Source organism: Zingiber officinale, chromosome 2A (assembly GCF_018446385.1).
Source record: "Zingiber officinale cultivar Zhangliang chromosome 2A, Zo_v1.1, whole genome shotgun sequence".
NCBI lineage: Eukaryota > Viridiplantae > Streptophyta > Magnoliopsida > Zingiberales > Zingiberaceae > Zingiber > Zingiber officinale.
The window spans coordinates 44,271,589-44,343,677 of NC_055988.1; the positions used below are offsets into that span (position 1 = coordinate 44,271,589).

General features: G+C 38.3%; 2 long non-coding RNA genes across 3 annotated transcripts; one reads left to right on the top strand and one right to left on the bottom strand.

Annotated features, from left to right (window-relative positions):
* The first annotated feature begins 8,725 nt into the window (after positions 1 to 8,725).
* On the top strand, positions 8,726 to 9,413 carry LOC122039611. The gene is made up of 3 exons (XR_006128267.1): positions 8,726 to 8,945; positions 9,040 to 9,134; positions 9,355 to 9,413. It is a non-coding gene; the product is annotated as an uncharacterized LOC122039611 (long non-coding RNA).
* Positions 9,414 to 17,937: 8,524 nt separating this feature from the next.
* LOC122041084 lies at positions 17,938 to 53,426 on the bottom strand. 2 transcript variants are annotated; one of them, XR_006128825.1, is made up of 5 exons: positions 53,055 to 53,426; positions 52,733 to 52,958; positions 52,592 to 52,653; positions 19,486 to 20,050; positions 17,938 to 18,504 (listed from the first exon to the last, which is right to left on the bottom strand). It is a non-coding gene; the product is annotated as an uncharacterized LOC122041084 (long non-coding RNA). The 2 variants fall into 2 exon arrangements; XR_006128824.1 differs by having other exon boundaries at positions 17,945 to 18,504; positions 53,060 to 53,426.
* Between the last annotated feature and the right edge of the window lie 18,663 nt (positions 53,427 to 72,089).

The following is a 72,089-nucleotide window of genomic DNA, read 5'->3' on the forward strand; positions in this document are numbered from 1 at the left end:
CTCAATATCTCATATTGACTCATTTGGGTATGGTCATGCACTTCGTGGTCTCACTCTATCAAGAATATCGATGTCACTCCCGTCATATAGGAGGGATAGATCCCATCTACATCACTCACATCCCTCCGCATAATTTGTTACATACCTAGTAATCGCCTTTATAGTTCACCCAGTTACGAGTGACGTTTGACGAAACCAAAGTACATAACTCCTTATGTAGGGAGCCATGGTGACTTCAGGTCTAAGGACTAGTAGTCATACTAATAGCCACATGAGAAAGTATATGACACTCATATAACGATCCATGATACTTTCTCATGTCGGGTCATTCAGTATACATTCTCCAATGCATACCCATGTGTTAACTTGATATCTCTATATCCATGACTTGTGAGATCAAGTCATCGAGTTGACCTACATGCTAGTCTCGTCGCATTAACATTGTCCCTGAATGTTAATACTCGACTAGGAATGATTAAGAGTAGTGTTCCCTATATCATCTCACTATCGATTCAACCAATCGATTGATATAGGTAAGAACCTTCTACTCAAGGACGCTATTATACTTAGTGTAAAATACCGAGAATATACGAATATTAATAAGGGATTTTTCCAGAATTTTTGGAAATTTTTCGGGAATTTTTCAGAACTCGTATGGACGAGTTAACTGGGATAAAAACTGGGCCCGGAAAAGCCTGTTTAGGCTACCCTGTTTTAATGAGGAAAAGTTTTCTTTTCTTTTCCTTTTTCTTTTCTTTTTCTTTTCCTTTATTTTTCTCTTGTTTTCGCCGTATCCTTCTCTTCGCCCGCGCCTGCCCTCTCCGAGCCCCCCCTGTTCCTTCCCTCACGCACCCGAGCCGTCGGCGTGCCCTAACCGCCGGCCCGGCGGTTTCTCCGAAGCCGAAGTCTTAAACCCCTCGGCCCCTCCTTTTCTTCTTCTCCTCTCTGTGCTTGTGGCCGCGCGACACCGCCGGTCCTTGCCGCTGCCCTAGCGCCGAAGCTTCGTCCGAGCCTCCACTTGGCTGTGCCCTAGATCCGCCGCCGGTCGAGTTTTTCTTCCGCACGAAGCCAACCGATTGCCGATCTTTTCTTCTGTGCTCAGCCGCGACTCCCATCTCACGGCGCCACCTGATATCTGCCCTAGCGACAACAGACGTCGCCGACGCTGATCCACCTCCGCCGGCCACTGGTCCGATAGCGCCGGCCAAACTCCTCTGCCCTAGTTGCATTCGGTGCCGCTGCCGTCTCTCGACCCGAACCAGCGCCGCCGTCGCCTGTGCCCTAGCGCCGGCGACTGAGTTTCCTCTGTGCCCTAGTTTTTACTCTCCACGGTTGTACTGTCTATGTTGTTACTGTGCCCTAGCTGAGGATTCAAAGGAGGTAAGTTGTTAGTTAAATGTTATAAATCAAGAATTTGAGTGGAATTCTTGGTTGTGGTTCTATGGATATTGATTTGGAATGTTTGAATGGAAAGGTGCAGCGGGTTTACTATGGTTTTTGGCTGAGTTTCCAGCAGCATACAGTTTCATCTCTTCAATTGTGGGTCAACAACAATTCATCTGGTTTTAGGTGAGTATTGAAGTTTTATTCTTGTCTACATTTGGATGTGAGTAGTGTGATGTGGATAGGATGAATGATTGTTGGTTTGATTATCAGATGTGGTGGTTTGGTTAGTTGTAGACGATGATATTTGGTTGTTGTGGCTTTGTGTTAGCTTCTCGAGGATTTGATTTGGCTAATTAATTTATACGTAATTAGCTAAATCTATATATATATCATGTTGTTACAGGACTGTGATTCGAGACGGACATCTCGACATCGGAATTGGTTCGATTCGATCTATACTGGAGGCGGGTACCTCTTGACTTATCTTTTATGATATTGTCATTTGGATATGCATAGTATTTTATAACTACGAGCAATGAACATGTTTGCCTTTGGTATGTCACTGTTTGATATCCATAGCATGTTAGGTTTGTCGCCTGTGATGTATCCGTGCTTATATCTCGTGATTTGTTGCCATGAGTATCTTAGTTTCTAGAGTGACATACCATGTTTTACTGAGGTTAGGACTAGGTTCTGGACTTTTGGTTTCAGTCATGTGTATCGAGACTGTCTGATACTTAGGTTTTATGCCATGACTGGCTTGTGTACCTCTATTTGTATATCATATATGATTCGTGTACCTAGACCTTGATTCTTGATATGTGCATATTGTTGGTACATATGTTATGGAAGGAGATATGTTTAGGATCTAGGTTGTTATACCTTAGAGGATTTGTATACCCTAGATCTGTGGATTTGGCTTACTGATACTGTGGTACTCATATTATGTATATATGGATTTTTCTATGCTGATCAGGATATTCCATACTTATTTTGTTCAGGACATAGGGTTTTTGATATTCTATTTGACCTGTGTACTATAGATTTTGGTATGTGACCATCGCTTTTACAGTACCCATTTTGTATTTATGGATATGGTTATATTGATCAGTTTTTGTTATGCATAGTGACATGCATCACGATTGCATTTTGTGCGATTATCGGCTCCACTATGGTTGAGCCCACACACACCCCCACTCGTGGTTTAGTGGTATATCGAGCGGTGTGTGGCGGTTCTGCATTTGCTCCGTTAGTCGAGGACTGGCGTGGTAGCCGTGACAGATTCCTTCTGCTCCGGCATTTAGTGTAGCGTAGTAGGCCGTGACAGTGGACTCTGTTGCTCCGTTGGTCGGTGACTCGGTGGTGGCCGTGAGATACCTCCGTCGTCGTGTCAGGAGATGAGGCGTTGAGCTCCCCATTTATGATTTGGGGTCGCGGGGCGGGAGTACTCCGACGTCCGTCCACTCGGTCATTCGTCGGAGTAGTGACGACAGTGCGGTTATCACCACCGGTCTCACCATTTGTGCGAGATGGTAGTCGGCGTCGGGGGTGACCCGTCATTAGCATCATGTCATTGATCGTTTATATTTTATGATTGTGTTTCTGCGTTTGATTCTGCATTTTGGTTGAATCATACTTTTGACTGCATACGGGATTATTGACACTTCGGTTTGGCGACCTTTTTGTCGAATAGGAGTTCTGGTGAGTCTGACTTCGTCAGTTACCTTTCGCGTATTCCTATATATGATTAGGAAGCTGTATTCCATGATTGTTGCTGTTAGATATATCTTACTACTCATGTCCATTGGTATTCACTGAGTTGTTGAACTCACCCCCGTTGATACTATCTTTTTCAGGTACCAGGTTATTTATGGTGTCGCTTGGAGTATCCTGTCTGCTGGTCCCCACGTCACATCAGAGGACTTATCGGATTCACGTATGTTTTGTTTGTTTTATGTATCAGTTTTGTTTAGCTCTGTACTTTGGTTTTATTTTTGGAGAGTTGATGTTGTTATGTGGTGTTTTGTATTTGTTAATGGTTGTGTAAGCCTAGCCGGCTAGCAGTTTTGTGTTTTGGTTTTGGTACAGCCGAGTGGGCTGCTTTATTATTAACTGCGTGGTGTTTGTTTTCTTTTATTGTTATTATTCCAGCCGCATGTGGCTGAGGTATATAGTGCTTGTAGAAAAGTTTCAGATTGTCCGCCGTACAGGGGAGATGCTGCCGAAATTTCTTCGGGGCGTGACAATTTAGTGGTATCAGAGCAGGTATACGATACTTGCTATGTGTTCTGGACTTTCGAGATTTATCTGATATCAATTTATTTGGTATCAGAGATCGACTTACGTGTCTTATTTTTCCGGTGTTTCGGATTTTGTGTTTTGGTTTTCTCGATGTGACTTTTCGGGACCTGGCAGCAGCAGGACATCTCCAAGCTATAGAAGGTATGTTGGTATACTGTTATCCTATTATTTAGTTAGTGTATGCATTGTTGACTGTGATAGTTATGACACTTTGTATCTGGTATCTGTCTGATGTTGTAGCCATATTATATGTGATGGGATAGTCACTGATCTTGATCGACCTTAATAGAGATTAAGGAATATAGTCTCTGTTGATTTTTCATATTTTACCATTAGTAGTATTAGCTTTAGTTACTACTAATTGGTTAGGAGATGGAGGCACATACCAGCCTCTGTTGTTATTAGTGTGTAGTAGATAGTACCTTCATATTCATGTTGACTAGTCAGTAGAATACCGATATACTTTAGTTAGTTTTCGTCAGTAGATGATTATTGTACTCTGGTTAGATCGGTCAATAGAAAACTGATTTACATATATTGACTTGGGTTAGTCGTGGGTTGATTTACCCTAGACGCTTGTAGAGGTTTTATTGGTTCTTGATTAGTTAGTAGATGACCGATTAGTTTTGTTGATCCGATCAGTAGGGGATTGACCTACTTTACTTTTAGATGTTTGAATCTTGGGTTATTCGTGCTTAGTTGGATAACTTGAGCACAACGAGTATCTAGCTTATACTGACGTGGGAAAGGATTGAATTAGCCATATACTATTGATGATTTGGTCAGTTGATAGAGGATCGATGTATCTTATTCTATGGGTACTGTAATTTTAGACTGTATGTACCTAATTGGATAACTTAGAAGATGGCATAGGGTTTATGTGGTAGATTGGATTAAATATGCTGATTTTGCATATCTATGAAGTGTGTATATGATTGATATGAGTGGAAGGAGTTCTATGATGGATAATTCATTTGTGGATAGTGAGGATATTTCCATCTAGATATGGTTATTATAGGTTCCTTGTGGATTATAGCTATTTAGTTAGCTGTACGTGCATGATTGACATATTGGAGGTATCTTATCGATTAAAATCGGTGTTGTGGTATGTACATATGTGTTTGGTGTGGTATTTGAGGTATTTTGTTGATTTTGTGTGATTTGTGAATGCACCTGGGTTTTAGTATGCCTTATTGGAAGTATACATTGATTTCACTCTTGGTATATGTGTATATATGTCAGGTGAGTGTTGTTTGAGGTGTATTGTCGATTATACCTATATTGATATGTGCACACGGGTTTGGTATACATTGTTGGAGGTATCACGGTGATTTATACCTATGATGTGAGTATTTTTTGGTGTGTACTAATTGGAGGAGTATGTCGATCATACTTATGTTGTGTGTGCACGTGTGCCAGATGTATGGTTGGTAGAATCGTGATGATTATACCTATGTTGAATGTAGAAGGTTAAATGTCTACATTATGATATTGGTTGTTTTACCCTGTCAACTAATTCTCCCATTAGTAGGTGACCGACCCACTAGGAGGATGATAGAGTTGACTATGGATTTGATTTGCTTATTGGGTGGGTTATACCCTAGGCAACCCGCAGTGATCTGTGGTAGAGAGATCTTGTGCAGTCTCTAGCTAGATAGTTAGGTACTTTGGGCACTTTTGTATTGTTGTGGTAGAGCGTAGCTCCCACATGTTATGGATCGTTTGTGGTAGAGCGTAGCTTCCACATATTCTGGATTTCCACATATTATTGTTTGTTTGTGGTGGAGCGTTGCTCCCACATATTACGGATTGTTTGTGAGAGCGTTGCTCTCACATATGTGGTATTTCGTGTGATAGAGCATTGCTCTCACACTCGAGGTTCTATTCTTTGGTGATTATATATCGTTGGTGATCAGATTCCTGATTTGTTGTTGAGGATCTTATGGTTAGGAATGTCTGTGATACGGACATTATGTGTCTTGATTTTACTATTAGGACTTACGGTGCTCTAGATGTTATTATGGACACGATGATTCTGGTATTTTGAGGATGTTTGGATCAATTTCCATTGTCTTTATTGACGATGTTGTGATTTATTACGGATCTGAGGTGATGTCACGTACACTACCTTTGCATAGATCTAAAGATGTTTCGACGAGAACATGTATATGTGATTATCTGTAGTACTGATTTGGTTGTCTTCTGTGAGATGTTTTAGACACACGGTCACCAGTAGGAGTATACCGTGGTTCCACAGGAGATCGAGGTTGTTACCGTTGGGAGTAGACGGAGTCCATAGAAGAGGCTCGCAACTTCCTTTGTTTGGCTCGATATTTCCGGAGATACGTTGAGGGTTTCTCTCGGATAGCTATGTCACTGACACGCCTGACCAGGAAAGGCGTGAAGTTCACTTGGACTGGGGATTGCAAGACCAGCTTCCAGGAGCTGAAGCGGAGACTGGTGTCGGCTCCGATTGTTGGTTATACCTTCTGGAGATGACGGACTCGTGCTCTACACCGACACGTCTATTCAGGGTTTGAGAGATGTTCTGATGCAGCACGATAGAGTATTCTCCTATGCTTTTCGTCGGTTGAAGAAGCATGAGAAGAACTGTCCTGTACATGATCTGGAGCTAGTCGCCATTATTTTTGCCATGAAGATTTGGCGACATTATTTATATGACGTTACATTTGAGATTCTCACTGACCATATGAGTCTCAAATATCTGTTTTACTTAGAAGGAACCTAATCTCCGACAGAGGAGACGGATGGAGTTCCTGAAGGATTTTGATTGTACCATTAGCTATTACTCAGGGAGAGCTAATGTGGTTGCCGATACACTTAGCAGGAAGTCCAGAGAGACTTTAGCTTGCCACTGAGTTGTGGTCACAGACTTGATTAAAGGTTTCTTCGAGTTGGGCCTTGAGGAATAAGGACAGACAGGGCAGGGTACTCTGGTTACCATGGTTGCTCAGTCGTCGATCAGGACGAGGATCCGAGAGCCCTAGGCTGCTGATCAGTATTTGCGGGTTATTTGCAGCCAGATAGCTTCCGGGTAGCAGACCGAGACGAGGAGTGTGTTATACACTTCCGAGGCAGATTATTGCGTACTTCAGTCTCATCCGGTCTTATAGGAGTTACTTCCGGAGGCTCATCGTACATGATTTGCTGTCCACCCAGGCGGTACTCGTGTGTACTAAGATTTGAGGTGTTTCTATTGGTAGAACGACATGAATGGAGACATCGCGGATTTTGTAGCTAGATGTTTTGTCGGTCAGCAAGTGAAGGCCGAGCATCAGAGATCTGCCGGCTTACTTCAGCGGATTTCTATTCCTGAGTGGGAATGGGAACATATTACCATAGACTTTGTGGTGAGTCTATCTAGGACACGATGAGGCCATGACGTGATTTGGGTAATCGTTGATCGATTAACCAAATCCGTGCACTCGTTAGCGATCCGGAAGACTGATTTCCTAGATCGTTTGGTGGATCTATTTTGCCGGGAAATCATCAGATCACGTGGTGTCCCGTTGACTATTATTTCGGATAGAGACCCCCGGTTCACGTCTCGTTTTTGACAGAGTCTGCAGTAGGCCTTTGGGCACGCAACTCTGTTTCAGTACAACTTTCCATCCGCAGACGGATGGACTGTTAGAGCGGACCATTCAGACTCTAGAGGACTTGCTGAGGTTTTGTGTATTGGATTTTAGGGGCAGTTGGGAGGACCATTTGCCATTGGTAGAGTTCGCCTACAACAACAGCTTTCATTCACCTGTCTAGATGGCACCGTTTGAGGCGTTGTATGGTAGACCTTGTCGGACACCCAACCTCTAGGATGAGGTTGGGGAGGCCCAGCTGTTGGGACCTCATAGAGCTCAGCAGGAGGCAGAGTTGGTCCGTATTATCAGACGGAAGATGTTAGAGGCGTAGGACCGCTAGAAGAGTTATGATGATTGGAGATGCATACTCCTGGAGTTCTCTATTGGCGACCATGTATTTCTGCGAGTTTCACCCACGAAAGGAGTGAAGAGATTTGGCTTCAGAGGTAAGCTAACTCCGCGATACATTGGATCTTTCGAGATCTCGGAAAAGATTGGAGCAGTAGCTTATCGGTTGACACCACCACCGTTCCTGGCAGAAGTTCATGACGTATTCCATGTGTCTATACTGAGGAGATACATACCCGACCCGACACATGTACTGATAGATATTCTAGTTCCTTTTCAGCCTGGCGTTACCTACGAGGAGGTTCCGGTACAGATTTTTGACCGGAAAGAGCGTCAATTGCGAAACAAGACTATCCGGCTGGTTAAAGTCGGACGACAGTATCATACGGACGAGGAGGCTACTTGGGAGCTCGAGGATACGATTCAAGCTCGATATCCCCATCTTTTCACTTGAGGTATGTGATTTATTTACCGTTCAGCATTTATATACTTTATATCTGTTGTTAGTACTTGCTGATGGTAGATAACAAAATTTGGGGACCAAATTTTTATTAGTGGGGGAGAATGTAAAATACCGAGAATATACGAATATTAATAAGGGATTTTTTCGAAATTTTTGGAAATTTTTCGGAAATTTTTCAGAGCTCGTATGGACGAGTTAACTGGGATAAAAACTGGGCCTGGAAAAGCCTGTTTAGGCTACCCTGTTTTAATGAGGAAAAGTTTTCTTTTCTTTTCCTTTTTCTTTTCTTTTTCTTTTCCTTTATTTTTCTCTTGTTTTCGCCGTATCCTTCTCTTCGCCCGCGCCTGCCCTCTCCGAGCCCCCCCTGTTCCTTCCCTCACGCACCCGAGCCGTCGGCGTGCCCTAACCGCCGGCCCGGCTGTTTCTCCGAGGCCGAAGTCTTAAACCCCTCGGCCCCTCCTTTTCTTCTTCTCCTCTCTGTGCTTGTGGCCGCGCGACACCGCCGGTCCTTGCCGCTGCCCTAGCGCCGAAGCTTCGTCCGAGCCTCCACTTGGCTGTGCCCTAGATCCGCCGCCGGTCGAGTTTTTCTTCCGCACGAAGCCAACCGATTGCCGATCTTTGACGTCGCCGACGCTGATCCACCTCCGCCGGCCACTGGTCCGATAGCGCCGGCCAAACTCCTCTGGCCTAGTTGCATTCGGTGTCGCTGCCGTCTCTCAACCCGAACCAACGCCGTCGTCACCTGTGCCCTAGCGCCGGCGACTGAGTTTCCTCTGTGCCCTAGTTTTTACTCTCCACGGTTGTACTGTCTATGTTGTTACTGTGCCCTAGCTGAGGATTCAAAGGAGGTAAGTTGTTAGTTAAATGTTATAAATCAAGAATTTGAGTGGAATTCTTGGTTGTGGTTCTATGGATATTGATTTGGAATGTTTGAATGGAAAGGTGCAGCGGGTTTACTATGGTTTTTGGCTGAGTTTCCAGCAGCATACAGTTTCATCTCTTCAATTGTGGGTCAACAACAATTCATCTGGTTTTAGGTGAGTATTGAAGTTTTATTCTTGTCTACATTTGGATGTGAGTAGTGTGATGTGGATAGGATGAATGATTATTGGTTTGATTATCAGATGTGGTGGTTTGGTTAGTTGTAGACGATGATATTTGGTTGTTGTGGCTTTGTGTTAGCTTCTCGAGGATTTGATTTGGCTAATTAATTTATACATAATTAGCTAAATCTATATATATATCATGTTGTTACAGGACTGTGATTCGAGACGGACATCTCGACATCGGAATTGGTTGGATTCGATCTATACTGGAGGCGGGTACCTCTTGACTTATCTTTTATGATATTGTCATTTGGATATGCATAGTATTTTATAACTACGAGCAATGAACATGTTTGCCTTTGGTATGTCACTGTTTGATATCCATAGCATGTTAGGTTTGTCGCCTGTGATGTATCCGTGCTTATATCTCGTGATTTGTTGCCATGAGTATCTTATTGCCATGAGTATCTTAGTTTCTAGAGTGGCATACCATGTTTTACTGAGGTTAGGACTAGGTTCTGGACTTTTGGTTTCAGTCATGTGTATCGAGACTGTCTGATACTTAGGTTTTATGCCATGACTGGCTTGTGTACCTCTATTTGTATATCATATATGATTCGTGTACCTAGACCTTGATTCTTGATATGTGCATATTGTTGGTACATATGTTATGGAAGGAGATATGTTTAGGATCTAGGTTGTTATACCTTAGAGGATTTGTATACCCTAGATCTGTGGATTTGGCTTACTGATACTGTCGTACCCATATTATGTATATATGGATTTTTCTATGCTGATCAAGATATTCCATACTTATTTTGTTCGGGACATAGGTTTTATTTGACCTGTGTACTATAGATTTTGGTATGTGACCATCGCTTTTACAGTACCCATTTTGTATTTATGGATATGGTTATATTGATCGATTTTGTTATCGTAGTGATACGTGCATCGATTGCATCTTTGTCGATTATCGGCTCACTATGGTTGAGCCATCGCCATTACATATCTTCACTCATGGTTTAGTAGTATATCGAGCGGTGTGTGGCGGTTACTGTTTAGCTCCGTTAGTCCGAGGACTCGGTAGTGGCCGTGACGATTCCTTCTGTTTGGCTCATTGGCATTTAGTGTAGCGTAGTAGCCGAGACGGTGGACTCTGTTGGCTCCGTTGGTCGTGACTCGGTGGTAGCCGTGAGATACCTCCCGTCATCGTGTCTGGGAGATGAGCATTGAGCTCCCCATTTATGATTTGGGGTCGACGGGGCGGAGTACTCAAGCGTCCGTCCTCGGTCATTCATCGGGAGTAGTGACGACGAGTGCGGTTGTCACCCTACCCACTCGGTCTCACCATTTGTATGCGAGATGATTGATGGCGTCGGGGGTGACCAGGACGCATCATTAGCATCATATGCATTGATGCATTTATATTTTATGATTGTGTTTCTGCGTTTGATTCTGCATTTGGTTGGATACATACTTTTGACTGCATCGGATTATTGACACTTCGGTTTGGCGACCTTTTTGTCGAATAGGAGTTCTGGTGAGTCTGACTCGATTACCTTTCGGTTTCGTATTCCTATATATGATTAGGAAGTTTTATTCATTATTCTGTTAGATATATCTTACTACTCATGTCCATTGGTATTATTGAGTTGTTGAACTCACCCCATTGATACTATCTTTTTCGTGTACCAGGTTTGGTTTTGGTGTCGCTTGGAGTATCCTGTCTTTGGTCCCCACGTCACATCGGAGGACTTATCAGTTCACGTATGTTTTGTTTGTTTTATGTATCGGTTTTGTTTAGCTCTTTTGGTTTTATTTTTGGAGAGTTGATGTTGTTATGTGGTGTTGTGTATTTGTTAATGGTTGTGTAAGCCTAGCCAGCGGTTTTGGTACAGCCGAGTGGGCTGCTTTATTATTAACTGCGTGGTGTTTGTTTTCTTTTATTGTTATTATTCCAGCTGCATGTGGCTGAGGTATATAGTGCTTGTAGAAAAGTTTCAGATTGTCCGCCGTACAGGGGAGATGCTGCCGAAATTTCTTCGGACAGAGACTCCTCTGGGGCGTGACACTTAGTTTATTTGGCACCAATACAAGTAAGTATAATAACCAAAAACAAATGCCTTTATTTATATAAGAATATGATACAACAAGTCCATAATACAATCATCAAATGATTGGCTCTAGGGCTCTAACTAACACCATGATCAGGGCACTACTAACCAGCTCTTCTGCAGTCTGCAGTCTATTTATTCTGCCAGCCACATTCAAAGCTATCTCTAGCCTCAACATCTTGAGCATTAGCCTTACCCTCTCTCGTTCTGTGCTGACCAGTTCGGGGCATAGGCGAGTCAGCCAATTGAAACTCATCATAATGTTTGTTCGTGACGCGCATATGAAAGAATTCTTCAAAGAACTCAGTCTCGAAGTCAGACCAGGTCATTTGATTCGCTATTCTTTTTGTCTTGACCCATTCCCACCACATTCTTGCATCTCCAGTGAGGCAGAAAGAGGCGCACTTTATCTTTTCTACCTCCGGCCAGTCCAGTAGCTCCATTATGCTCTCCAGGGTTTTGAACCATGCCTAAGCATCCCATGGTTTATTGGTGCCAGAGAAATTCTCTAGTTCTAGTTTCTGCCACTGGATGAGGTATGCTTTTTGCCTCACTACCTTTACTGGGGCTACAGGTGTAACTGATGGAACTTCGGCTGTAATAGGTGCCACCATATTGGCTTCCGGTGGGACTACTGGAGAAGCTTGCTGATTAGCAGTCAGGGTGGCAATAACCTGCTGTTGCTCTGCCACTTGTCTCTGCAGCTGAGTTACTAGTTCCAAAAGGTTGGGCGGTGGTGCAAACTCATTCGTCTCTGATTGAGGTTCATTATCTCTTGGCTGTCTAGCAGGCCGTTCTCTGGCCATCTACATATTCACAAACCGATCAGTGAGACAATGCATCAGCCCATCACCATTCTTACTTGCTACCCTTAATACTTACATGTATAAGCATGCTTAATCTTAACAAATAGTTCTTACTAATTGTAACTGAAATAAAATGCATAAAAGTTGTGAGAAGATACTTTCTTACTTGGACGCTGCAGGATCAATGCTTGATGTATGTGCGGCGGAAGGGTGGAACTTGGCTCTGATACCAAACTGTAACGTCCGACCTTCTACCCTTACCTCATAAAGTACAGACGTTACCCTTATCTGTGCACGGCCGTGTGAATCCACATGGTCGTGTCCCCTTGGCCGAGAGAGAGAGAGGTACACGACCGTGTGAATCCACACGGTCGTGTCCCCTTGACCGAGGGGAAGAAGTGCACGGCCGTGTGAATCCACACGGTCATGTCACCTTGGCCGAGGAGAAGAAGTGCACGGTCGTGTGAATCCACGCGGTCATGTCACCTTGGTAGAGAGGAAGGGGTGCACGGTCGTGTGAATCCACACAGTTGTGTCCCCCTGGGCCGAGAAGAAGAGGTGCACGGCCGTGTGAATCCACACGGCCGTATCACCTTGGCCGAGAGCAGGGAGTATGGGATCGTGTGAGTCCGCACGGTCGTGACACGGGTCGTGCGGAGGTCACCCCCGACTCCCTAAAAGGGTTTGTTCTCCCCTGCGCGGACACCCTAGAGCTCCCTTCGTTGCCACTCTAATTACTGTCAAACTAATAACTTCATCCTAGGTAATTAGTGAGAGTATTTCAGATAGAACAAGAAGAAGAAAGTGCTCTAACATCCAGTTCCAACATATTTTATACAATAACAAGTTCCCCGATCTCCTTCCACTATTCTGTTACACACACACAATGCACCGCTCCTGCTACCTCCTCCTACTCGAGCTTTCCTTTACCTTTATCTGCAGTATAAGGAAATGCAAATATATAAGCGAATGCTTAGTAAGTACCGTCTACTCACAAAACTAGCATTAAACAAGAATAGACTTTTCAAATCTGTTTGGGAAAAACACAGAACTCATGCTTGGTGATAATTCACGTTAAAACGCATAATTCAGAATATGTGCATGGCATGTATTTTTAAACAGGTTTATCATGGAAAGCATCAACCTAAAATCATGCTAGTAATGAATTGAAAACAAGAATCTTGGCATATTATTGAGTTCATCAATGTTGCACGTTATAACTCAAGTTCTCAACCTTAGGAAACTTCTACTAAAACAAACCATGAAGTTTGGAAACTTTATATTACATAATTAGTGAAAATAATAATCAACTTGCTTGGGTTCGGCATTGTACCACTTTGCGTGCATCCTTAATAAGATCTGAGATAGTTAATCTCGAACCTATCAAGGTACTACTAGGCGATCTAAGGGTCTAGGGGCGATCTAGGAGTCTACCCATGGACCTTGTGTCCAGTACATGTCACTTTAAAGTAAAATATTTTCTTTTACATATCGCTTTCTTATACTTGCACATACTTGTCATTTAAACAAACACCTTATGTGCGCTCAATTCCCCCTTACTTATAGGGAAGCACTTTAGAGTACTTGAGTATGCTTCTTAGCCCCAACCTAAATGGGAAGCGATTCAAGGTACTCTAAACATGATCTTAATCCCAAAACTTAGGAGGACATCATACAATCATAACACATATCTTCCTTACCATGCATTAACATAACCTAACATGTTTCTTCCTTACAGGCATAAAAATCAAAACACCGCATGCATTATCAAAACAACTTATACTGCAGGTGAGTAGTACTTACTTCCTTTCGCTATTTCTTACAATTATACCACTAAGGTTTTGGAAGAATAAGTCTCCCTTATATGCCTTGGCCTTCGGATTTCTCTTCACCCACGTACTAATTCCCGGAAGGACACCCTCCTCTTAGATTCTCCTCTTGAGAAGCTTCAAAGAATGGAACCCTAAGGTTCTTGGCCGAAAATTGAAGGGAGGAGGGAGAAATTTCAGCTAAAGGAGAAGAGGAAAGGAAAAGATTTTTTTTTAGGTTTTGATCTCTTTCATTCCCTTTTATACTAAGAGGGTGTTTGGCTAAACTTATTAAAAATAGCTTATAAGCTCGTACAACTTATAAGTTGTTTTAGGAGCTTATAAGTTGTTAGGTCTTATTTTAAAAATAAGTTGTTAAAGTGTTTGGGTGAACTTATTACAATCAACTTAAAGATATTAATGTGTTTGGTATTATAAGATCTTTTTATTAATAAAATTACCAAAAAGGGTATAATACTATTAATAAAGGGTTTTGAGATTTTTATTAATAGAGGGTTTTGGGTGAATTTCTGCATCGGGGTAGAGTAAATTAGAAAGAGCTGTTGGCGGAGAAGATACAACGTTGGAAGAAAAGTCGACGGAAATAAAAAGATATTAAGCTTATAAAAATTTATCGAGGATAAGATGGGGATTTATGAAATTATATAAGGATATTTTAGAGAAATAAATTATTAAAATAAATCTTTTTTAAAAAAGTAGGGTCTTCCATACTTTTTTAAAAACAGCTTATAAGCTCCAAAACAGCTTATTTTGACAGCTTATAAGTTGTTTGAAAAAAAAATTACCAAACAAAATTGAAGAGCTTATAAGTTCCAAAACAGCTTATAAGTTGTTTTAGAGAGCTTATAAGCTTAGCCAAACACCCTCTAAGTGAAAGTTGAGGCATCTTTTCTCCCAACATTAACATATAATAGATAGTTTCCTATTTCCAATGTGATGCTTTACCACCACCTAATGGTTATTTAAACCAATCTTAAATCAAATGTCTAGGATTCAAATCTTAGCCCGAACCATTTATGAATATATTTTTATTTCTTTTCTCTTCTATTTCTTTTTACTCTTTTGGACTAGAGGAAATTTACTAGAGGAAATTTACGAGTGTTACACCTAGACTACCCAAATCATGTATTTAGACTAAAAAAAAGTTTTATATGGTCGAAAATATGCACCTAGGGCTTGGTATAATAGGTTGTCAACCTACTTAGTGTCAAAAGGGTTTAAACAAGGATAAATCAACTAAACCCTATTTGTGAAAACCCTTGAAAAGACATATTCATAGTCTAAATCTATATAGATAATATAATTTTTTGTTCAACTAACACAAAATTCTTAAAAGAATTTATAACTTTAATAGAAGCAAATTTGAAATGAGCCTAGTTAGAGAATTAACCTTATTTTTAAGATTACAAATAAAACAAACAATAGATGGAAATTATGTATTTCAAAATAAATATGCTAAGAAATTAATTAAAAATTTTGATATGAAAAATGCTAAAGAAAATAATATACCTATGGCAACAAATGTAAAAATTAATAATGACCTAGAAGGAAAACTAGTATACATAAAATACTACAGAAGTATTGTAGGAAATCTACTCTACTTAAATATAAGCCGACCTGATATTTTATTTGTAATTGGTATGTATATAAGATATCCATCTTGTGTTAAAGAAACACACTTAACAATTATAAAAAGAATACTTATATACATTAAAGAATCACTTAATATAGAAATTTGGTATGCTGGGACCAATAACTTTAACTTAGTAGGATACTTTGACTCAAATTATGCTAGTTATAAACTAGATAAAAAAAAATATAAGTGACAACTGTCAATTGTTAAGTCAAAGGCTAGTCAGCTGGGGCAGTAGAAAGTAACATTATGTTGTACTATCAACTATTGAAGTAGAATATATAGCAATGAGAGAGTATATAGCTCAATTATTATGGATGATGCACACACCAAAAAACTTTGAACTAAACTATAAAAATACTAAAATATTATTTGACAGCATAAGTTCAATTAACTTAACTAAAATTTTATACATCACTCAAGAACAAAATATATAAAAATCAAACACCATTTCGTAAGGGATTATGTAGTTAGGAGAGAAATTGTACTTGACTATATTGAGTCCAAGTCAAACCTAGCTGACAATTTCATAAAATCCCTACCAAAGGATAAGTTTAACATACTTAAAAGACAATTAGGAATGTGTTTAGTAGAATAAGTATTTTTTATATAAATTTATGTATTTACAGTCTACTTATTTACTTGCAAAATGGATCTAGCCTAGATCTTACCTTAAAAATCATGCATCTATAGTTTTAAGGCGTTACTGCATCTCACAACACATAGGTTTCACTTGATTGTCTACTAAGATACATAGATGGGTATGAGATGTTAGGACTTGATTCTTGATTCAAGATGTTAACTAAGTGCATCAACATGAATCAAGGGCCCTCAGAGCAAGGTTGAGTTAGCTAGTGCGGCATAGAGTTGCTACAATAAGGCAATGGTTCAAATCTCAACAAAGTCGAGGAAAAAAAAACCCTCCCCGTACTAGCCAACTATAGCTTCCCAATTTACCTCCTTAAATATAGTCATAGGGCCGACCATATGAGGTTGTTGGGATAGCCGATTTCACCTTTTACTACAATCAACATGAATCAAGAAGTATAAACACAAATTGATCAATTGGATGACTAACTTCCAATTAGACTTAATGAACATTTAATATTATTTGAGCCAATGTAAAAAAAAAAAAACTATGGCATTCTCTTTAGGACAATTTATTATTAGATGATTTACTTTTAAATATTATATTTTTTTTTAATCTATAATCAATTAATAATGCTTTACAATGATTAAATTCAAAATGAGATGTTTGGACTCTAAATATTTACTTAATCATGCCTAATTGTTTAGCTTTAAATTGCAGATCTTTAGCTTGCTTAGTTTTAATTGCTTAATTTTAATTAAGTTTAGCTTGAAAGCATTGATATAAATTTTAAGTGTTCAAGTTTTATAATTTTTAATATTGTTAAATATTACTTGAAAATGTTATTTTAAAAAAAATAAATGTTTTTAGAACATGAAAAAATATGTTTAGAATTTTAAAATTTTTTTGAAAATTTTTTTGAAAAAATTTGTTTTGAATTTCAAAATATTTTTAAAAATGTTGTTTGGAGGAAAAAGAGAAAAAGGATGGGGCATTATGACAGTGACACGAGATGTAGAATTATAAATGAACCAAACGTTCATAAATAAGTTTGGTGTTCGACTTGATAAAAACTTATTTATGTTCGTTCAATATACACTAGATCAATTAAATAAATAAACTTGAACAACTCGTTAAACTAAATAAATAAACTTGAATATATATATATTCAACTCGTTAATATTCATGAACAGCATTTGTGAATAATGTTCGTGAACAATATTTGTGAACAACGTTCATAAACAATATTCATGAACCATATTCATTAATAAAACTTTTATCAATATGTTAAATAAATAAAATAAAATAATTAAATTTAACTTATCAAACTTAATAATTAATTAAACAAGTAAATGTTTCAAACAATCAAATGATCTTGAATTAAGAGATCGATGACATCTAAATGGACCAAGCATTGAACAAGCTCAAGTCAACTTTCAAATAATCTCAAACTCATAAAAATTAAACCAAGTCAAGCTTAAATAATCATTTCAAAAAGTTAATTCATTTTAGATTTAGCTCAGTTTGATTATCTTATCAAATAAATTTAAACATCCTAAAATTTGACTCAATTCATTTACAGCCCTAACAAGATGATTGCATGCATAGAAAAAAAACGAGAGGAAAAATATTATAATTTATTTTAACCTGTTGAAACCGATTTACATTTACAGACAGCCTCAAGCTAAAATCTTCATGGCTTTTAGCAAAATAAAGATTAAAAAAAAACAGTTTGCCTTTTAGTAAAATAAGTAGAGTACAAGGTAAGTGGAAGCGCAGTTACTTTCCATTCCTTTATATTAATAATATTTTAAATGATGTTCCAATATTACATATTTATTAGGAATGATCTAATATTAGAATCTGTCAAAATATAACTCTTAATAAAATTCTACGCGAAGGCAAAATAACATTATTCTTCTAGAATTCATACATTTCTTAAGAGGTATAGCATGGACACAGAGCGTTATTACCAATGGTACTAGAGGTAAACTGATACTTTGACAGTTCTATGGTTCTGTGGCAAAATGATACTTGGCCCAACTTATAACTTAAATTGGGTTAATTTTTGAGCTGTAGTCCTCACAGTTCCTGTAGTCATAATCAGCTGGTCTGCCACTATAGGTGTATGAAGCAGAAGAATAAAGTCTATGGCCCATGACATCATTATGGAGAGACAAACAAAACTGCAAGTGAAAGGCTTTAGAAAAGAAGGATCTATCAATTTTGGATAGATGTTCAGCCATGTAAAGCAAGCTTAATGTTGCACTTATTCTCCTCCTTTTACCTTATTTGCCATCATCAATAACTTGTACAGTGAGGTAACATATCACTCCCTTTCTTCGTCTGCAATTCACTTCTTTATTCTTCTTGCCTTAATCCCTGTAAACCTGATAAATAAACTATAATTGAGCAGTTCGAAAAATAAGAAAAAACTATCCAATCAGGTATATGGAACCATCACACAGTGAGTGACGAATTGACTGATAAGAGTGAAATAGTCCACTTTGGTTCTACTTTTCTGGCATCATCACAAGATGATAGAGGGAAAAAGACTGATAACAGAGGATGGAGCAAATAATACAGCTTAACATGATCCGAATGACAAAATACTGGAAGTAAAAAATATATAAAGGCCACTGTCACGTAAAAGATGAAAACAGTCTAAAATATAAATAAACACGTCACATTGTGCTTCAGTATCTTAAAAGTTCAAAGTGATTTGCAGGTCATCTAGCATACATGAAAGTGAGTTAGCAGTGCAAAGAAAGATTCTTGCCATTTGCCATCGTTGAAGCACATGCAGCAATTGTATACAGGCATTTACAAACCCTCATTGTACAAGTAGGTAAATGTTATCATTCAAGCTTCCTGATGTTCCCTATGTAAGCTCTGGAATTTGTGTTGTGATGATCAGCCCTAACGTATAGCTAGGAACATTAGGGAAATTTACTTTCAAAGTTCTGAAAAAGTAAATTCTATGTCAAGAGTGCAAAAGAAAAGGCATAGTACAGACATTGTATTCCATTAACTGTATTTCTCCAAGAAAACTTTCCTCTTGGCTCAATAATGAACTTCTTGCAATAAAAGATAAGGCTACGTACAATATACTCAATGTGGTCCGACCCTTTCCCGGGATCCGCATTGACAGAAGTTTCGTGCACTGGACTATCCTCTATATAAACTTCTTATGGTAGATTACAAACAATATGAAAAGATATGAAAAAAAAATTACCTAGAAAAGAATGTAATCATCTGTATCAACTAAAAATTTGTTGCAGCCACAAAAATTCACGATTACATTTACCATTATATTGAATATTTGATCAAAAGTAAGATACACAAAAAAGCATGTCAACAGCAAAACCTACCGTCTTTATAAAGTGTTGCACATGCACAGGAACATTTAATCCTCTGCCATTGTTGAAAAACTTATAGCCAATATGATCACTTGGACAAATGCCTACCAGGTCGTCGAGGCGATAGTACCATTGTATGCTGCAATGATCTTGGCTTATCTCTCTATTAAGCTGTGGAAATTATTCACACCTGAGCAGTGCTCTGGAATTAACAAATTTGTGTCAAGATTCTCAATTCCTCTGCTTTCCTTCCATGTCATCTCAACCAACAATCCCTATCAAATGGATGTTAAACTTATATCTGCGGACATATTACAGAAGTTGTTAGCCATGTTCCTATCTACAATCCTATGCAGTGTATGGTCTAGAGGGAATTTTGATTGGCTGATCACTGCATTCTCTTTATCCACACTACCCAACACCTTGATTGTAGGGATCCCATTATTGAACAGCATGTATGGTGACGAAGCTGCAAACTTCATGGGTCAGATAATTGTGTTACAAAGTTTACTTTGGTATACTCTTTTATTATTTCTTTTTGAGTTCAGGGCTGCCAACCAAATCATTTCAAGTCCACCTACAAACACAGGTATGAACAAATAATTTGATTTTCAATTGGTTTTCACGTCAAAGATTTGTTGCATCTTCTTGCACTGAAAATCAAATGAGCAATTAAGATGCCTACTAAATAACAAAAATTTCAGTATATAACTGAGAACAAAACTATTTTCGGGAATCGGGTGTGTAGGCATAAATATAGTACTGCTCTAACTAAAGTTAAGAACCCATATATTCTTTTATGAAGCTCTCCACGCATCACTGTAAACATGTAAAAGGCAGATAACTCGTCATTAATCCATATAAATATAGTACTTTGTTGTGCGTGTGAGAACTTATCTGAAAGCTATTTCATTCCATTAGTTATAACCATCTTTGAATTATTTTCTCAGTTAAATGGTTAAATGGTTTGTTACTTTCAAATTAAGGATGAATGTCTCTAATAGACTGTAGCTTATGAGTGTCTGGTACCTTTAACTCAACAAGTTGTCGTAAATGAACTAAAAAGTAAAAGATATTAAACTGCATCTTATTATGTACAGTCGAGCATATCTTAGACACGCAAGTTATTCAAGGTGGTAAGAAGAAATTTCTTCACATCCTCCAAATGCCCCCCAAATTACAAAAGGTGGGCATGAAAGATAAAAAGAAATGTCTCCACAATGCTACTATTCAATAAATAGTAATCATCTTATATTCATACATTCATAAATATAGTGTTGGTGTTATCTGATTTATGATATTCACAATCACGTATCCATTTAACTCTTAATTTTAAATAATGATTTATTTCCAAATTATTTATTATTAAAAGGGCACTGCTCTTGAAAAGGAACAACCTTAATTCAATGGGTACATTAAAGATGCATTTGCAACCATGAAAAAGAAACCATTCTATTGGTTCCATGCACCATTAAAAGTCTAAATCAGGAGGAAAGGAAACTTCTCTAAGTGTTCTCCCTTAATTTTTTGTTCAACCATATTTGCAAGTCTTTCATTAAGGATGGTCAACATAGAAAGGGTTTACATAAATCCTCTGCACTAACGTGCTGATTGTAGAGAAACATCAGTTATATGTTTGGCTCAAAAGACTAGAATCAACCCAAGTGAAACGGTTGAATCATTGGGACAATCAATTTTTTGCTTGCCACCTAGTTCTATTCCTCTAAAACCTTTATCATAATGTTTTTATTAGATTTGTTTCTCTTGATCAAAACTGGCCAAGTATATAATTAATTGTCTTAGATTTTTTTTAGAAAATAATTAATATTATATGGCACTATCATAAGAAGTTGAATATCAGTGCTATTAGTTCTACAATAATGAATCTAAAACAAAAAAATGGAACATTATTCAAAGAATGAAGTGAAAAAACAATAGAAGCAACTTCCTTGTAATATAAAACTAAATAAATTTCCTACGGCAACAAGTTGACACAAGCATAGTTTCGACCTAATAACATATTCCAATGTTTCCAATAATTTTGCATGGTGAAATCTTGATTGCTACAATTCTCTGTCTTTAGTTGGCAATATAACTTGTCTTAACTAGCACCCTGATGCAATTTAAATACAGTAGAAATACCTCTTAGAAACTAAATTACTTCAGCAAGAATAGTTCAAGATCTAAAGTTTAGTTAAACAATCTATTTTCACTATTTTTGTCAAATGTAATCAAGGTTTGCAATCTTGTTTTATGTCAAAGTTCTAACAATTAGTTGGAACAAGATTGTTCTCATATCGACTAGTGTATCATGTGTTTGCATGAGTTAGTAGTTGAAGAATCTTCGTTTCTCTATTGTGATTCATTATATCATGTCATTTTGACGTTTGACAAGTTTGAGCCAGCAGATTTCGATTACCTATATTTGAAATTCTAAAATGTATTATAGGTCATTGGATGATGCTAAGTTGAATGAAAACAATTAAATATAAGTGTGAAGTAATTTGGAAGTATTTACTTGGGGATGTGTAAAGTTTGAAAACTACCTGAGAGCCTATGTGGTCTGTATTTTGGATTCGTGAATAAATGTTTTTATGCATACAATAAGATTCTAGGATAAATTATGCTTTCCTAAAGAGCCTGTCCTTAAAGTCATCAGGCATTAGTAAGATATTTGGGTCTGTTACTTTAAGATAAAAAAGGAATCAATCAGAAACTATAATTAGGTAATTAGCCTAATTGACAACTTACCTAATTGATAGATATATTACCTAATATATACAAATAATATAGCAACTTATATATATACAAATATGGTAAAATATATATATATAATATTCATCCTCAAATTGGAGCATAGATATTAATTATACCTAACTTGTTATAAAGATAATCGACTCGAACCTCATTTAAAGCTTTTGTGAAGATATCTCTGAGTTGTTCTTCAGTCTTCAAATATTGTGTAGAAATCAAGTTTTGATGAATTTTCTCACGAACAAAATGACAATCAATTTCAATGTGCTTAATTTGCTCTTGAAACATAAGGTTCGATGCAATATGAAGAGTTGCTTGGTTGTCACATCATAGCTTTGCTAGTAGTGAAAATTTTAGTCCTACTTCAGTCAAGAGTTGATATATCATATTATTTTACACAGACTGTATCATAGCCCTATATTCTGACTCAGCACTGGATCGTGATACAATATTTTGCTTTTTACTCTTCCATGAGACTAAATTTCCTCCAACAAAGATACAATAGCCTAAAGTAGATCTTCTATCCATTTAAGAACTTACCCAATCTATATCTGAAAAGCATTCAATATGATCATGCCCATGATTTTTATATACGATACCCTGTCTGGGTGCTCCCTTTAAGTAACACAAAATTTGTTCTAATATTGTCTAATGATGAACAGTTAGAGATGATATGAAATGACTGACAACACTAACGAATATGCAATATTTTGACGAGTTACAATAAGGTAATTCAACTTCCCAACCAACCTTTGATATCTCTCAGGATGTTCAAATAGTTTCCTATCTCATGTGAGGTGCATGTTCTGAGCCATTGGAGCACTACAAAGCTTTGTACCCAATTTTCCTGTCTCAGTTAGTAAGTCAAGGACATATTTTCTCTGAGATAGAAATATACCTTTTTTATTCCTCATAACCTCAACGCCCAAGAAATATTTTAGTATCCCTAAGTCTTTCGTATGAAACTGAGTATGAATGAAAGATTTAAGAGATGAGATTCTCATAATATCACTTCTAGTGATAACAATATCTAGATACACAACTAATAGAATGATACCCGCTATTGACTACTTGTAGAACATAAAATGATTAGACTTGCTTTTCATCATACCAAATTTTTCAACAGCTTGACTAAATTTTCCAAACTAAGCACGAGAACTCTATTTCAAACCATACAAAACTTTTCGAAGACAATAAACTCGCCCTGAATCCCCCTGAGCAACAAAATCAAGAAAATATCAAGTTGATGTAAAGGTCAAATATGAGTAGCAGCAAACAGATGTCAACTTTGTAACAAGAGAAAAAGTGTCAGAATAATCTACACCATAGGTTTGAGCATAGCCTTTAGCAACAAGACGGGATTTTAATCTGGCGACTGATCTAGGAATACCCATTTGCATCCAATAGCACATTCTTCTAAAGGTAGATCAATCAAGTCCTAAGTGTCATTGTCATCTAAAGCATTCATCTCCTCTATTATTACATCTTTCCAACCAGGATGAGTTATGGCCTCACGAACAATTTTAGGAATAGAGATAGAATCAAGTGAAACAATCAAAGAACAAGAGGAAGATGACAAGTCATTATAAGAAACCAAAGAAGTAGGATAAGTACACTAGTGTTTACCTTTGCGTATTGCAATAGGAAGATCATCACTCGGGAATCGATCTGGTGATGAAGTAGTAGATGCAGGACATGAATCAAGAGGTTGACGCCTAGAGTAGACTTGAATAATAGGACGTTTGACAGGAGCCAATTCCGGGACGAGTACGGAGGATGTGATAGAATATATCAATAAATCATCATCCTCCCTTTGATGAGTCAGGATAGGTGAGGATGGGAAATAAGGTGGCTTCCATGAAAGTAACATCAATTAAGACAAGATATTTGTTAATATTGGACAATAACATCTATAACCTTTCTAAAAACAAGAATAACCAAGAAAGATACACTTCAAAGACTTGAGATATAATTTAGTAACATGTCGACGAACATCTCGAAAAAACAAGTCTGCCAATTATCCTAGGGTTAATAGGAAATAACGATTTATTGGGAAAAAGATTTTGTAAGGGATCTCACCATGAAGAACAGAGGATGGCATGCAGTTAATGAGAAAATATGATGTACAAACTGTATCAGCTCAAAAAAAAAATGTTTGGGAACATTGATTTGAAATAAAAGGGCTCATGCAGTTTCAAGAAGATGCTTGTTTTTACGTTCAGCCACACCATTTTGGGATGAAGTATCGATGAAGTATCAACACAAGAAGTTTCATGAAGCATGTCATTTTGACCCGTATAAGACTAGAATGAACTGGGCGTATATTCTTTGGCATTATCACTTCGTAAAATACAGATGGACAGCATTGAACTGAGTTTTAATCTCAACACAAAATGCACAAAATAGAGAAAATAACTCAGAATAATTTTTCATAAATCTAACCAAGTTACATGAGAATAATAATCCACAAAAGTAACAAAATACCTAAAACCAGATTTAGACAAAATAGGATAAGGACCCCAAATATCAGAATGTACTAATTCAAAAGGAATAGTAGAACGTTTATTTATTCTAGGACTTGAACTAAGACATTGATGTTTTGCAAACTGACACGACTCACAATCTAATAAACATTTTATCATATTGTGGGCAGTTTTTGAGTAAAGGAAGAGATGGATGTCTCAACCTATAATAAGCCTCAAAAGAAGTAACACTTGAGCAAGCAAAATAATTTGGGAGTGGTGTATCAAGGATATAGAGGCCTCCAGACTTATGTCCTTTACCAATAATCTTCTTCGTCAAAAGATCCTAAAATAAGCAATGTTCAAGGAAAAAATGTGATGCAACCGTTAAGATTATGAGTTATTTGACTAACAGAGAGAAAATTAAAGGATAAATTAGATAAATATAAGATAAAGGACAAAGGAAGCAAAGGGGTAGAATTGATTGTGTCAGACCTACAAATACAAGATAGAGACCCATCAGCTAAAGTAACAATAACAGTGTTAGCTTTGAATTGAAAAATAGAAAAGAGACTAGAATTATTTATCATATGATCTGTGACACCAAAATCAATGACCTATTTGGAGGATAAGGAAACAAGACATGCATTGCGTTTACTTGAATCAGCAATAGCAGTGACAGAGGAAGATGAAGACTTGAGTGATTCCTGATATAATGAGAACTTGGCAAATCCATCCGCATAGAAAAGAACCGATTTATCGGAGACATCATTAGTGGATGCAATATGGGCCAAGTGTTTTTGCTGATTTTTTACTGAAGCTCTAGCTTACGACAGTAATTGCACACAATACCATCAGAATTTGGCATTCGAGTTTGAAAGTCCTGGGAACCTCCTCCTTTGTTTCCATTATGACTACTAGGCACATAATTAGTATTACGACTTACTAAAGCACCACTAAGGGGAACAGATGCAATACTTTTTGTACAGATAATGCGACTAAATATATCTTGTAAAGAGGAGACCTCAGAGCCAGAGGGAACTTCTGACTTAGCTGACTCAAAGTCAAGAGATAGGCCAACGAGGAAACTCATGATAGTCATCTGCTATCGTTAACGTTGTCGAATCTTCACATCAGGGCTGAAGGATAATAGCATATTAAGCTTCTTATATGTTTTCTTGAATGCCATAAAATAATTGATTAGAGGCCCATCTTGTTTTTCCACATGGTAAAATGCTTTGCAAACTTCATACATACGAGAGAGATTCCCTTTTCCAAAGTATAGAATTTCAAGTAATCCATTAGTTTGATCAAACCAATTACCTCGCTATCAATACAATTTTGAATATGAAGGAATAGCCCCCGAAGCGAGGTTGAGTTGGCTAGTGCGGAACAGAGTTGCTACCATAGGGTAAGGGTTCGAATCTCGGTAAAGTCAAGAAAAAAAAGCCCTCCTCCGCACTGGCCAACTACAACTTCCCGATTTACCTCCTCACGGATGATCATGGGACCGACCGTGTGGGGCTGCTGGGGTGGCGGATTCCACCTTTTGCTACCATTGAATCTAAAGGAAAAACTGAGCATCCTCTCTTAAGCCATGTCTACTTCAAATCATCTTAAGGAGGGTTATCAGTCAAATGACTATCTTTGTCAATACTTTATAGACAAAGACGAACAATCTTACTCCAATCCAAATAGTTTGAACCATTTAACTTATAGTTCATGATTTTAGGCATCACAGGCACCACATCTGTCACAATAGAGGTCTTATTTTCAGCCATAAGCTTTTATCCCAAAGGAAGTCAAATAAGAGACGAAGGAAGAATTCTCTGATTTCTATCAAAGGAAGATCAAAATGCAATGGCTACAGTTGCTCAGAGCAGAATTCTTAGACTTCTCTATTTTTCTCTTGCCTGCGTTAGGGCTAGAGGTGGCAGTGTGAGGCAACAACAAAGGAAGAAATAGAAAACGATCGTGGAGTTGTTAACACGAACACTTTTGCAACCAAAATTCATTGTTGAGACCAAGGTCGTTGACGAGACGACTTTCAGAGGCTCGCGCCCTTCGTAACTATATCACCACATGCCTGTCATTGTTGTCGTCGTAGGTGACAGCAAATCCAAGAGAAGGGACACGGCAGGAAAGACAATCTAGGAAGATTGCAGAACCCGGATCTTGAAGGAAATCGAAGGAGAAGAAATGCTTGAGGTGGGCAGATCTTCTGTCTAAATCAGAGACGAGCGCAACAACAAGCGCGAGAAGATCGAAACATGGCACCGAGTTGAACGTGAGAAGAAGACGAAGACCTAGCACTGCATCGAGAGCGAGGAGACAACGGAGACCTAGCATCGCGTCAAGAGCGAGAGGAAGACCAACACCAAGTCCCATGCCGCACGCGAGAAGGGAACAGTTGGGCAGCAAACGCAAGGAGATTCGCGTGATGTGTTGACGAAGAAGAATGGGCGACTTTTTCATACGTGGACAGCTCTTCTTTTGCTATGATACCATGTTTAAGATAAAAAAGAATTCATAATAACTTCATTGAAAAGTGAACCATATTTATAATCAACCTTAATAAACTATAATTAGGTATAATTAATATATATAGATACGGTAATATATATATATATATATATATATATATATATATATATATATATAGATAATAGGGTCAAAGGGCCTCATTTTCCATTTCCAATATCAAACTTACTCAATTTAGAGAGCTGAAAATCATTGTTAAATACACTGTTAAGCATTAAAGGCCCAACTAGCCAACTCTTCTATTAATTCAATTGTTTGGTTTCCACCTATGGGGAGCAATCTAGTTAAAGGCCCAACTAGCCAAATCATCTAGAAATCCTAGTTTAAAGTTGTTGGAATGTTGGAACTTGACGAAGTTTAAGATAGGTTATCATCAGCAGAAGAGCTCCCCAATGCTTGAGCTTGGCCGCCGCAGTAACCAAGTTTAAGGATTAGCATTGCACATTTAGACAATGTCCTTAAAGTTGGTAATGTTGGTCAGGATCAGTACTGATGGGGCCTTAAAAGATGATGATGGGCAGCAAAGGAGCTTGGCCATCATTTCCAAATTTATGGTGATGTGTGGGGTTGATTATCACAATATTGGGATAAATGCAAAGCTGGTAAATTAGAAAACTAAAGAAAATGGCTAAACAAATTTAGAATTGAAAAAGTCTATCAAATATAAGATGACTAAGGATAGTTTTCATCTAGACTTGTGAAGCATTCTAAAACTTATGAGATGCCATCGGTGCATGTAGGCTATAAGAGACCATAGTGAGAAGAGACCAGAGAATTGGTCATTCAGGAAAGATGATGTTCTCTATCATTTTTGTAATTGGTATTAAAAGGAATAGGTTTATTGATAGATCTCTTATACAAGAGGTGGGAGCACACTATCTGTCTCAGTTATCATTATACTTTTTTATCATATTAGAATTGGATTCTCACTATAGATAGGCTTTACATCGATCCACGTTACATTTCTCTTCTTTTTTGTGATTGTGCTATTCTACCAAGGGAGATGAAAAAAATCTACCATTCAATCATGTGGTGGAGGCAATTTTGCATTCTAAAGACACAAAGTTAAGATCTACATGTGGTGGTATGATACAGAGAATTTTGGCCAACATTGATATGGTTTTCAAAAGATCAAGTGGTATCAAAAGCACTTGCCATATTACAAATTACTAATGATCAGATCAAAAGGATCATTTAGAGAGAGGTGAAAAGATAATTCACAAAAATTCTTAATAAACAATCACAAAACTCAAGAAAAATGTTAGAGATTGGTACATGAGCAAAAAGTAAAACTAAGATACTTGCAATAAAAAAAAAAAGATTACTAGCGTACTTACAATATTAGAAGTGAAAAATAAAGAATAGAAATAAAACAATGTTAAACAGACAAACTTAGCATTGTTCAAAGACTTCTTTTACTTCATAGTCCATATTGTATTAGTGTGATACTTTCCCAAAGGAAAATTTTACTATATAAGAGATTGGACAACGTTAGTCTTTACAAGATAAGTATATCTACATCTTTGGATTGCTTTTGAAAATAGATAATAAATCCTCACGATTGTGCTTAGAGGATGACAACTTCTAAACAATTTACTCAATATTAAGATCAACAATCTCAAGATTAGGCTTAAAGGATTACAACTTCTAAATCAATTTAAGATATATGACTTCTGTCTTTAGAATACAACAACCACAACAATCAAGCCTTTATCCTTTGCAATATGGATCCTCTTACGCCATTAAGCTCGATCCCCTGGTCCTTATCTATATTTAAATTAATTTTATCTTATTTTATCGTTGTTAACTAAGTCTTCTTTGATCTCTCTTCCTCAATTAATATGCATATTTATCATGGTCTCATATCGCCTAATTAGTGTATCTATTAGTTGCCTAAGTACACATCTTAAACGTATCTATCAGAATTTTCCCTTAATAGGCACAACCCTGACTTTTTCTCTAATTTTCTCTCTTTTTATCACCATTCTCATATGTTTGCACATTCATCTCAACATCCTCATTTTTATGACTCTCAACTTTTGCCACGTGGGGGCGTTTGGTTCTTTCCTAGGAATAGGAATTGGAATGGGAATCATTGTATTGTGGAATGAGAATGGTGTATTGTGGAATGGGAATGGGAATGGGTATGAGTATGAATATCACTCTTAAAAGCAATGTTTGGTTAGTTGCATATTTTCTATCGGAATAAATCAAAATTTCCCTTTTTACCCTTAAAGAAAAATAAGAGAAAAAATTAGATGTGAGAGAAAGATGAATGTGAGAGAAAAATGTGATGAAAGAGAATGATGAGGGAGAAAGTCTGATTAGAGAGAAAGTGTGATGAGAAAGAATGAAAAGAGAGAAAGTGTGATGAGAGAAAATGAAAAAAGAGAGTGTGATATGAGAGATCATGATGAGAGAAGATGAGAGAGAAAATATGATGTAAGAGAAAGTATGATGGGAGAGGATGAAGAGAGAGAAAATGTAATGAGAAAAATGAGGGGAGAGAGTGTGATGAGAGAGATTGAGGAGAGAGAAAGTATGATGAGAGAGAAAGTGTGATGAGGAAAAAAGAAAGCAGTGAGTGTGATGGGAGAGATTGAGGAGAGAGAAAGTATGATGAGAGAGAAAGTGTGTTGAGGAAAAAAAGAGTGTGACAAGAGAGATTGAGGAGAGAGAAAGTGTGATGAGAGCAAAAGTGTGATAAGAAAAAAAGAGAAAAGATAGTGTGATGGGAGAGACTGAGGAGAGAGAAAGTATGATGAGAGGGAAAGTATGATGAGAGAGAAAGTATGATGAGAGAAAAAGAAGGAAAAGAGTGCAATGGAAGAGATTGAGGAGAGAGAAAGTATGATGAGAGAGAAAGTGTAATGAGAAAAAGAAGATGAAAGAGAATGCGATAGGAGAGATTAAGGAGAGAGAAAGTGTGTGATAAAATGATGAGAGAGAAAATATGATGAGAGAGAACAAGGAGAAAGAAGTGATATGAAAGAAAAAATAAATAAATATATTTTGATATTTGGTATTAAGGGAGAAAATTTTAATTTTAGGTCAAGGGTATTTTTGGAATAAGGGAATATTTTGATCGATGAAAATAGGGTAATGACTCATTGAAGGGGAGGTACATGGGAATGAGTTATTACCCAATTTCAAGGATTCATTCCCTTATTTGCATTCCTATTCCTATAATCCAAACATTAACAATGGCAATCAATGATTCTCATTCTCATTCCCTACTCCTATTCCCCTAAACCAAACGCCCCCTAAGATTTCTTCCTACTTTAGTCAACTATAATTTTTTTTGTAGTCAAGTCGACTACATCTGTCTCTTGGTCGACTTGCTTTTGCCACATAGACCGCCTTATCTAGACGTGAACTTGTTCTTCCACTGATTGTCCTTTATTCGACAAAAATGTCACTTTAGTGTACTAGAGACCGGATCTTCTATTGACTAAGTCACTAGTCGGCTAATCATTTTAGTCAATTAGAGTCTTATTTTTAATCGACTAACGATCTAAGCCGACTAGAATGTCATTTTTAATTGACAAGAATGTCAATTTTAGTCGACTAGAATGTTATTTTTAGCTAAATAGAATTTTGATTCTTGATAAAGGACAGTGCACAAAGCTATCACCAATGACGGATCTCAGGGAAGGGTCAAACCACATTAGGTCTATTTTATACAGCCTTATCCTACCATACAAAAGGTTATTTTTGCAACTCTAACTTGTGGCCTCTAGGTTACACGTCAACAATTTTATTGTTGTGCCAAAGCTCTCATTCTTGATAAAATACTTTTAACATATTTTCACATTGTAAGACTTTATCATGCAACCACAAGATTAAGAGCCTTACTTTGTACCAACAGAACTAGATATAATTTTCAAACATATCATTTAACCAATTCTTCCATCAGTCAACTTGGACCCACTAGGACTTTATCCTTTCTTAGTATCTCAATCTACTAGGACTTCTCGTGTCAAGAAATTCCTTGTTTCTAAGACTTCACCTATTGCCTAGCCTCATCACCAGGACTTCCACTTGCTCGGCCTCACTATTAAGGTTTCTTCTTACCCAGCCTCACTAATGAAGGTCCACGTAGGACCGGTCAAAGTAGGGTGAATAGTCTTAAAAATATAGTTAGAAAAATCTCTTGCTTTTCAAACTAGCAAGGATAAATAGTTAAACAATTATAAATTAATTAATCAACAATATAAAAGAAAAGCGACAGGATTTACTTATTACAGCCTAGATGATTGTTAATCCAAGGCAAATAAAAGCGCTTTAAGAATCTCCTTCATTGAAGGCGGAGAAGGTTCTTACAATCGTTGACAGCTCAGTAAGGAGTAGAAATTGATTACAAGTTATTGTAATTAACTCCTAGCTCCAGGATGATATTTATAGCATTCTGGGCAGATGTTACCGTTAGTTTCCGTGGGTTGGAGGCGCCTCCAATGGATAAAATTATCCTCTTCGCAACGGTCACTACAATGGTCACGGCAACTCAAGGCGCGTCCATTAGAGGCGCGAGGGCGCCTCCAACATGGTTGGAGGTCCAACGCCTTCCACCAAAAGGCGTAAGGGCGCCTCCAACTTGGAGGCGCCTTCCACCAGGCAATTCGACCAGTTAACCTTCAAAACTAGTTAACTCTTCTGAACTCTTCTTTAGGTGATGCTCCGACCATCTGGAGTTGAGCTCACCCGAACCAACTCTGACCTTCTCCTCGAGTAGGCTTCCTCCCCGTCTTCTCGTCCCTCGAACGTCGTGCATGTCCTTCTCGTCCACCAGTGTACTCTTCCGTAGCTTCTCGTCCCTCGGATGCACCGAGTCTGTCGGCTCCCTTCCCATGTCATCCTTCTCACTTACTGCGTCTTCTGCTCAACTTCTTGTGTTTCTAAACTCCTACACACTCAAACATAAGGCATCAAAATCGCAGGACCTAACTTAACCTAGTTGACCACATCAAAACTAACCCGAAGTACTTACAACTAATAGCAACCTCATCACTAGGACTTCCACTTGCCAAGCCTCGAGTCACTCTTCCAAGACTTCTACACCTACCTAAAATTTAGTACCATTGAGTGTATGACCTGTCAAGACTTCCTACAACCACTTAATACTCCTCAAACATTAAAACCTTAAAACCTAAGACCATTGTTAACCTTTGACCAAGTTGATCAATTTTGATCGGACTAATTTCATCGACACAATCAACTAGGCTCTAGATAAAAATAATTTTTACATAAGCCATCAAGCCTAAGTTGACTCACTAGTAGATTGGAAACACCTACCAATCGAGCCTCGTTTATGATCATTATCAAGCCTTTACTAAAGTTGAGAACCACCTTCTCGTAAAATTATAAATCTAATCAACTCTCACAACTCACTCATGAACTTACCTTTGTGCAACTTCACTTCGTCACCAAAATTATCTCCTTCTAGGTTATTTATCCTTTGAATACACCTAACCTTTGGCTCACTATGTCATCCTTTACTCTTTATATGCGTAGTTCACCTTCTTCTAGCTACCATCAATGTTACGCCTTGATACTTCTCATCCTGTGATTCCTTGTATGTCTTAGTTCATCCTTCTCTGATCTCCAACGGACCTCAAGCCACTAAACCTACCAACTAGTTATGTCAAATCAAGTTTCATTAGCTACTCCAACACCACTATAATGTTTTTCATCCTATATAAAATATCTCATGCATCCTTCTCCAAACTCTACCAAACCTCTAAGTCATTGGGTGCCACGAGTCATTCAACATCACCTTAATGTTTCTCGTCCTGCGATCTCACAAATGTCTTCTGCAATCTTCTCCAACCTCCATTGGACCACCAAATCATTGAGCATGTTGCCTTGGTCATGATCGTGATTTACCTCCTCCGTGTTGGCCCTGGTACGAGTTGGCGGGGGCGTTGGGGGCGAGCATATTCACCTTTTTGCCACAATGTTGCCTTGGTCATGCCAAATCATCATCCACACTTGACCTTATTAAGTCACTAACTCCATGAGCTGTGCATTCTAACAAGTTCTTATATAGCTTAGCACACAAATCAAATACACATACAAGGTCTAACTTTCTTTGATTAAACATCAAAACCAGCGTTCTAAATCACGGCTGAGGTGACTGCCTAGGCGAGAGACGGGCATCAATCGCACCGCCTCAAGCAAAGGCGATGTTTTAAGCGGAAACTCACCTCCTTCCACCACTAACACCTGAAACTGCCACCATTGTCGCCATTTCACCACCGCGGCACGTACGAACCCATCGCCTAGTCCGATGACGAGTCCGGATGCATCGCACAAGCCTACACCCGTCGTCCGAGCCCAACAACGAGTCCTGGCGATGCATCAAACTCGTCGTCTGACTGAAACAGAATATGCGATTTAATTAAACTTTAGATTAATAATTTTAATAAACTCTAACTATGATTGGGATAATTTGAATAGACTTAATTAAAGCCTAATAAAATTATCACATTAATTTATATATATTTTTTTATTTTTTATTTTTAAATATTTAGATTAAATTTTTTATTTTTAATTAATATATTTTAGTAAATGTATATATAAGAATAATGACTATTTATAATATTATATATAAAATAGTAAAAAAATCAACCACCTAGACACTACCAAGGCAGTAGGTGGTCATTGACCGCCTCGCCACCGTCTACCACCATTTACAACATTGATCAAAACCAATGATTGAGTACGATGATTTAGAGCAAGATTACACTAGCAATCTCCCCTTTTTATATTTGACAATATATTTAAGTTAGAAAAATCAACATACTCTTACATCGAAGAGAAGCTAGAGGGTGGTGAATAACATTTTTAAAGTTAATTTAAACATTGATTGAAATATGCAACAAAACAAATTTATTTTTTATTTTGTTTCAGAAGATCATATCAATTTAAATTATAGTTGAAAAATAATTATTTTTCAAAAGACTTGCGTGGTTTAAAAATCTAAGTTCCTATTCCATGACCTATGACTCGCTAACGAGTCACTCCTAGGAAACCACTATATTTTCTCTTTTTGGAAACCTTCCAAAGGTGGAGAAATATTTACAAAATCAAGTTTACAACAGAAATATAATTTGCAAAAATTGTACAAAAGAAAATGAAAACATGGATTCTACCTTGCTAGTACACGATCATCCTCAACCTATCAAAACTTCTTATATTCAATCCATCTTGACCTATCAGGACTTTGTTTGCCAACACTTGTTGCACTTTTGATTTCTAGATACACCTACAAGACTTACCTTACAAATATCTAGTCACCTTGACCTATTTGAACTTTTGTCAACTCAACTCTTGTTAGTCTTTCACATTGTACCCATAATGAAAATGTTAAGCTAACCTACATCTCTGCACACTTACATAAATATTAATCCAATATGAAACTAGCTTTAAACCTTTGTCATCTACATCAAACCTGATTCGATCACCAGGCATTGGTTTGCACCAATAAATACAACACAAAACCTAAAACAATGCTCCCCTTACACTGAAGCTCCCCTAAAGCTAGGAATTTTTCTAAAGAGATGAGGTTTCAAAAGTCTTGCCTTATCTCAAAGGTTCTCCTCCTTTGACATACATCAAAACGATGCACCAACAATTGTTAAACGCATATTTTCAATGATGATTAGTATTTTCTTGTTCGGGCACTTTGTATGGTAGGTCTCTTGTGGCATGTGAAGCAAATGGCATGATTCTTCTTTTTTTTTCTCTCTTCAACCATTTGAATTAGTAAATTATTGAATGCACCAAGCTTAAACCTATCAATCTAGAATTTCCTAACTTGAATATGCAAATCTCTCAATATTTGATACCTGAAACTTCAAGGACAAGTGTGATTGGGTTTTCAACATAGGCTCCCTAGGTAACTATACTAAGATTTAAAATTTTAAGTCATGCCAAAATTTGAGTCATCAGCCGGAATGATAAGGAGTTTGATTTCGATACTTATTTCATTAAATTATTATTAATAATATTAAATTTTAATTATTTGTTTTATAATAATTAATTATTTATATAATAATTAATTAGATTATTAATATATAATACATGTTTGGCTTTCTATTATATTTATTAATTAATTTTAACAAAAAAAAATTGCTACTTTGGTTGTAGTCTGTAAAAGTCTTTCATGTATATTTTAAGTTTAAATTAAACTTTAAAATAACTAGTAATTTTATTAATTTTATAAGAATATAAATTTAAAAAAATTAAAAATTAAATTCAATCTCAATCACATTTGAAAAATTTTAGATTTAAGATTTAATTTTGTTTTACTTTCAAATTTAATTGGCTTGAATTTTTTTTAAATAATTTAATATGATTAATATACACCTATTCCAACATTAAAATAAATTAACATTTTTCTTAAATTAATTAAATAATTTTTTAAGTTTAGAAGATACATATGGGAGAGCTCAACACGATGGAATTTTAGTTTTCTCTTCAGCTGACCACAATTTCTCTGAGTTTCTTTTGACATTATAAAAGTTAACAACACTAAAAAATTTCACTAATGTTTAATAATTAATTTTATCCTATTTAAATTTTGTAATTCAATTTTTTTAAAATTTTGATATTGGGTAAATGTTGATTTAGGGTTAAGTGATGCTCCTTGAATTGACACAATTAAGTTCAACCCATTTTTAATTTAGTTCATCTAATTTAAAATTAATTTTTAAAAATTAAAATATATTTAATTAGGGTCACCTTTTCACTCTCCCTTATGTTGATGCTTATTTTCTCCCATGCTCATTGTTGCAATCACCCACAACCACTCCCACAACTGCACCTACCACCACGCTCACCTTCCACCTACCACCTCGTTCGCCTTCCACCATCACAAATGTGTCTGCGCAATCATTCCAGTAACCACTTGTAGCTGCTCTTCCTGCCATTCCCACAAGTTTCTCCTCTCCATTCACTATATATTCTCTCTGTCGTGATTTTCTTTCTATTTTTGTTGAGCCATGGGTGTCGAGGTGTCTGTTAGTCGTGATTCCTTCATGATTTCTTTGTTTCATAGTGAGCCTTTATGGAGCCAAAGTGTCTAAGTGTTGGTTGACAAGCAAAATGGTAAATTCAACCCATGCTAATCGACAACGACTCGACACCTCAAACCATGAACTAGACTCCTACCTAAGTAGATACTTATATTCAATCACATTCTGCCCAAATTATATAAAATGGCCTTTAGTTATTCATATCTACTTCAAGTGCATCCCTTCGAGATCACAACTTTTTGGTCGAATTAACACATCCATCATCCTAGCTTGAACCAAGTCAATGTATACACTTAATCAACTCATTAAACCTAAACTACTCACTTTGAGCTGGTACCTCCTTTATCACCAACCAAAACTCATGAGAGACTAACAATTACTTGGTACAAGGTTGTCATATCTTCGATCAGTGTATCAAGGAATTCATTATAGGTGTGGAGGTTGTGGTAAACTATATTACTTGAAGAGAAGAGATTTCTCTTCTTGAAGAAATCTTTTGATGTGTATGAAGCACTACAAATAAGGTTCTCTATAATTTCTTCATTGATGTTAAGAGGAGTCTAGTGTTGATAGAGAGATTTTTGTAGAGTGTGGAGTTGGTTCTCTGATTGTTATAATATTTCTTATAGTTTATAGGCTTGGATTCTCTCTGAAGTAGGCTTAAAAGTTGAACCATGTAAATTAGCTCTTTTGTTTTTATTTTTTATGTTTGTGATATTCTACTAACAAAGATGATTCCCAAGTGGCTTTATAACACAAGTAACTTTGTATTATAGAGGTATCACATTTGGATCTAGAATTTGTAGTTTGAGAAAGTGAAGTCTAGCTAGAAGTGTTAGAGTAGTGTCCAACTCCATCAAGTGTTATCAAAGGCCATTGTGACCCCAAAACTAGTTTTGAAACCAAGGTTGTTAGGTCTTGAAGTCATGCATCTATGACTTGATAGTGCATGTGAAGGTTGTTGGTGCACAAGAAGCAATATAGGTGAGTTTCTTCATTGTTTCTCTATTAATGTTATGAATTTAAAGTCATTTTATAGAAATTTTGTACAAGGGGTGAGCAATAGGCCTTGTGAATTTTATTAAAAAAATCTTGTATTATATGGACTTGGATTCTCTTCTTGGAGTAGGCTTATATGAAATCTCATTGAATTTCTCTTCTTCCTTTTTGCATATTTATGTTATTCTACATTAGGAGATGAAAATTCCAAACCACTGCCTTATGGTGGAGGTGATATGCATTCTAGAGGCGCTAGATTTGAATCTACAAATATATGTTTGAGATAGAGAATTATACCGCCCCCAGACTGTGATGCAGCGACAGAATGCCCATGCAGTCTCCCAAACCCCCACGGTTTGATTCCTAATTAGGGCGCACTACGGGGCATTTTCCTTCAGTGGGATGACAAACCTAGGATATTGGGCTACCACTTCCGAATTTATCCTGATAGCCAATGGAAAACTTTCGTGGGTCAGGGGGATCATCTCCAGAATTAATCGGCCCGAAGAGTTGGATACCTAGTGCTAGCTTAAAAAAAAAGGAGAATTATACCAAGCAATGACCTAGCAGTTCCTAATTTCATCAAATAATATCTAAGAACTTGTAATCCTGACATAACCATGTTCAGCAAACTTACAGTGCATGATGATGTGGTAATCCAGATATGCACACATTCAATAGCCTGCATAATGAAATTAAGAAAATATCCAAGGTCCAACTAGTAGTATGGAGGATGCGACAAATTGAATTATGAACGGTGTCAAGCAAAAATCAAGGTAAAAAAAATGTAAGAGATGACCAAATTGCCAAATTGGCTTTCCTTCCAATGTAGAAAAGGGAGAGGGAAGGAGGTATTAGAGAAGTGGCTTAATTAAAGTACAATGTGGTACAATGACTTCATCTCATCTACCTAACTGATTCATTTTTATCATGCTCTAGACCCCTTGTTTTGTCCAATTGAGTTTCATGCTTTTGAGAGGAATATATTATTAAAAAACAGAAAACCTTATGCATTGAGTGCATCATCAGTTCTTTGCCAAAAAAGACAGAAGTTGCTGGAAGCTTGGCACATTGTAACTGGTTCAAAGTTGCAACCTCTTCTATTGACTTCAACTTTGCTTCATTTTCTTTCTTGTCACAAGTTTCCAACAGGAGAAGACATTGAAATTTTTGTTGGTTTTCAAGGAGAACAAGAAGTTCTTGAAGTACAAATCAAACATGAAGAAGAGGAAACAAGAGACTCCTCTGCAAGATATGTTATGAGTCAAGCAATCCTACTAACTGTTGGGAGGAAGCTTATAGCCAACCCTAATACCTGTGCAACTTTAGCTGGACTCACTTGGGCATTAATCAGCTTTAGGTCAAGACAAAGAAGATTCTTCTTTTGTTTGTGCATGTAAATGCACTTACGATTGCTTAAAATGATGACAATTTCTGCAGGTGGAAACTAGAACTACCACCAATAATTAGGAATTCCATTGGAATAATGTCAGATGGTGGACTTGGCATGGCAATGTTCAGCATAGGTAAAAATAGTAAATGCAAACTATATGGTTCAATTCCATGGCCTAAAACACTGCAATTTGGGAAATGGCAGGTCTTTTTATCGCATCACAGACTAATATAATAGCATGTGGTACTCGGTTGATGCTCTTATCTATTGGATTAAGGTTTATCATAGGACCAGCTCTCATGGCAATTCCATCCTACACCATTGGAATACGACATACATTGTTTAATGTTGCAATAGTTCAGGTATGTAGTTAACCAGTCACTCTAGAATCATTGTGATTTCAAAAATAGATAAACACGTACCTTGAGCTTTTAATTACCTGTTAGAAAAAACATAGTATATACAACAATTACACAGAAAACAACTTTTACTAAGCAACTAGTTCTGCTATAATTAATTTGTGGGCTTGTAGGCATCTCTTCCACAAGGAATCGTACCATTTGTTTTTGCTAGAGAGTATGGCGTGCATCCAGATATTATGAGTACTGGGTAACCATATTCGACACATCTCATACTAGGATATAAACCTATCAGCCCCTTTAATGACTTCTTTTTGAATTGCAGGATAATTGTCGGCATGATAATAGCATTGCCAGTGGCACTTGTCTACTACTTCATATTAGGCGCCAATTAACTCATCGGATGCTATGAAACAAAGCTCAACCTTTGGAAAGCAACACTCCAAGATTTCTCTCAGTAACATATAGTAGGACTTCAGCTTACAAATCATTGCCCGAATAAATAGATCTCCTAGATTGACAATTGTAATGTTAAAAAAAGTAATCAAGTTACCAGAAATATGATGCAAGAGATTATTCTTAATTTCAGTTGCTGAATGTACACAAAATATCTTGAAGTTGTACTAAATTGTTGCCGAAGTAAGAAGGGCTACCTAGGGTATTGAGAGCCTGGCGAGCAAGCCCCTAACGGATCAATTTTATGTGACATCGTGCCATCCGCAAATGACTGATCTCATAATTTGCCACCGAGACTCCTAGTATTGGACATGGTGAACTCCCTCTAATCCTCCTCCGCAATTTTTGGACATAAACTCCCTACACCATGGAGACATCCTCACTATCCTTCTCTACAAAACTTGCTTCCTCTTTTTATGATCAAGTGTGGTTCTATCATAGTTTCTCCTTACCTGTTTCCTTTCTATGAGTCCTCAAATTCTTTTTTTTTATCAAACATTACATAGAATCGTCATATTGGTTATTTTTCTAAATTGTCATGCTACAAATATACCTAACTATTAGATCATTGTTCATCCGTCTCACAAACTTAAAAAAAAAAGCTATTTGTTAATTGTTTGGTTGAAATTATTATAATTTAAGAAAATCAAAAGATTATTAAAAAATATATAATCTTTTTAATATATGTAGAAAATAAAGTGGCGTAAATTATATTATATTTTTTAAAAATTATTATGTAAATTATAAATTGAAAAATTATTGAATATAAAATTTTTCAAAACAAGATAAATTTAAAATTACCCACAATAATCAAAATTACTATAGAGAGAGAGAGAGAGAGCTGTGATATGTTGAGCGCCTCCCGTGCACACCAGCATACGCCACAGAGGGGGCCCACGTGCCCCCCCCTCGGGTCGCGTATGTTGGGCATGCATAGGAGGAGTCTAGCATATCACTCTTGTATATATATGTCTAACTATGTTTTTGAAAAGATAAAATGACTCAAAAAAAAATATAACAATTTTATCAAAACTACTATATGGAAATTTTCTACTTAAAATTTAAATTTTTATAAATACACTTTAGGAGGCAATTATAGTTGGATCATCTTTCAAAAGTTAACCAAATAATTCAAAAATAAATATATAATAATTTTAATCAAACCCATTATATGATCATTTTCTATTCAAAACTTGAATCACAATATATGGATGCACTATAAGAGGCAATCAAAGTCCATCTATGCTTTCAATGTAACTAAATAGCTAAAAAAAGATCATGTAGTAATTTGGATCATACGTGTAGCAGAATTGATCTTGTAGTAATTTGGATCATATATGTAGCAAAATTGTTAGATGTAGTGGTTTTGATTAAAAAAATTAACTTTATAGAGTAGTTTGTTGGTCCCCGTGGGTGTTTTGATGTGATCAACCAAGTTGGTTAGGTCCTGCTTTGTGTTTGATCCCTGTGTCTGAGTGTGCAGGAGCTTAGGAGCGCAGGAAGTCGAGCGGAAGACGCAGCTAGCGAGAAGGACGGCACGGGAAGGGAGCCAACGGGCTCGGTGCGTCCGAAGGACGAGAGAGCTGCGGAAGAGTACTCCGGTGGACGAGAAGAACGTGTGCGGCATTCGAGGGACGAGAAGCTGGACGGAAGCCTGCTCGAGGAGAAGGCCGGAAATTAGGTTTGGGTGAGCCCTATTTCGGTTGGCCGGAATCACCCAAAAGAACTAGACTTCGGAAAACGGAGCAAAGAAGCAACCAAGCTGGAAAAGCTGCCAGCCTGTTGAAGGCGCCTCAGACCCGGCAGAAGTGAACGTTGAGCTGTTTGGATAAAGTTTTATCCCCTCTCTCGTTGGAGGCACCTTGGACCTTTTTGGAGGCGCCTTGGACCTTGTTGGAGGCGCCTTGGACCCTCGGGATAGACTTTCCAGGAGTTATATAAAGGCCCCTGGAGCTAGGAAAGAAACAACAACTCAAGCAATCAATTTTGTAGTCCTTCATAGCAACTAGTGAGCGTTTTAAGTGTATAAAAGGCTTCTCCGCCTTCAGCAAAGGAGATCTTCTACTGCGCTTTTCTTACTGCCCTGGATTAACAACCCTCTTGGTTGTAACCAGGTTAAATTTCTGTCTCCCTTTATTTCTGCTCTTAATTTTATTATAGTTGCTTTACTTTTGAGTTGAAAGATCCGAGGAGGGTATCGTTTTAATTTTTTCAGAAGCAATTCACCCCCCTCTTGCCGGCCTCCGCTGCACCTACAATTGGTATATCAAGACGATGGCCGGAGCAAATATTCATCCCCCGAAGTTCGACGGAGACTTCGCGACGTGGAAACGCCGAATGGAAGTATTCTTTAAAATCGACTTCGATATTTTACTAACTATGAAATATGGTTTTGAAGTTCCGAAAGACAAAGAAGAGCATCAGTGGAGCAAGGAGCAGGCCGAGTTTGTTGCCAACGGAAAGGCAAAATTCCACCTGCTGAGCGTGCTGCCACCATAAGAGGTAAGTCGAATCGGAAGCTACTCCTCAGCGAAAGACCTCTGGGAAAAATTCCTAGAGCTTCACGAAGGTACCTCGGAAGCTAAGCTAGCGAGGCGCGACATCCTCCGGACCTAGTTAACGAACCTTCGGATGAACAACGGCGAGAAGGTAGCGCAACTCCAAGCAAGAATCAAAGAGCTGATCACGCAACTAACCAATCTTGGAAAAGAAGTAATGAACCGGGACTCAATCCGGTACGCGCTCAACGCCTTCTCCAGAACTCAAGAATGGGCGTCCTTAGTAGATGCATACTACATCTCTAAGGACTTCGAGGTAAGTACTCTAGAAAATCTATTTTCAACTTTGAACTTCACGAATCTCGAATTGCAGAGCCCATTGGAGTAGAAAAGACAAGTCAGAACATTGCTTTGAAGGCAAGAACAAACGGTTCTGACTCTGAAACCTCAATTGACGAAAACGAGGTTGCATTAATGGTAAGACGATTTAATAAGTTTTTTTAATTTAACAAATTTAGATCGCAGAAGCATGAGCGAAAAAGGAGAACGGTTCGTTGCTACAACTGCAACGAAGAAGGGCACATCAAGGAGGATTGCCCGAAATTAAAGAGCAAGCAGAAAGAAAAGGTCAAGTACAAGAAGCAAGAATCCTCCAAGCACAAGAACCTAAAGGTCACTTGGTCAGATTCGTCGTCTTCCGAATCAGACATCGAAGCCTTCTCGGGGTTAGCGCTAATGGCTAACCATCAGATAGAAGAAGAGTCAAGCTTAAAGATGAGCATAGATGAAGGGGGAGTAAGAAAGCGACGATGAAAGGGGAGTGTCACCAAGTCAGGTAAGTCAGGTACGCAATCTAACCCCGACTCAGTCTTTTCGCTTTATTAAGTCTCTTTCTAAAGACCTATTCAAATTAGAAAAAGAAAATGCTGAATTGAAATTGAAATTAGCAAAAGCATGTCCACTTGAGATGTACGATAATCTAAAATCAAAAAATGATAATCTAAAATTAGAAATTAAAAATTTAAAAACTGATACATGCTTAAATAGATTTCCAAAATCAAAAGTTAGAATTTATGGAAAATTGAATTGGTACATTAGAAATCATCAGGGTCAACTTAGAAGAGTGCCTAAGAACTATATACCCCAAAATTTTTTAATAACCCTATAGGAAGGAACCTCTATTAGGTTCCGAAATCTGTGCTAAATTAATTTATTTAAATAAAAGCTTACAGTAAGAAAATTAAACTTTGAATTTCTTTATGGAAGCTTTGTCTAAGGAAGTGGTTGTTGCTCCAATAACCAAGAAGGCCTAGTGTCTCGCCACGACCTGGAAGCCGAAATATCGAAATAAAAATGTTTAATTAACTTTCTGATAAAAGCATTAAAATTAAAATTAAATAATGCTTTGAAAAGTTTTTAAACATTTTCTTAGAAATTCATTTTTATGTCTCTTGAAAGCTTTACTTAGAATTTTTTTTAAAAATCAATTTTTTTACTTAGAAATTATTTTTTTAAAAAAATCATTTTAGTTAGAATTCTTTTGTCACTTAGAAATTTTACTTAGAATTTTTTTAAAAATTCCAAAAATTTCATTTTACTTAGAAATCTTTTTGTAATTTCTATTTTTGAAAATTCTATAAATTCAGCTTAGTTAGACATTTTTTCATCTTAAATTAGAAATTTTTCTAACTTAAAAATTTATGCTAAAATTTTTTCTATTACCCCGTTTTTGCTGTGATCAAAGGGGGAGAGAAAGGTACAAGTTTAGAGAAGTACATGTTTAGGGGGAGAGAATTTTTTAAAATTAAAAATATTTTTTTGCTCAACTCTTAATTTAGTAATTGCAATTTTATTTATTGCAAACTGATGCTTAATATGTTAGTTTAGTAATTTTCTTTTAAAATAATTTTTCTGTCTATTTTTACCCTAACTTGAACTTGGGTTGATGCACATCAAAAAAGGGGAGATTGTTGGTCCCCGTAGGTATTTTGATGTGATCAACTAAGTTGGTTAGGTCCTGCTTTGTGTTTGATTCCTGTGTCTGAGTGTGCAGGAGCTTAGGAGCGCAGGAAGTCGAGCGGAAGCCAGAAGGACGACACGGGAAGGGAGCCGACGGGCTCGGTGCGTCCGGGGGACGATGTGGAAGAGTACTCCGGTGGGCGAGAAGAACGTCGCGTTGGTGGCGAGCGAAGCTCGCCGAGGAGAAGGCGGAAATCGGGTTGGATGAGCCCTATTTGGCCGGAATCACCAAAAGAACGAGACTTGGAAGACGAAGCAAAGAAGTAACCAAGCTAAGGGCACCCTGAACGCCTTTGAGGGCGCCTTCAACCCCTGTTGAAGGCGCCTCGGACCCGGCAGAAGTGAACGTTGAGCTGTTTGGATAAAGTTTTATCCCCTCTCTCGTTGCAGGCGCCTTGGACCTTGTTGGAGGCGCCTTGGACTCTCGGGATAGACTTTCCAAGAGCTATATAAAGGCCCCTGGAGCTAGGAAAGAAACAACAACTCAAGCAATCAATTCTGTAGTCCTTCCTAGCAGCTAGTGAGCGTTTTAAGTGTGTAAAAGGTTTCTCCGCCTTCAGCAAAGGAGATCTTCTACTGTGCTTTTCTTACTGCCCTGGATTAACAACCTTCTTGGTTGTAACCAGGTTAAATTTCTGTCTCCTTTTATTTCTGCTCTTAATTTTATTATAGTTGCTTTACTTTTAAGTTGAAAGATCCGAGAAGGGTATCGTTTTAATTTTTTCAGAAGCAATTCACCCCCTCTTGCCGGTCTCCGCTGCACCTACATAGTTTTCAGATGTGTTAACTCATGAGGTAACAAATCCATTTATTGAAAAGCTTTATCAAATTATTGCAAGTTTAAACTGACTAAATTAAAGAATGAGTCAGGTCACTTCTTAAAGAGGTAAAAGACTTTAAAGGGGAGATCAACTCTAGCTCCTCAACTAAGCAAGATCAAGGGAGAACCTCAAGTCAAGTCAAATAACTTGAGGAAGAGAATTCCTCATTGAAAATTCAAGTTGAGAAACTAAAGTTAACATCAAAAAGCTTGGGTTCCAAGTATCTAACTGTGATACTCGGGTCTCAACAGCCATATGCAACAAGGCTAGACATGGATTTAAATGTTTAAACAAAAGTCATATATTTCCTTAGTGAATAAACAAAATCATTACAGTATTAAAACCATGAAAGTTTGCATTCCCAAGTCTTTGCGTAAGTGTCTTTTGGCACAAGCAAAAATATAATTGTGGCACAAGAGACTGACTCATTCAAGACATATTCAAAAGTAGCAAAAAAATAGTTTATTTAGGAGATTACCTAAGTTAGGTTACTTCGAGAATAAGATATGTGATGCATACTAGGAAGGCAAGCAAATCAGATCCAGATACAAACCAATTGAAACCAGAACCACTTCAATACTTGGACTTTTGCACTTACACTTGTTTGGCACCCATGGAGTCATATCTCTAAGTGGTAGTCAATACTACTCGATGATAATAAATAGTTTTCCTAGATTTATTTAGGTCAAATTTTTAGTTATGCTCAATATCTTAGTGCTTGGCTATTTGCTTAAATTGCTTTCATATTTTAAATTCTATATCTATTCATCATTTAAGATTATTTTTACATTCTCTTATCTTGCTTATTTATTATTATATACATTGATTAGAATTTAAATGAAAATTTTAAGTTCTCTAAAAATATTTTTAAAAGAAGCATCTAAAACTTTTAAAAATTTCTTTCGAAAAATCCATTTTGAAAATTTTTAAATTTTAAAAAAAATGGAGAAATATTTTAAGAATTTTGAAAATTATTTTTGAAAATATTTTTAAAATATTTGAAAACTATTTTTGTAAATTCTTTTTTAAAAAATTGAAATCTATTTTTGAAAATATATAAAAAAAATTAAAAACTATTTTTTAAAAATATTTTTAAAATCTTTTAAAAAATTTCAAAAATTATTTTAACCATTTTTGAAAAATATTTTTAATTATTTGGAAGAGGTTCTTGAAGAATATTTTTAATAATTTTGAAGATGTTCTTGAAAGTATTTTTAAATTTTAAAAACATTTTTCAAAAATACAATGAAACGAAAACTAAACTAAACTAGGAATCAGCCTGTCGAGGTCTTTGAGCAACTCTATATACAAGTTGAAACCAACTATAAAATCAAAACAGTGATTGTGCCTACAAAACTGAAGGTCAAAAACAAAACATATAGTAAGCACAAATTACTAAGTGGTTATCCAAAAAGATCTGTATGAACATACTCTTGTTTAGGAGATAAGGAACTAAAGTAGCTCACAATTTCATATTACAATAAATTATTTTTTAAGTTCTTTAGCTTAAACATATCTAGATATATAAATATATCTATAAACATCTATTATTTTTAGTTTAGTTATTTATTAATATTTTGAATATATCATTTCTAAATTATCATCCTCTTTACCAATTAAGATAACTTTTAGCTATTATTATTTAATGAAATGTATAAATAACATCAATAATATAAATGTCAATATGTATAAATGTCATCAATAACATAAATATCAACATGAATAAATATCACCAATAATACAAATATACAAGTTTGATAAATCATGTATCAGCAAATCCATAAATCACTGAACAAGTATCCTCAAATTATAAAAATATCATAAGTCATCTGGTAGTCCTCGTCGATAAATATCACGGTTGATATAAGTATCCAATGATATAACTATCTAATGACATAAGTGTGATAAGTCTGTTGGCGCAACGGGGTCGGTAAGAGGGAGATGAATTGCTTATATAACAAAAATTAACCTTTCCCGATCTTCCAACTTAAATTAGTAGTACAATTATAACAAAAGAAATTGAACAACTAAAAATAAAAGAGACTAAGAAATTATTTGGTTATAACCTAGGCGGTTGTTAATCCAAGGTAAATGAAAGCACTAAAAAAGTCTTCTTCATTGAAGACGGAGAAGCCTCTTACACTCTTTGAACGCTCCGAAATAAGCTAGGAAATGAATACAGGAGTTGTTGATTATTTCCTAGGTCCAAGGGTCTTGTTATAGCCCCTGGAAAACTCTATCCGCAGCTTAAAGGCGCCTCCAAGATGGTCCAAGGCGCCTTCCAGTAGATAAATTTTATCCGCTGCGAATAAAACTCTCCGCGACTAACGGCTATCAGAAGGCGCTTTCGTACTGTTCATCGAAGGCGTCTTCCAACCATGGAAGGCGTGGCAACTCAGCTCAAAGCTGATATCTTCGCGTAGGTGATTCTCCAATTAACCGGAGTTGAGCTCACCTGAACCCAACTCTAACCTTCTCCTCGAGCAGACTTCCTTCCCAGCTTCTCGTCCCTCGAACGTCACACACATCCTTCTTGTCCGCCGGTGTACTCTTCCCCAGCATCTCATCCTTTGGATGCACCGAGCCCGTCGACTCCCTTCTCATGGCATCCTTCTCGCTAGCTGCGTCTTTCGCTTGACTTCTTGTGTTCCTAAGCTTCGGCACACTTAGACACAAGGATCAAACACAATAGAACCTAACTGAACTTGGTTGACCACATCAAAATTACCCGAAATACTAACAATCTCCCCCTTTTTGATGTACATCAACTAAGTTCAAGTTAGGGTTAAAAATACAATGAAATAATATAGTAAAGCAATGAATTAAACTAGTTAATAAAAATTGCAAACTTTGTAAAAAAAAAAGAATGTCCTTACTCTCTCTTAACTTGTAGCTATTTCTCCCCCTTTGATCACATTAAAAAAAAAAGGAAAAATAGCATAAACAATTAGAAAATTTTGATATAAATTTTTAGGGGTATATAACAACAATTTTCAGAAATAATTGTCATACATTTTTTATTTTTAAAAATTAATCTTCTATTTTGAAAAAATTAATTTGGAAATTGGTTTATAGGTTCTAAAAATCCTAAAACTTTTTGCCAAAGTTAAACAGATAATGTTTGATCAAAATAAAAATTTTCATAGAAAGATATTATGTAATTTAAGAGAAATAATTTATTTCTATAATGCAACTAATTTTTGATAATAATTGTTTAAGAAATATTTTTTCTACTCTGAAAATTTTGCTAATTTTCTAAGATGTGAAAAACACATAGTTTAATGGAAAAAAATAAAAGTTCACAAATTTCTATTTATTTTAAATTTTTAATTTCAAAAATATGATTTTCGCAAAGTAATTTGTAATAATTCAGATAATATTCAAAAAAAGTTTGTAAGGACAAAGAATATCATATTTCATCGCAAAATAATAAAATTTTTCAAAAATAAACCTAAAATTATTATTAATTTTCAATATACCGTTTTCATTAATAAATTCATAGAAAATAACTTAACAGTAAAAAAAAATTCAAATATCTTTCTTTTAACATATTATATTATATTTTATCACATAAAAATAAGATTTCAAATTTTAAGTCTGCGAAAAAATTTTAAATTTCAAAGTATGTTTTCATTAATAATTTTATAAAAAAATTACTCAACAGTAAAAAAAAATTGAAAAAATATTTGTTTGTAGATTAAATCATTAGATAGTATATGAAAAATTTTAATTTGAAATACGAACAAAAAAAAATATTTTTGTAATATTGACAATTTCTATTAAAAAAATGAAATTTAATATAAAAAAGATTTTGGAACTAAACATAGGTTTCTACCTACTGGATTTATTAAAAATTTTAGAGGTGGTTTGTCCCTAGTGATTTCTGATGTACTAGTTGATTCTACCATAATTTCTAAATTTTGATTTTCGACAACTATTCGAATTCAAACATGCATAGTCATTTTCTAATTTTTCTATTTATGCTTTCAATTTATCATTTTCTATTCTTAGATTATCATACATTATTATAGGGCATGAATTAGCTAAGGTTAGTTTTATCTTAGCATTTTCTCTTTCTAGTTTTACTAAATCCTTGGAGAGTACCTTAATCATTTGAAATGACTTTTCAGGAGATGAGGCACGTATTTTACTTACCTCTTGTTCTGATGCTCCTCCTTTATCGCAGCTTTCTTCTGAAAATCCTCCCCCTTCATCAATGCTCATCTCTAAACTACTTTCTATCTTCTTTTTGGTGGTCGGTCAGTAGGACTGTTCGGCGTAGGCCTCGATCTCAGACTCGGAGGACGAAGATTCATCTCATGCTGCCTTTAAATTATTGAGCTTCGATCTTGTTGGTCTTTTGCCCTTGTCTTTCTCCTTTTTCAATTTGGGACAGTATCCTTGATGTGTCCTTCTTCTTGGCAATTGTAACATCGAATCTTACTTTTGCTCTGAAAGTCCTTTTTCGTCTGTGACTTGAATTTATTAGATGTAATAAATCTATTATATTTCCTTACCAATAATGCTACTTCATCTGCGTCAATGGATGCTTCGAAGTCTAAATCTGGTCCGCCTTTCTGGGCTTGCAGTGCTAGGTTTTGACTTGGTCCCTTTCTTTGTCATGCACAACGACTTGTGTAATTCGAAAGTGGAAAAAAGATTTTCTAATGTACTTACCTCGAGATCTTTGGAAATATAGTAGGAGTCTACTATAGATGTTCATTCCGATGTTCTTGGGAACGCATTTAAAGCATATCTTTACGCGTTCCGATTAGTTACCGTTTCTCCGAGGTTCGTTAATCCGGTGATTAGCTTCTTTATTCTTCCATGTAAATAAGCAATCGATTCGCCTTCTACCATCCGGAGGTTGCTGATTTGGTTCCGGAGCAGGTCCCATTTCGCGAACTTTGCTTCAGACGTTCCTTTGTGTAGCTCCAAGAACTTCTCCCAAAAATCCTTTACTGATTCGTAGGCGCTGATTCTGCTAACCTCCTGCGGAGGTAGCACGTTCAGCAAATGGAATTTGGCTTGTCCGTTAGCTACAAAGTCTGCTTATTCTTTCTTTGTCCATGAATACTTCTCTTTCTCAGGTCCTTGTTGGTCCGTGGGGGCTACAAAATCATATTTCATAATTAAAAGAATTTCAAAATCCATTTTAAAAAATACCTCCATCCGACGTTTCCATTGCTGGAAGTCTCCCTCGAACTTCGACGGATAAATGCTCGGTCCGACCATCGTCTTTGTACTTCAATAGGCGGTTAGTCCTTCTGAAGTGGTTAGGCTCTGATACCACTTGTTGGCGAGCGGGACTGGCAAGAGGGGAGTGAATTGCCTATATAACAAAAATTAACCTTTCCCGATCTTCCAACTTAGATTAGTAGCACAATTATAACAAAAGAAATTGAACACCTACAAATAAAAGAGGCTAAGAAATTACTTGATTACAACCTAGGTGGTTGTTAATTCAAGGCAAATGAAAGCACTAAAAAAGTCTCCTTCGTTGAAGGCGTAGAAGCCTCTTACATTCTTTGAACGCTCAAAAATAAGCTAAGAAATGAATATAGGAGTTGTTGATTATTTCCTAGGTCCAGGGGTCTTGTTATAGCTCTTAGAAAACTCTATCGGCAGCTTGAAGGCGCCTCCAAGATGGTCCAAGGCACCTTCCATCAGATAAGTTTTATCCGCTGCAGATAAAACTCTATCCGCGGCTAACGGCTATCGGAAGGCGCCTTCAAAGGCTGGAAGGCGCCTTCGTACTGTTTATCGAAGGCCCTTCCAGCCATGGAAGGCGCCTTCCACATGGCAACTCAACTCAAAGCTGATCACTTCGCGTAGGTGATTCTCCGACTAACCAAAGTTGAGTTCACTTGAACCCAACTCCAACCTTCTCCTCGAGCATGCTTCCTTCTCGACTTCTCGTCCCTCGAATTTGCCGATGTACTTTTCCGCAGCATCTCGTTTTTCAAATACACCGAGCCCGTCAATTCCTTTCCCGTACCATCCTTCTCGCTAGCTGTGTCTTTTGCTCGACTTCTTGTGTTCCTAAGCTCCTGGACACTTAGATACAAGGAGCAAATACAAAAGGACCTAACTGAACTTGGTTGACCACATCAAAACTACCCCAGGATACTAACAAAATCATCTATCATCAAATCCACTAAAAAGTGAATTACTAAACTAGTGTGCTTAAAGTGTAATAATGTGCAATAATGTCATACGTGCGTACGAGCTAAAAGCCCTTACTAGTGATATACAACAATATAGTATCAGCTCGTAAGTAAATCCTAACCACAGACTACTCGCTACCACACATACTATGGATGGGCAAATACTCTGATATAAGGTTAAACTCAAAGTTTTCACTTTTTAGTATTCCCCGTTTAACATCTTTATTATTTTACTTTCACTCTTTTTATCATAATTGTTTAATTAGGAGTTCATATCTTATTGGTTAGTCTAAACGACCAACCAAAATCAACTTTTAACACAATCATCATAGTTATTTGAGGCATGAGGTGCCAAAACGCATAGGTGTTGTGGGGTCTGAGGCACTAGGCGCAAGGTGAGGTGCACTCCTTACCGAAGTATAGCGCTTTAAGTATAAATTTTTACAATTCAAACATATATAGAAAATTTCAGCCAAAATATTTCACTAACAAAATTCAAATATTTCACAAACTATTAAACAATAATTTAAATATAAAATTCACTAACATTCAAATATTGAAATAGTCTATTTTCATAATCAAAATCAAACTTCAAATTAAAGAAAAATCAAAATCAATGAAAATTCTAAACTAATTTACAATTTGAATTTGTGAGGAACGAAAAAACAAAATCATTAGAATGCAAATCGATAAGAAAACTTACGAACTTAAATCTGCAAGGATATCTTTATGACGAAACAAAAGGAGAAAAGCAAGAAAGTGTAACCATATCTAAAAGACCAATGTTGATGTTATAGGCAAGAGAAGAGTTCATGTTTGAGGATGGAGGGGAGAGGAGAGGAGGCTGATGCTGATTTTTTAGGGAGAGGAAGAGTCATGCAAGAAAAAATCAGTGAAATAAGTTTGTAATGAACTAAGGGAGGTTGATGTTCATTTTATAGGGGAGAGGAAGAATCAAGCAAGAAAAATGTGTCCCAGGCATTCAAGTTAATGCAACCTAATTAATTTAAAGGGTATTTAAAGGTATGGGAGGTCAAGCAATATAAAGACAAAGGTATTAACTGAAGAGTAATTCAAAATATTCATTTTAATTTTTAAAACAACCATTTTCATCTTTAATTCACAAATAAAATATAAATTAATATTAACTATTTACCCTCTAGTGGTTTAATTATTTTAAAATTCGTTTCACTATTTTAAATATTATTTTAATCTTCTTTTTGAAAATAATTATACAAACATAAATAATTCATTCATCTATTTATTTATACACAAGGGAATATGGAGAAGTCAAGGATAGATGTACCCACCTCTATATATAGCAAAAGCTTCAAGTGTTAGTGAATCACTAAGCCTACTTGAACTCATATCTACAAGTATAATATGAAAATAACTCAAAAAATTTGAAATATTATCCAACAATGATAATAACACAAAAATATGAAAATTGACTAAAATTTGAAGTCGATGGATCAAATTTTGGTCCCGCTACCTTGATATAATTTCAATTCCTGCTCAGCGTCTAATACTACAATCGAACAAGAATTTATCTAACAACTTCCAATTGTAAACTAGGTGTACCAACTTGAATTAGAAATCTAATAGAAAACTTACCTCGCTCGACCAATGAAATGAGGGAGAGATTTATTTGATACGAACGGTCGAGTCAATTAAACCTAAATAAATATTGTGATTAGTTAAACGAATCAATTATTTCTCCAATATCATTTACATCCAATTCCGCACCAATTTTACCTTTACTTAGCCATCGTGGAAATGTTAACCTCGTTGAACGAAGATTGAAAATGGAGAAAGTCAAGTAGTTGACTCTCTTTTCTCTCAGCTCCGCTAAATAAACAGCGAAAAAACAAAAGAAGGGCTGGTGGTTGGGAGAAAGAAAAAACAGCAATGATGGTGCTAGCTTGCTGGGAGGGCTGCTGTTGTTGGAAAGAAAAAGAACAGAACCTCTTTGCTCTTGTTGCTGGGGAAAAAAATAGGAAAAGAAGAAAGAGAGCTGTTATTGGCCGTTATTGATGGCTGGAAAGAGGAGAAAGGAAAAGGAATGAAAGAGGGAGACCTTACCCTCTTTGCCTGCGGCTTTGGCTAGCTCCGGTGGACTCCAGCAACTGCTGCCGTGATGCAAAGGAAACTGCTGTTATTGGTGGCTTGTTGTTGGTGACTGGAGTTCCTGCTCTTGCTGATTTATTAGGGGGTTAGAGAAGAAAAAGATTGCCGGCGGCTGAAAAAAATAAAAAAGAGTTGCCGATCCGTGGCTGGAAAAAAACAGCAAGTTGCTGGCTGCTGGAAGTAAAGGAAAAGAGGAGAAAGGGTGGCTGGAATAAAAAGGAAGAGAAATGGGGAGGAAGGAGAACGAAGAAAAGGGAGAAAGGAGAAGCGAGAAGGGAGAAGGGAGAAGGGAGAAGGGGTCGGGGCGGCGCGTGAAAGGGGTGTGCCCGTTCCACAAAATACCCAGTTCGTTTTAAATTGGTTGAACCAATTTATCTAATTTAAAAAATCAAATCAAAATCTAACCAGATTTACGTATGACAAAAGATAATTCATTCACTCATTCAATATTTCTATTAATTTGTTCCTAAATTAATAGGAAAGAAATAAACTACATATGATTATCAACTATTAATATAAATGATAAAATATAAAAAATATATATTCAGACACATCGAATTTCAAAATTTTATATAGGCTCATGTATCGCACCGACTCGAGAAAATTAAATCATATGCTCTTTATTTATGTAGCTATGAGATGATTAAATCTAACTCCTAATTTTATCGATTTAAAATTTTAATAAGATATATTTTTATTTCATTATATATATAATTTTGAAAATATGGGGTTATGCTCCGTTTGATGTATGTCAAAGAGAATATTGTAGGTTTAAAGTTAATATATTTTTAAAAAATTAAAAAGGATTTTTTAAAAGAATAAAATTTTATTTATATATATATATATATATATATATATATATATACGGGGTCTCACCCTGCTGCTACGTGGAGGTCAGAGTCAAGATGGTCAACAAGTAGATGTTGCTGGCCGATCTGGCGAATTATACGTCGGTCGGAGGTTGAGCACTGACCTATCGTCTTGGGCATATAGAGTAATCAAACTGACGCTTAAGGGATGTGTAGAAGCCAAGCCGAGCGGCTCCCCCCTCACGGCCTAACATCAGACTTGACATCAACTGGGCACGCAGACAGTGAGATACTCGTCGAGCATATGGATGGGGTACTTCATGTCAAGCGGCTATCCCGCTCGGCTCGACGACGGACGACACGTACAGAGGACTTTCAACCGACCGGCTCTCCCACTCGGTGCGACAGAGGACTTTTCAGTCGAGCGGCTCTCCCGCTCGGCGCGACGGTGGACTTTCAGCCGAATGGTTATCCCGCTTGGCGTGGCAGCAGATAATGTAGGGATATAAGAATTCTAGTCGAGCGGTCATTCCGCTCGGCCAAGCAACTGACACAGCGGGATATCCTTTGACATCCTCTTGGGAACCAGTGTCGTTAACATGCGGCATGGTTAGACAGAGGATCGTACGGTGGAAGCTTCCACTGTCACTTCAGAGATATGCTCGGCCCGTTAAGGTATTATGTCAGGGATACTTTACTGACGTGTCTTTTCAGGAAAAACTTGGGAAAGCATGCCCGCTTTAAGAAGCATGCACACACACTACAGGAACCTATATAAAAGGGGGGGTCAGGCATCAAAGGAGGTATGATTTTTCTCGCAATTTCTACTGTTGCACTACAGTTCTCTTCGCTTCTCCTTGCTTCACCGGAGATTGACTTGAGCGTTGGAGGGCCATCGCCGGGGACCCCTTCCCTAGCTCGGCACTGACGTTGCTTGTGTTGCAGGCGGGAGCAAAGTCCACCAGAGGTCAGCAGGAGCGTCACGTCCCCAGCATCCGTCTCTTCGACTTTCGGACAAGATCATATTTGGCATCATCTGTGGGAAGGCCACCTGAATCCGAGCCGAGAAGATAGAAGACGTTGGACGACTAACCACCGTGACGCTGACTCAAAAGGAGCTGGAGAAGCTCGTGCAAGCACGGGTAGCAAAAATGATGGAGCAACAACAATAATAAGCGCTAGCCAATCGACGAGCGCCGCAACCTGCAACATCGATGGCCGATAGGCGAGCGGGGCAAGAAGACCGAGCGAAGCAACTCTCCATATAGGGGCAGAACCGAAAGCCGACCGGCACCCAAGAGGAAGTGTCGCCCGCGCCGATCCCCTTCCATCGAGCTTTGCTCCAAACCCCCTCGGAGATAGTCTAAGTGCATCAGGAGCGGGGATCTTCTTTCAATGAGGTGCCCGTTCGGGATATGCGGAAAGGAAAAGCGCTCCGAAGCACCGCGTCCCCCAAATGGATCAACAGACAGTTCTTAGAGGAGATCTTACAAGACCCTTTGCCTCGACACTACACCCCGTTGGCAATCGAGATGTACAACGGGTCGACCGATGGTTGGTTTCATGGCATGATGGTTGGTTTATATTGATTCACATGCATTGAGGATGTGAACGAATGCATGGGGAGAGGCTCACTCTCACGCATGGGTACGCAGGGAGGGTGCAAATCCAGAGCTCGGATGTAGGAACTTTCGAGCCGCAAAAATCGCTTTTTTGCGTTGCGGAAAACCTCGAAGTTCTTGCCACGAATCCGTTGTTGATGCAGTCTGACCTGGATGTTGTTTTGCTGTTGACACTGATTTAAGTTTGTATCAGATATTTAACTCAGATTAATTACTAATCTAGGTTGACTTGGTTGACCTGATTCGGGAAAAAGTCCAAGTATGGAGACTTGGCACTGGAGAAGTCCAAGCAGGGAGCTTGGCACGAGTGGAAAGTCCTAACTGGGATGTTAGGCAGTTGGAAAGTCCTGGCGAGTGAAGCCAGGCAGTGGGAAAGTCCTAACTGGGAGATAGGCAGTTGGCAAGTCCTGGTGAGTGAAGCCAGGCAAGGGAAAATCCAGATGGATCAAGGGTGATCGGACATCTGGTGTTGAAAAGTCCAAGAAGGAAGCTTGGCATGCGAAGTCAGAGAGGGCTCGGTAGCTCGTTCTCTAGGACCAGATGAAGTCGGAGAGAGCTAGGGAGCTCGTTCCTCCGGACTAGGTCAGAGAGGCATACTGAATCAGGCTGGATCGGTCGGCGGACCGATCGGTGGCTGGACACCGGATCGATGCAAACCGATCGGTGAAACCTTTATACGATCGGTGCCGACCGATCGAATTGATGGCTGCGAGCGTTTCGATCGATGCGGACCGATCGAATCGATCGAGCCCATGTGATTTTACCGATCGCGGACCGATCGAAATCAATCGATAGCCTCATCGAGATTTCATTGATCGATGCGGGGACCGATCATTAATCTTGATCGGTCCGCGATCGAAATGCGCACCTTCGAGCGACGCTGATCGGTGCGGGACCGATCAGTTAGTTCTGATCGGTCCGCACCGATCGAGATGATCCAGAATCATGGATCGGTCTGCGCACCGATCCACGGTATCTTGTTTTGCATGCGCTTTCTCTTATTGTTTCTGATTCGCAATTGCTTTTACCTATTTCGTTTCTAACCATCTGCTGTAAGCTTTTTCGAAGTTACAGGTTACAGATTACTTGATGTTGGATGAATTCAAATTGAGGATCATTAGTAGAAGGCGACGAAAAAGCTTTTGCTGTGTCTCGCTGCGGACAAACCAGTTTTGGTAGCAACGTCTCGTTTGCGATCTGCTGGCAGCCGTTTGGTCGAAATCAGCTTGACTTGTGCTGATAGGTTCAAGCTCAGAGGTACCAGTGGAAACGAGGATGCCATTGGTGGGAGCTGAGACAATCAGACAAGGAAGAAGCGTGATTGGCGACGTCGTGGACGGTTGCAGGGATTTGCAGGGATTTGCTGCAGGTTTGGCAGAGATCCGTTACAGAGCAGAGAGGCATATGAAGCTGGAGAGGAGAGACTCTCGTAACAATGCTTTTTGTGCTCTTGCTGTGAAAAACACTGTGGAGAAAAACTCTCTGGAAGATTGAAGCAGTGTGCTTGTTCTTCGCTGATTGTGGCTGTGAGCTTCCTTTGATCATTTCACTTGAGCCACTACTGTAAGTCTTGTGCTTAATTTCTTACTGCTGTTAAAGACTTTGTGGAGAGGTTACTCCACCGAGAAGGAGAATCCTTTAGCCGGATAGCTTCCGGGGTGTGATCTACCGAAAGATCAAGAGGATTCGTCCACCTTACGGACACGCCGAGGAGTAGGGGCAAGTTATCCCCGAACCTCGTAAATCTCTGAGTTAGTGTGCTGTGCTTTCTTGTTTTAGTTTTCTAATTCCGCTGTGCTAACAAAGTTCTTGAAGTAATTTGTGTTTAGTGTTTTTCAAAGAGGCTATTCACCCCCCTCTAGCCATCTAAGGTCCCAACAAGTGGTATCAGAGCCTGGTGCTCTTCATTACGGCTTAACAACCCAAAGAGCTAAACAATGGCCATGAAGGAGGGACTCAGCACCAACCGTCCACCTTATTTCGATGGAGTAGATTTTCAATACTGGAAAAGCCGCATGGAGTATTACCTCAAGACTGATATCTCCATGTGGTTCTCGGTCAAGGAGGGATTCTCACCTCCAAAGGACGAAGAAGGTAAGGAACTTGACTCATCGAGATGGTCAACCGAGCAAACTCGCAAGGGACAAGCCGATGCCAAGGCGGTTGTCACTTTGCAATGTGGGATAGCCAAGGATCAACTTGTCAAGGTTGGTCCTTTCACAAGTGCGAAGGATCTATGGAACAAGCTCATCGAGCTCCAAGAAGGGACTCGAGACTCTCGGATCGCCAAGAGGGATTTGTTCTTAAACCAACTACAGAACCTTGTCATGAAGGAAAATGAAACTGTAAGTGAGATACATGGAAGGTTCAAGGAGATCATCAATGGTCTCCATTCGGTGGATGAACGAGTAGAAAACCGTGACCTCGTAAGGTATGCTCTAAAAGCTTTTCCTAGGAATGCCTTGTGGTCATCCATGGTGGATGCCTACAAGGTATCCAAGGATCTTTCCATTGTTAAACTAGATGAATTTTTCTGTGAGATGGAACTTCATGAGCTTGCTAACAAAGGTCAAAAGAGAAGGGTATTGCTTTATTTGCAGGACCAAAGAGCAAGGATGGAAGAAGGAAGAAGGAAAAGAAGAAAGAAAAGGAGATTTCCTCATCCACCTCTTCTTCCGAATCCGATGATGAAAGTGGATCATCATCAAGCGAGATGGCGAACTTCGTAAGGAGGATTATGAGAAGAGGCCGAAGATACAAAGGAAAAGGTAAAACTAATGATCAAAATTTTGATAAATCTAATGTTACATGTTATGAGTGTAGCAAGAAAGGACACATTCGGAGCGAGTGTCCGAAACTAAAGAGGAAGGAGGAACGAGCCAAAAGGAAGGAGGAAAGAGCCAAGAAGAAGAAGGCTCTCAAGGCCACTTGGGATGAGTCCTCATCAAGCTCATCGGAGGAAGAAGAGAAGATGGAAAAGAGCACTCGGCAATTGGCACTCATGGCAAGGGAAGAGTCAGAATCCGAGAGTGATGACTCAAGCGCTTCAACCACGGCTTCATCATCTTCGGATGATGAAGAGGTAACCTCTTCTCATATAGAAAAGTGTTATAAAACTATCACTCATTTATCTACATTGCTTAAAAAGTCAAAAACAGAAAATAAATTGTTGAAAGAAGAAGTAAAAACCTTAAGGACCCTTAGGGAAGATGAGGTCGATGACCTACATCTAGAAGTCCTTGAGGATGAGAACAAGGCCTTAAAGGGTGAGGTTGAGAAACTCAAGAAAATGCTTGAGAAATTCTCAACTAGCTCTAAGACTCTAGACATGATTCTAAATGCCCAAAGGGCAGTTTACAACAAAGCCGGGTTAGGGTATCAACCCAAGGAGTCGAGTTTCATTTCTCTAATGTCTAGAACTCAAAATAGTAGATCACATGTTTCTAGAGTTCATGGAACTAGGAAAGGTATGACCAAGGCATGGGTTCCTAGGTCTTTCGTTGTAGAAGCATTAGGTCCCAAGATTTGGGTACCTAAAACCTCTATTTTTCGTGTATTGTAGGCATTGGTCAAGGGGGAGCATCTATCAACTTCGTTTGTTGATAGTGGATGCTCCAAGCACATGACTGGAACAAATCACTCTTTACTACCATTCAAAACAAAAGTAGAGGTAATGTGTCTTTTGGTAATAATGGTAGCCTTAAGGTTGTAGGAATTGGAGACATTCATATATCCGAATGTCTTCATATCAAGAATGTCCTTCTAGTCAAGGGATGACTTTTAATCTTCTAAGTGTCATCAATTGTGTGATACGGGTTACACAATTGAATTTCATTCAAGTCAATGTTTGGTTAAACACATTGACACACTTGACACTGTACTAGTAGGCACAAGGGTTGACAATATTTATCAAGTATCATTTAAAAGTGCTACTAATGCTTTGATTAAGTGTTTCATGTCGAAAGAAGAAGAGTCTTGGTTATGGCATAGAAGATTGGCACATGTAAACATGAAGAACATCTGGAAGTTGGCCAACCAAGGATTAGTGCGAGGCTTACCAAGCATCAAGTTCCACAAGACCAAACTATGTGATGCATGTCAAAAGGGTAAGCAAACAAAAGCTGTCCATAAAGGTAAAAGCAATGTAAGTACATCTACTGCTTTAGATTTATTGCACATGGACCTATTTGATTGCAGTAGTGTAATATCATTGAATGGAAGTAGATATTGTTTGGTAATCGTTGATGATTTTACTAGATACACATGGACTTTCTTCTTGAAACATAAGGACCAAACTATAGATATTTTTATTTCCTTTTGTAGAAGAACTGAAAATGAAAAATCGACAACAATTAAAACCATTAGAAGTGATCATGGTGGGGAATTTCAAAATCATAGGTTTTTAGAGTTTTGTCAAGAAAAGGGATATAGGCATGAGTTCTCTACTCCAAGGACCTCACAGCAAAATGGGGTTGTGGAGAGAAAGAACCGAGTTCTACAAGAGGCTGCACGAAGCATGCTTCATGAGTACTCACTATCGAGCTACTTATGGGCTGAAGCTGTGAATACAGCTTGCTATGTGCAAAATCGAGTTTTAATACATAGGTTTTTAGGAAAGACTCCCCATGAACTTTGGTTTGGGAAACCGCCTACAATTAAACATCTTAGGGTGTTTGGTTGTAAAGTGTTTATCTTAAACACCAAGGACCATCTTGGGAAGTTCACGGCTAAGGCTGATCAAGGGATACTGGTCGGGTACTCTCTTACCAGCAAAGCCTATCGAGTCTACAATGAGAGGACTAAATTGATTGAAGAGTCCTCAGACGTAGCATTTGAAGAAATCCCTAAATCAAATGATCAATCAAGGGATGTAGGAGAAATTCAATTCGAACTTAGAAATCTAAGTTTGAATGATCAAAACATTGGAAGAGTCGAAGTTGACTCTGAAGATGATGAACAAAGGCAACAAAGAATTCAATCTGATCCTTTGCCAGATATTGAGTCCTTGCCTGTGCCTAGTGAGACCATTCATGAGGCACCATCAACACCAAGACAATCTAGGATAGCCTCTAGTCATCCCCAAGACCAAATTGTGGGAGACATTCAACAAGGGGTTAGGACTAGGTCATTCTTCAGAAATGAGTCTAATGAAGTCGCATTGATTTCAGAGATTGAACCGAAATTAGTTGATGAGGCATTGCACGATCCTGATTGGATCATAGCTATGCAAGACGAATTAGGTCAATTTGAAAGGAGCCAAGTGTGGGACTTAGTTCCTAGACCTAAGAAGACCACCATTATTGGAACTAAATGGGTCTTCAAAAATAAGTTAAATCAAAAGGGAGAAGTTGTAAGAAACAAGGCAAGACTTGTAGCCAAGGGCTATAGTCAAGTCGAAGGTCTCGATTATGATGAGACTTATGCTCCCGTGGCACGATTAGAGTCCATTCGTTTGATGCTAGCCTTTGCTGCACATAGAGGTTTCAAACTCTATCAAATGGATGTTAAATCTGCCTTCTTAAATGGCTTCATTAAAGAAGAGGTCTATGTTGAACAACCCCCGGGGTTTGTGAGTACCGAAGCTCCAAACCACGTATACAAGCTCAAGAAAGCTCTTTATGGGCTTAAACAAGCACCTCGAGCTTGGTACGAAAGGTTGTCAACATATTTACTAGAAAAGGGTTTTGTGAGAGGCCAAATAGACCCAACACTATTTCTACGTAGAGATGGTGAAAATATTTTTGTAGCCCAAGTATATGTCGATGACATAATTTGTGGCTCAAATAACAAGGGCTATTTGAATGAATTTATTTCTCACATGGAAAGTGAGTTTGAGATGAGTCTAGTAGGAGAATTGACATTCTTCCTTGGACTTGAAATCAAACAAACTCGAGATGGAATTTATGTCCATCAGGCAAAATACACTCAAGAGATGCTTAGAAAATTCAATATGAGTGACTCTAAGGAAGTGTCCACTCCAATGGCGACAAGCACTCGCCTTGACAATGATGAGAGTGGAAAACCAATTGATCTAACGCAATATAGAAGCATGATTGGTAGTCTTCTATATCTCACAGCTAGTCGACCAGACATACTTTTTGCTGTGGGCATGTGCGCTAGATATCAAGTCTGTGCCAAGGAATCTCATTTAATTGCAGTTAAGAGAATATTGAGATACCTTAAGGGCACAATTCGAGTAGGTCTATGGTACCCTCGTACAGAGTCTTTTGACTTGATAGGCTATACTGATTCCGACTATGCTGGGTGCAAATTGGATCGGAAAAGCACTAGTGGGGGTTGCCAATTTTTAGGTTCATCTTTAGTTAGTTGGTCAAGTCGGAAGCAACATTGTGTTGCTCTCTCCACGACCGAGGCCGAATATATTGCCATGGGAGAGAGTGTATCGCAATTGTTGTGGATGATACACACCCTAGAGGATTATGGACTTTCTTATAAGGGTGTACAAGTGCTATGTGACAACATTAGCACGATCAACCTAACTAAAAATCCAGTCCATCATTCTAGGACCAAGCACATTGAAGTGCGTCATCACTTCATTAGAGATCACGTAGCTAGGGGTGACATTGTGCTCACATATGTGGAGTCAAAGTCAAACCTAGCCGACATTTTCACCAAACCCCTTCCGGAAAATGAATTTAGTCATTTAAGGAGGGAGTTGGGGATGTGTTTGGCTCCTTAGGTCATTAGAACCTCACCATGATCAATAAGGACTATTAAAATGACAAGAGTAATTGGGAAACTGATTTGGGCAATTTGGGGACATCTCACACAAACGATAAGGTTTAACAAATTGTTTTTGTTTGCTAGAAATGGGGTGAGATGCTAGGAACAACCAAATTATTCAAAATGTATCATGCATCCCTTGAATAATTAGGTTGAAGAGACATTAATTGAGTATGGGGAAGACCATTACATAACTCATGTGTATTTGGTTCCTAGATCTTACTCATATATTCCAACCAAGGAAACTTGGTTGGACTTTTCCCTTTAAATCATGTAATCTTGATTGTTAGAATGTTTGATACCTTTGATCGATACCTTCCGTGATTTTGATTGAAACTAGGATAAGTCATTGAAATAATGATAGAAATTTGGACATATTTTGCCAAATTTGGGACTGAACATAACATAGCAAGGTTGAAGATTTAAGTCTTTAACCTTGAGTTGTCTATTTTGACAAACTTGAAACTTGTCTGAAATCTCAGTGTTTGTGGTCGAATTTGAAAGTCTCAGGTTATAAACAAATTCACACCATAAGAGGCCATTGTTAGGACATAGTTATGCTTGTAGATTCTCAGCGTTCTAGATATTGATTTTGAAAGTTTTACTGGAGAAACTTCTACGAACTATCAAACATATCTAAGGATTTCGGTTACTGAAATCACTGAAAACTTTAGTATCAGACACTGATCGGGCTACAGCCCGATCAGGAGAAGATGGATCGGTCGACAGACCGATCCAAAAAACTTCCCAACCTTTCTGTTTGTAATCTGATCGGTCCAAGGACCGATCAGGTTATTTGTGTGCGCCTCACTGATCAGTCCAGGGACCGATCAGGATAATCTGATACGCTTAGGGCTCTTCTGATCGGTCCATAGACCGATCAGTGGTTCCATTGGTTAAGTCTGGGATTTGGGCTTACTGATCGATCTCTGATCGGTCTACAGACCGATCAGGAGGTTCCCTGATCGGTCTGGTGACCGATCAGGGGCTTCGGAAACCTTCTGATCGGACAACCGTCCGATCATTTCTTCACTGTACACCCACTCAACCCTTAAAACCTCCCGATCCCTCTTTTTCCCTCATTCACGCGAACCCTAGCCGTCTCTCCCCACCATTCCACTCTTTTTCCTCTCTCGTTGCACAGCAAACCCTACCCGAAGCTCTAACCCTCGAAGCCCTATTCTAAAGTTCAAATGGCACCAAGGTAACTTCTTGCCTCTCTAAAAACTTGGCTTTGTGTTTTCATTTCTCACTGAATCTTCTGTTGTTTTGTTGTCTCGATTCTTCATTGTTGATGGCTCCGGTGCTCACTCAATGCCCCATTTTATCCCATTGTGACCCCTTAGGAAGAAACCCACTGATGGTGAGGGAACCTCTAAGGAACCTACCAAGAAATCCAAATCCAAAACTTCTCCTGCTCCCTCTCGACCACAACCAGCTAGTTCCAGTAGATTCCCAAACCGCCAGTCTGAGCAAGCTTTTCAACAAAGGACTTTCAAGTTACTCCCTTGTAGGTCCGTGGATAGAAAATTCATGGACGAATTTTGCCCACAAGTGTCCGAAATCATAGCATACTACAAACTCGATTCACTAGTCTACTTGGAACGAGATATCAACTATGACCTGGTCTCTGAGTTCTATAATAACCTTCATGAGACTAGTGATCAAGGTTTTAAAACAAGAGTTGCTAAGCGGACTCTTGATTTCAGTATCTCATCTTTCTTTGAGTATCTCGATTGTCGGAGGTGTTCCGGTGATGTTTTTTCGATATTTCCTGACTTACCAGAACAATTACTTCCACCGTTTGATATCTCACCTGACGACATATATGAGTACTTCTTCAGACAGCCTAGACAAGGGCTAGATGAGCTAGATGTTGACTTCCCTACTTTTGCAGCCTTGAGATTATCTCCTCAAGATTATATTCTTTTTAAAATTGTCACGAACTGCCTTCTACCTATCACATCTAAACCATTATCAGAGATTCGACCGTATCATTGTCTGATGCTTTACGGGTTGCGTAGGCGTCTTGATTTTGATATCATGTCGAGTATCTACTCCTCGATCATATCATATTCTCAGCCTAGCGGCTTCACTATTTATATGCCTTATGGGCATATAATTACTGATTGGCTTGAGACCCTTCAGATTGATGTCTCTAAGGGTAGAATAATCAAAATGGTCAGGCAGGATTGTCGACTTGGGAAACGGGCATTTTCCAAGTCTGGAATCATAGGGCGAAATGGGGATGTTCAGTGGAAGGATGGGAGAGCCTTAGGTGAGTTACCACGGGGCCCTCCACGACAGGTTGCAGCTGCTCCTCCTGCTGACATTGGCGAGGCGGATCCTGATCTGCGCTGGCAGATCGCCGAGCTGGAGAGCCGCTTTGATCGACACGAGGAGATGGTGGCTGCTGAGTTCGATGGACTACGTATTCGGATAGACCAGCGCTACGATGACCTGCGCGGGCATATTGACCAGCGCTTCGATGATATGCGCAGTCATCAGGTGGTGACACAGCAGTTGCTACTCGGATGGATGGCACGATACCCGCCTCCGCAGTCTTACCCAGGCTATCCATCCTCCAGCGTGCCGTCTCGGGATTTCACCCTTCCTACCGATGATGCTGATGCTCCTCATGTTGAGGATGTTGATTGATGTAGTTTGTGTGTCACCTAGTCTGTATGTATTTTGGATGCTATGTGTTAGTCTGCCCTGGATATTTGTACTTCTGATGCTACTCATATATTTATGCTCCTCGGTTTTATATTTGCTTGCTTCTTATTATGCTTCATTTTCTGTATTTTTTTATGCTGTTCCTATGCCATGATTTGATTGTATCTTTTGTCTTTCTTACTGTCATATTGAGATCTAAGAGGGAACTCTGGGTCGGTTAAGAGAAGGTAGTATGGTTTAAGGGGGAGCCTTTTGGGTTCTTGTCACCTCATTTGCACCTTTTCGGTGTTTGACAAAGGGGGAGAGGATACCTAAGTTTAGAAATGTATGAAAGCTTGATTTTAGGGGAGAGGATAAAGGGAAGGATCTTGATTCCCGTCATTGACTTGGTAGTGTATCCGTCTTAGGGGGATCCCGATTTCCCTAAAATTATGGGTAAATGAGCATTTCTGATCTAAACTTAAATCGTGTTGTCAAACAACAAAAAGGGGGAGATTGTTGATACAGTCTGACCTGGATGTTGTTTTGCTGTTGACACTGATTTAAGTTTGTATCAGATATTTAACTCAGATTAATTACTAATCTAGGTTGACTTGGTTGACCTGATTCGGGAAAAAGTCCAAGTATGGAGACTTGGCACTGGAGAAGTCCAAGCAGGGAGCTTGGCACGAGTGGAAAGTCCTAACTGGGATGTTAGGCAGTTGGAAAGTCCAGTGAAGCCAAAAGGGGAAAGTCCTAATCGAGATAGGCATGGCAAGTCCCGTGAGTGAAGCGCAGGGAAAATCCAGATGGATCAAGGGTGATCGGACATCGGTGTTGAAAAGTCCAAGAAGGAAGCTTGGCATGCGAAGTCGAGAGGGCTCGTGAGCTCGCTCTCTAGGACCGGATGAAGTCGAGAGAGCTAGGAGCTCGTTCCTCACTAGGTCGAGAGGGCTCGACCGATCGAAACAGAAGTCGGATCGGCACCGATCCAAAGGAAACTTGACACCGGATCGGCCGCAAACCGATCCGGAGTTTTATACCGATCGGTCCCGCCGACCGATCGAATTGATCGCTGGCTACCGAACGCATCGACGGCCGCGCACGATCGAAATCGATCGAGCCCATCGTGATTTTACCGATCGGCTCGCACCGATCGAAATCAACCGAGCTCATCGAGATTTCATTGATCGGTCCGGGACCGATCGATTAGTGCTTGATCGGTCCGCATCGATCGAAGTCGCGCACCTTCGAAAGCGACGCCGATCGGTCCGGGACCGATCGATAATTCCCGATCGGTCCGCACCGATCGAGATGATCCAGAATCATGGATCGGCCCGCACCGATCCACAAGATGGCTTGTTTTGCATGCGCTTTCTCTTATTGTTTCTGATTCGCAATTGCTTTTACCTATTTCGTTTCTAACCATCTGCTGTAAGCTTTTTCGAAGTTACAGGTTACAGATTACTTGATGTTGGATGAATTCAAATTGAGGATCATTAGTAGAAGGCGACGAAAAAGCTTTTGCTGTGTCTCGCTGCGGACAAACCAGTTTTGGTAGCAACGTCTCGTTTGCGATCTGCTGGCAGCCGTTTGGTCAAAATCAGCTTGACTTGTGCTGATAGGTTCAAGCTCAGAGGTACCAGTGGAAACGAGGATGCCATTGGTGGGAGCTGAGACAATCAGACAAGGAAGAAGCGTGATTGGCGACGTCGTGGACGGTTGCAGGGATTTGCAGGGATTTGCTGCAGGTTTGGCAGAGATCCGTTACAGAGCAGAGAGGCATATGAAGCTGGAGAGGAGAGACTCTCGTAACAATGCTTTTTGTGCTCTTGCTGTGAAAAACACTGTGGAAAAAAACTCTCTGGAAGATTGAAGCAGTGTGCTTGTTCTTCGCTGATTGTGGCTGTGAGCTTCCTTTGATCATTTCACTTGAGCCACTACTGTAAGTCTTGTGCTTAATTTCTTACTGCTGTTAAAGACTTTGTGGAGAGGTTACTCCACCGAGAAGGAGAATCCTTTAGCCGGATAGCTTCCGGGGTGTGATCTACCGAAAGATCAAGAGGATTCGTCCACCTTACGGACACGCCGAGGAGTAGGGGCAAGTTATCCCCGAACCTCGTAAATCTCTGAGTTAGTGTGCTGTGCTTTCTTGTTTTAGTTTTCTAATTCCGCTGTGCTAACAAAGTTCTTGAAGTAATTTGTGTTTAGTGTTTTTCAAAGAGGCTATTCACCCCCCTCTAGCCATCTAAGGTCCCAACATCCGTGTGAAGATAAAAATTTACATATACTTAGTTTTCTCCTAGATCTACATGGTAAAGATTATACCTTTGTAGCGAAGCCCTTCGCTTATCCGACTCTTCCAAAAGTTGTCGGATCTCGTAGAGTGTCAAGTGAATACTCCTCTATACGTATCCACACGGATAAGAGATGGAGAAAAACCACTTAGAGTGTGCTAGCACTCTCAAGGGGTTTCGGCAATGGAGGAGAGGGAGAGAAGAAGAAGAAAGGAAGAAGATGATGCCTTCAATGAGCACACAAAATGCATTCACTCACACACACTCAATGTGGCCGTCCACTTTTAGAGGCTTTTAAACCTCCATGTAATACCAAGAGTCATGACTCTTGGTCTCCCTCATGAGGTGGCACACACTTGATGTGGCCTTGATGATGTGGAACATCATCATTGGCCGGCCCCATGCCAAGTCACAAATAATATGACATTTGGTCAAGTCAAACTTGACCCTTCATCTTCCCTCTCAAGTCAAGTCAAATTTGACCTCTTATCTCCCATGGTTGATCAAATCCAACCTTTGATTCAAGTCAACTTAATTTAATGAATCTCTATTCATTGATTTAAATTGACTCAATGAATCATAATCTAAATTAGACTCATTGGACACATGAATCAAATTGAATCCAACTCTATTAGTCTAATTTGGATTACTCTTAATCTAATTTGGTTCATCATATGAACCTAATCCTCTTTGTCCATCATATGAACCTAATCTCCATCTAATTGCCCTTTGTGTGTGACCCTATAGATTCTTGTAACGTTGACAATGCTCCTAAACTCATTTAGAAATATAAGTAATGAGCGGTATCTAGCAACACATCATTACTATCCAAGTTACAAGAATGTTGAGATCCAACATCACCTTTGTGACTACTAATTGTGACTCTCATAATATATGATAATGTCTTTCTATCCTAGACATCTAAATTGATCAACTGAGTCATAGACCGTGTCATCCTCTAATCAATTTATATCTTGAACTCCAAGTAGACTCACTCTAATCAAATGAGCTCAATATCTCATATTGACTCATTTGGGCATGGCTATGCACTTAGTGGTCTCACTCTATCAAGAATCATGATATCACTCTCGTCATATAGGAGGGATAAATCCCATCTACATCACTCACATCCCTCCACATAATTTGTTACATACCTAGTAATCGCCTTTATAGTCCACCTAGTTACGTGTGGCGTTTGACGAAGCCAAAGTATGCAACTCCTTATGTAGGGAACTATGGAGACTTCAGGTCCAAGGACTAATAGTCACATGAGAAAGTATATGACACTCATATAACAATCCATGATACTTTCTCATGGCAGGTCATTCAGTATACATTCTCCAATGCATACCCATGTGTTAACTTGATATCTCTATATCCATGACTTGTGAGATCAAGTCATCGAGTTGACCTACATGCTAGTCTCAACGCATTAACATTGTCCCTGAATGTTAATACTTGACTAGGAATGATTAAGAGTAGTGTTCTATATATCATCTCACTGTCGATTCAATCAATCGATTGATATAGATAAGAACCTTATACTCATGGGCGCTATTACACTTAGTTATTTGGCACTAATACAAGTAAGTATAATAACCATAAAGAAATGTCTTTATAAGTATATAGGAATATGATACATCGAGTCCATACAACAATCATCATATGATTAGCTCTAGGGCTCTAATTAACAATCTCCCACTAGCACTAGTGTCAATCAGTGTAGGCTCTAAGGCCTAATGACCTAGTGTGACCATCATACTTTCTCTGTGCCAAAGCCTTGGTCAAGGGATCAGCGACATTAGCCCCTGTGGGTACTCTGCAAATCTTCATATCTCCTCTATCGATGATTTCTCGAATGAGATGGAACCGTCGTAGTATGTGTTTGGTCCGCTGGTGTGAGCGAGGTTCCTTAACCTGCGTAATTGCTCCATTGTTGTCACAATAGAGCTCTATAGGATCCGCTATGCTAGGAACCACCCCAAGCTCAGTAATGAACTTGCGGATCCAAACTGACTCCTTTGCTACTTCTGATGCAGCAATATACTCGGCCTCTGTTGTAGAATCAGCAACTGTGTCCTGCTTCGAACTCTTCCAGCTCACAGCACCACCATTCAAGCAAAACACGAACCCAAACTGCGATCTATAATCATCCTAGTCAGTCTGAAAAGATGACATCACTGTAACCCTTTACAGCTAGCTCGTCATCGCCTCCAAATATCAAGAAATATTCTTTAGTCCTTGTCAAGTACTTAAGAATATTCTTGACCGGTGATGTTCACCTGGATCTGACTGGTATCTTCTCGTCATCCTCAAAGCATACGAAACATCAGGATGAGTACATATCATGGCGTACATGATAAATCCTATAGTTGAAGCATAAGGGATCTTATCCATGCGGTCTCTCTCCTCTCTAGAAGAGAGACTTTGAGTCTTCGAAAGACTCACACCATGTGGCATTGACAGAAATCCTTTCTTGGAATTCAGCAAGTAAATCGTAGTAATACCGTGTCAATATATATACTTTGACTTACGCCAAGTAGTCTCTTAGATCTATCTTTATAGATCTTTATGCCTAGAATACAGGCTGCTTCACCTAAGTCCTTCATTGAGAAACAATTCCCCAGCCAAGTCTTTACAGACTACAACAAAGGGATGTCATTTCAAATGAGTAGTATGTCATCCACATACAATACAAGGAAGACAATTGTGTCCCCAACAACCTTCTTGTAGACACAGGGTTCATCTTCATTCTTGATGAAACCAAACTGTTTGATTGCATCATCGAATTGAAGATTCCAGCTCCGAGAAGCTTGCTTCAGTCCATAAATGGCCTTTTGCAGCTTGCTTTCTCTACCAGTATGCAATAGATCTACAAAACCCTTAGGTTGTGTCATGTACACATCCTCAAGTCAGTTTCCATTCAGAAACGCGATTTTGACATCCATCTGCCAGATCTCATAATTGTGGTATACTGCAATAGCAAGCATGATCCGAATGGACTTAAACATCGCTACTGGAGAAAAGGTTTCATCATAGTCAATTCCATGAATTTGCTTGAAACCTTTAGCTACCAAATGACCCTTATAGGTAATAAGTCCATCCATGTCAGTCTTTCTCTTAAAGACCCACTTACACCCAATGGGTTTGACGCCTTCAGGTGGATCAACCAAAGTCCATACTTAGTTGGTGTACATGGATTCCATCTCGGATCTCATGACCTCTAGCCATGACTTAGAATTTGGTCTCATCACAGCTTCCTGATAGGAGGTAGACTCATTCTCAACGAGCATAACGTCATCATGGTCAGATAAGAGAAATGAGTATTTCTCAGGCTGACGACGTACCCTATTAGCCTGCGAAGAGTAGGTCTACTTGAACTGGTTGTTGTTCTTCAACTCTTTATGGAACAATCTCATCATCCACAACATTTTGTGGTTCCAGTTCAACTTCCATCAAGGCCTCAATGCTATGGTCCATATCTTGAACTTCTTCAAGATCGAACGTACTCCCATTAGTTTTTCTATAAACAAAGTCCCTTTCTAGAAATACCCCAGTCTTAGTCACAAACACTTTGTGTTGACTGGGAATGTAGAAGTAATATCCCTTTGTTTCCTTAGGATATCTAATAAAATAGCACTTGTCGAATTTGGGTCCAAGTTTGTCCAAAACTTGACGTCGAATGTAAGCCTCACAACCCCAAATCCTTATAAAAGACACCTGGGCATCTCTCCCAGTCCATATCCTATATGGTGTCTTTATCACAGTTTTAGATGTAACACGGTTAAGTGTGAAGGTTGTTGTGTCTAGAGCATATCCCCAAAAGGATATAGGAAGATCTGTGTGACTCATCATAGATCGTACCATATCTAATAGGGTACGATTCCTCCTTTCGGATACACCATTCCACTGTAGTGTTCCAGGAGGAGTGAGTTGGGATAGAATCGCACACTCAGCTAGATAGTGACAAAACTCATGGCTAAGGTATTCCACATCTCGATCTGATCGAAGTATTTTAATACTTTTGCCTAGCTGGTTTTGTACTTCATTCTTGAATTCTTTGAACTTTTTAAAAGATTGTGACTTATGTGTCATCAGATATACATAACCATATCTACTGAAGTCATCAGTAAATGTAATGAAGTACCTATAACCATCTCTGGCAGTGACATTGAAATGGTCACATACATCACTATGTATAAGTCCTAACAAGTCAGTTGCTCTTTCGTTGTGTCCACTAAAGGGAGTCTTAGTCATCTTGCCCAGTAGGCATGACTCGCATGTCTCATATGATTCAAAATCAAATGAGTCCAGCAAACCATCTTTATGGAGTTGGGATAAGTGATTCTCATTTATATGACCTAAGCGACAATGCCAGAGATAAGTTCGGTTCATTTCATTTGACTTGAACCTCTTGGTACTTATGTTATAGATGAGGTTCTCTAAGTCTAGAATGTAGAGTCCGTTCATCAGAGGTGCACTACAATAAAATATATCGTTTAAATAAACGAAACAACATTTGTTCTTTATTATAAACGGAAAACTTTTTTTATCTAAACAAGAAACTGAAATGATGTTCTTTGTAAGAGCAAGCACATAACAACATTCATCTAATTCTAGTACAAGCCAGAGGGCAGAGATAGATAGTAAGTTCCTACAGCAACAGCAGCAACCCGTGCTCCATTGTCCACTCGTAGGTCCACCTCGCCCTTCGTCAATGCCCTGCTATTTCTCAGCGCCTGCACATTAGTACAAATGTGAGAAGCACATCCGGTATCCAATACCCATGATGCAGAAATAGATAGATTGACTTTTATAACATATATACCTGAAGTAGAAGTCTCACTCCTCTTCTTCT